Genomic DNA, 72,089 nt, shown 5'->3' on the forward strand with positions numbered 1-72,089 from the left:
TGCTCTCGTATCAGACGCTTGCTCGATGACCTGCTCGTTTGCTGTCACAATGTACCCTACACAAATCCGAAACATTTCTCCGCTATCGAGTTTGCTAGCGCATGTGCAGTGATACTGACCGGCAAATAACATCCGGTTGTTCCCAAAGATGATCTTTTTTCTGAAATAATTTTACGTTTACGGACTTAAGTAGGAGTCAAAATTTGGGTGCATATTATACATGGGTACAGGCTTTTTTCCAGCATCGACATGCCATTCTTAGGGTGCGTATTATACATGGGGGCGCATTATACATGGAAAAAAACGGTAACTATTACATAAATGACACGTTTATAAAACCATCTGTGTCACTCCAATTCATTAAATAGACCGATCGTCCTTTATGTCAACAATGGGTGCGCGCCGCTGACGGCGCTTGCACTTCAAAATATTCCACAGGCCCATATAACGATATATGAATTATATATCAAATAACTATTATATAAGCAATAATATTATCAAACCATCTGTGCCACTCCAAATCATTAAATCCATCGATCAAATTCCTCGTCCTTTGTCAACAAGGCCGCGCGTGCGCCCTGACGTCAGCCTCGTCGTTATTCCACAGATCTAGTATATAACTATATTGTAGCGTTAACTAAGTACAAGGAAAGACGTGGGTTTGGTAAACGGCTCTTTATTTAACAAAACAAGAGTTCAACGAGCCAACAACTACTGAACTGTAACGATAAAAACATATACAAGTTGCTACACGAAATAAAATATATCAAATAACTATAACTTAAATAGACTTCCAGGCGTGTGGCGGCGTGGACTTCCATCCCCGGAGGTGGCACTTCCAGCCACGGAGGTGGAAGAGAGCTCCATAGAATAGGACCGGGCGTGCGTAAAAGCCATGTCCGAGCCCCATCCACCGTCCCCGGACAGCCACCCGGCCGAGCACTGGCCCCCGACTTCCATCCACGGAGGTGAAAGAGAGCTCCGTAGAGTAGGACCGGGCGTGCATAAAAGCCATAATAGTTTTTCAAACCTTCTGTGTCACTCCAAATCATTAAATCCTTCAAACTCTTCGTCCTCCGTGTCACTTACAAACAAAGCCGCTAATGATGCCGGTAGTGCATGGGGCCCTTCGTCATCTTCGTCGTCCCGTGATCGAATCTTTGTCCTTTATGTAAACAACCGCCGCGCCGCGCGGCGCGGCGCGGTGCGGTGCGGCGCGGCGCCGCTGACATCACTTGAAATTCAAATTACAGTAATCCCTTGCTACATCGCTCTTCGTTTATCGCGGTTTCACTTTTTTATTTTTTTATTTTGAAAATTTATGAAAGAATTCACACATAAGTCGCTCCTCAGTATAAGTCGCCCCCCCACCCAAACTATGAAAAAAACGCGATTCATAGTCCGAAAAATACGGTATATATATATATATATATATATATATATATATATATAAATAATTTCTAAAATAAAAAATTTAATGAGGGTGCGCCTTATAATCCGGTGCGCCTTGTAGTGCAAAAAATACGGTAAATTGCACAAGCCATGAAATGCATAATAAAGAAGATAAATACTTATTTATATAAGTCGCACCGGGGTATAAGTCGCATTTTGGAGGGAAATTTATTTTGTAAAATCCAACACCAAGAACCGACTTGTCATCTTGAAAGGCAATTTAAATTGAAATCATGATAAACAACAACAGGCTAAACGGTACGGTTTGATAACGTTACATAAACACAAACAAGGAACTGAGAACGTGCCTGACGTAACATATTAAGAGTTATTCAAATGACTATAGCATAAATAACATGCTAAGAAGTTTATCGAACAATCCGTGTCACTCCAAATCATTCTGACGAAACCTTCATCCTCGGTGTCACTTATAAACAACTCTGCTAACTCCGGAAGTACAAGATGCAGCGCTTCCTCTTCTACGTCGCTTACGTCAGACTCATCGTCAGCTTTAGTTCCAAGTATTCCACAGGCCTAGAGCGCCCTCTTGCGGTTTAGTGTGACAATAACATGTGAAATGATATAATGATATGATTTCACACATAAGTCGCTCCTGAGTATAAGTCACACCCCCAGCCAAACTAAAAAAAAACTGCGACTTATAGTCTGTAAAATACCAACGAAAGGTATATATCGAATTAGAGATAAGTTTGAAGCAAGCCACAGACTTTCTTAGACTTCGCTGAAACGTTTCAAGGACTCTTTCTTCCTTTGTAGGACTTGTCGATGTACATGGTCTTCCGGAATGCTTTTTGGAGACGTTTTGAACAGTTCCATCAGCTTCAAATTTATCTCTAATTTGCGTGATGGTAACTCGTGTTGGTGGTTCTCTGTGAAACATCCTCCTAAATTGTCTTTGCACTTCTACTGCGTTTTCATGCTGCCAGTAACATTTTAGTATGAATTTCCTTTCTTCTAAAGTTTAGTCTGGCTGCCATCATTTGGATCGATGGGTTTAATCTGAAAAAAAAACTGCTAAAAGGTGTATACATCTTTTTGGGGCACCCTGTATATACAGTATGGGATCAATTATTTGCAGCCATAACTACCTTTTGTATACTGTGTATACATTACAAAAAATGTTTATTGAAATTTTCCAGAATAAAATGGACACAAATCTTTACCTGTGAAAAATAAATCCAAGTGGTGCTTTAAGACAGTTACAGTTGTCCTGAGTTATAATACATTGTAAGTGAAACATTTGAAACATTGAAAAGTTAAAAACACAAAATCATTTAATTTCTCAAAGCATTTCCTCACTGACAGCCGTGATGATCTCTCGCCAAAGAGATGTAAGTTTGCGGGAAAAGTTTTGGGGCTGCCGGTGACTAAGCAGTTGACAAGTTTGATCTGATGGAGTCCTCCCGTAATTGGCGGTGCTTCCCAATGGCAGACTCTTCACTGTGTGCTCGACGCTCTATGGTAATCCTGTAATTTTTCCTGCGAAAGAGTAAATCTTATTACAAGACATGTTGCTACAATCAAATTGTCAAAAAATTTACTTACTTGCTTTTAGGGATGCCCAGTCTTGTACCTGAACGCGTTTAATGAACACAAGTTTATGAACTCATTCATAGTTTGAACGACTGTGAACGGAAGCAGCGCTTGTTTGTTTTGTGAACGGTCATTCTGGAGCCAATCAATGGTTTTGAAGGGCAGTTCATTCATCATCTGTACCGCTTGTCCCCACGAGGGTCGCAGGCGTGCTGGAGCCTATCCCAGCCGTCATCAAGCAGTAGGCGGGGAACAGCCTGAACTGGTTGCCAGCCAATCGCAGGGCACACAAAGACAAACAACCTTCCGTACTCACACTCACGGTCAATTTGGAGTGCTCAATCGGGCTACCAAGCATGTTTTTGGAATGCGTGAGGAAACTGGAGTGATTTTCTTTTCTTATACTTTAAAATAAAACCCACTAAACACAGTGTAAATGAGGCTTAAATAGGTGTGTGGGGGGGTTAGATTTGGCAACCCTGTTCACAAGTGGTAAGAAAGCGTGAAAGGAGGAGCGAAGAAAGCGTAATGGCAGTTCAGTCGATCTAAACTCAGTTGCGCAACTCGCAGCCCGACTCGCTCTTTCTTGTCAAATGGTCACGATAAGGTATCATCCTATGAGAGCATTCAAGAAATTTAAAAGTTGTAGGGCTCTCAATGGCGTTGAACCACAAATTACTCTTAGATTGTTTTTTTGACGTTTTAGTAATTTATTTGGGGTTTGTGTGTGTATATACAGTATCTCACAAAAGTGAGTACCCCCCCTCTCATTTCTGCAATGTTTTAATTATATCTTGTCATGGGACAACACTGAAGAAATGACACTTTGAGACAATGTTAAGTAGTCACTGTAGAGCTTGGATAGCAAAGTGCTTGGTCAGCAAAGTAAATATATTGTTACTTCAAAATACAACAATGAATGTGTAAAATGCTGGCAACAAAAGTGAGTACACCCCAACTGAAAATGTCAAAATTGGACCCAAATGTCAATATTTTGTGTGGCCACCATTATTTTCCAGCACCGCCATAACCCTTTTAGGCATGGAGTTCACCAGAGCTTCACATTACGCCGCTGGAATCCTCTTCCACTCTTCCATGATGACATCACGGAGCTGGTGGATGTTGGAGACCTGGGGAGCTACAGTTCAGTGAGGAGCCGCGGAGCAGTATTCCAACACGATAACGACCCCAAACACACCTCCAAGACGACCACTGCCTTCCTAAAGAAGCTGAGGGTGAAGGTGATGGACTGGCCAAGCATGTCCCCAGACCTAAACCCTATTGACTGTCTGTGGGGCATCCTCAAACGGAAGGTGGAGGAGCGCAAGGTCTCCAACATCTACCAGCTTCGTGATGTCATCATGGAAGAGGATTCCAACGGCGACCTGTATAGCTCTGGTGAACTCCATGCCTAAAAGTGTTACGGCGGTGCTGGAAAATAATGGTGGCCACACAAAATATTGACATTTGGGTCCAATTTTGACATTTTCAGTTGGGGTGTACTCACTTTTGTTGCCAGCATTTTACATATTCATTGTTGTATTTTGAGTTACTTTGAAGTAACAATCCATTTACTTTGGTATCCAAGCTCTACAGTGACTACTTAACATTGTCTCAAAGTGTAATTTCTTCAGTGTTGTCCCATGACAAGATATAATTAAAACATTGCAGAAATGAGAGGGGTGTACTCACTTTACCAAAGACTATAAAAATGGGACCCATTGCCTCCCTGCTTGGCACTCAGCATTAAGGGTTGGAATTGAGGGGTTAGATCACCAAATGATTCCCGAGCGCGGCACCGCTGCTGCTCACTGCTCCCCTCTCCCCCAGGGGATGGATCCCTGGGGGCGGTGGAAAGATCTGGGGGGGCGGTGAGGAAGAAAGGGGCGGTAGGGGGGCGGTAGGGGGGCGGCAGTCGATTTGTACACAACACGCCGCTCTGGCCCAGTCAGATCCGACAGCATAGACTACAAAAGCAAAAGCTCAGGTTTGTAATTTCAAGCTTGTAATGTTCAGAATTTTATCTTATAATAAAAACCGCATTCTGGCGGTCAACATCATCTTGAGTTCAAGTCAACATGAAATTGGGGACTCGCCAGAACGCGGCGTGTTGTGTTGTGTTGAGCTGGTTAGGGCAGTGGTCCCCAACCACCGGGCCGCGGACCGGTACCGGTCCGTGGGTCACTTGGTACCGGGCCGCCAAGCCGCACAGAATTTTTTTTTTTATCGACGATCAATTAATTCAGGTCAAGACACTCGTCCCGGTCACGTGACATGTTTCCCCAGTCGAGCCCGCAAAGCTAATATGTGGCGACAGGCTAACTAACCAGGCAGTGAAGCATTCAAAACTGCTTCAACACATGGAGACCAAGCATCCTGCAATAAAAGACAAACCTTAAATCACTTCGGGTGTCATTGTCTCCGATTACGTCTAGATGGGACCGGCTCGTTTCTGAGAAACAAACTCAGTGCTCCCACAAATTCAACGTATTGGTAATGATATTATTAATGTATTATTTATTTATTTATATAAATGTATTATTTATTTATATAAATGCCTTGGGGGGGCGGGGGCGCTAGGAATTCACTGGGGAGCCAAAGGGGGCACCAGCCTGCAAAGGTTTGGGAACCACTGGTCTATGTGAAGCCCTTTGAGACTGCTTGTGATTTAGGGCTATACAAATAAACTTGACTTGACACCGCGGAGCTTCTTATTTTTATTCGTGGAGTTACCGCAAACTTTGAGAAGTGCGAGGTGCTGGCATCCCTACAAAGCCTGAAAGGCACTACGACTGGGGAGGATATTTTCGACAAAGTATGTAAAACCATGCAACGGTTGGATCTGGACTGGGCAAAGGTTGCCAGCATCACGACTGACAGGGCCCCAAGTATGGTGGGCGCGTCTCGGGGTTTAATAGGACGCATGAGCCGGGAGATGGAAGAATGGGGTCTCAAGCGAAGTTGAACTTTTACCTAGGATTGTGCATGGCACAGCATAACTTTCTTTCTGTTAAGAACCCACTGAGGGTTATTTGATTCTTTATCGAGTTCATAAATAGTGTTATTGGCCTATATATTTTCCGCGTTATTTTAGTCTGTGAAGAACCCAGAGAGGGCTATTTGATCTCAGAAAGGGTCATTAATATTTGGATATGTGTGGTGCGCTGGAGTGTCAGCATGTTTTCTGGAAAACACTAAATGATTACATTTAGGGACACCTGTGATTGTCACACTTTTTCTGTTAGAAACTGACCCCGGCCCCCCATCAGAGAAGGGAAAAGTTATGTGGCCCTCACTGGAAAAAGTTTGGGGACCCCTGCTCTAAACGCTTCCTATAGCTTCCAATGAGAGTCTGGATTCTGGTTGAAGGCGAAGGATGGTGAGAACAGTCAAAGTCAAACCACAGAGCAGCTCCAAAGACCTACAACATGATCTTCATCCAGATGGTGACACTGTGCATCGTTGAACTATTCAGTGCACTTTGTACAAGGGGATGCTGTATAGGAGAATAATGCAGAAGATTTTTCTGTTGGGGTGCCCAAATTTATGCACTCGCCTACTTTTGTTCAAGTAATGATTGCACACTTTCTGTAAATCTTATAAACTTCATTTCACTTCTAAAATATCCCTGTAGTTGTCTGCCATATGATATATTTAACTGGAATTGCTGATCCGAACAACCAATGATTTATAAAGGAAAATCTGGAAAATGATCAGGGGTGCCCAAACATTTGCATACGACTGTATATATGTCAAATAAATAAATAAATACATAAATAAATATAAATATATATATATACTATATACCGTATTGGGCTGAGTATAAGACGACCTTGATTATAAGACGACCCCCTCTTTTTCAAGACTCAAGTTTGAAAAAATACTTTTTGAACACCAAATTTAATTATTATACAGAAAATGATTACATCTGAAACAAGTGATTATAACAATATATTCGAGAGAAAATGCATGTTATTTTATACAAAACAGCAAATACACATTGAGCTCTGTATTTGTAGAAGGTGCAGCTGCGCTTCAGCAAAACAATTGGTGAAGCTTAATTACTGTATTGGCCCGAATATAAGACGACCCTGATTATAATATATTATATTTTGAACGCCAAATTTAATTTTTATACAGAAAATAATTACGGTAAATCTGAAACAAATGATTATAACAATCTATTCGAGAGAAAAAGCATGTTATTTTGCCTCATTCAAATCATGCAAAAACTGTCTTTCACATCTTAATATCTGAACATTTAAATATATAAACTAAAGTGCAATCACATTTGTAAATGAATGGCTTCTGGTTTTTGAAATGTAAATAAACCAATCTACTGTGATAAAACAACAAAATTCCAATCACTGCATTAACATTCAAAGTGAAGTCTAACTGTAACTGTAGTCTTGAAACAAATCTGAATAAGGAAAAACATTGCAATAAAATAATGCAAACTGCTACCGCTATTGTTGGGAAGCCTATAGGGCAGCGGTGGCCAACCCGCGGCTCGCGAGCCGCATACGGCTCTTTGCCGGGTTTCATGCGGCTCTTTTACGTTCGCTTCGCTCCGGGGGGGGGGGGGGGGGTGGGCTGTGTTAATGGGACGTCAATCGCTGCGCGTTCGCTTCGCTTCGGGGGGGTGGGGTGGGGGGGGTTAATGGGACGTCAAACGCTGCGCGTTCGCTTCGCTTCGGGGGGGGGGGTAATGGGACGTCAAACGCTGCGTGTTCGCTTCGGGGGGGGGGGGGTGTGGCTCTTTGCGGTACACAGTAAAAAAATGCGGGGTTGGCTCGGATGGTTATGCTCTTTTCGCCCCCCGGTGTCGGTCAGAACACAGGAGGGAAGACGTGGTTCAGTTTTGATTGCTTTACTGAATTATTGGCAAAAACGTAACAGGCACTGTGGCTCATAGGGGCAGCTAGGCAAACTGGCAAAAGGGTATAGGCACATAATTGGTCGTAAGGATGTGAGAGCAGGTGTTTGTAGTGTACATGGGTGAGTCTTTGGGTTTGTGAATGTGATTCTTGTGTGTGTGATTATTGCATGAAGCGTGTGAAGGGTGTGTGGGGTGTGCGTGTGTGCGTGTGTGCGTGTGTGTGGTGCGTGTGTGTGTGTGGTGTGTGTGTGGTTCTGCAACAGACAGAAATACAGCACGTAAGTCAACGCTCAACTTCTGACGTCACACAACACTAGTAGACGGCACACATTACATAACTAACTGCGCGTAACGGTTCCGCTATACTAAATAACCATAAATGAAATACTCTCGGCAACACACCAAACAGAAGTCATCGAGACAACAAAATACATTTGCTGGTGACCGTTAGTCGCCGTGCCGCTGCGTAACGGCAGTAGTCATGAGTGTACGCTGCTCGTACGATGCGAGGCAAACTTAAAGGAGCGCGCCGGAGCTGTCAATCAAACGGCACACACACGAAGCAAACCGCGATCGGACAAATGGCACAACAGTGGACAGTAGTAACAATGAAATGTATATACTCACTTTGTGTCAAAGACGCACATGATCACAGCAACATAGTCGACCCCAGCAACCTTTAATTTACCGCTGCGCACAAGTGGTATAATATCTAAACTCCGAATGTAAGACGACCCGCAATTTCTCAGTCTTATTTCAATGCAGAAAACATCATCTTATATTCGGCCAATACGCTATTGTACTGGCACAAGCTTCATTTTGACTATATGGGAATTGAGTACAGTAACCTGCACCATGGTGGGCGTTCTAGCATACTGAGGGTGTTCCTATGACAAGTGCCAGTGTGCACCTGACAAACTTTACACCTGCTAGAACCATGTCTAACTATTGTCAGAAGTACTGTAACTCAAGTTTGGTGACTTTGATTATACTAGCACTGGTTCACATTATATTCTTGATTATACTTTCAAAATCACCCCCTTGGCCAAGGCACAACTATGAAGGTTTGAAGGTGGTCATACACAGACACATATAATCGGGATGGAATGTGCAGAGGCAAGCATCATCAGTGTCATATTTCCATGCCAAATGAAAAGCTACCATAATTGATTTCAGTGCTTCTGTCATCGCTTCTGTCAGGCCGGCAATTGCCAGTCAAAGAATACAAAAAAGTAAAAGGTAAATGGAGTGCACTAAACATCAGTATATCTTCCTACATCATATGGTGGAGCCCTAAACACACATACACTCGCATACATTTTACGTAGCCTATACCTATTTGCCAATGTATTGAACAGCTAAGTACGGTCGGAGCACACTGGTCCCAAATATTTTACTTGAAAGTTTTGCTTATTTAAAGCTGCACTTAGGATTTGGCACGTTTTTGCCCCCAAATATCTTTACAATAACATCTTCATTTGACCATTTATGACTCACATATTTGATAAATAGCAGATTAACTCTGGCTGTTCACAATGGGTATTCTTGCAAGTGACTGACATTTTATATAAGGAGTCATATTATGTTTTGTTTGAGCTTTTCCTTCGACCAGCTGTATATTAATATGGCATAGCATAAAATATAGTGTCTGAGTGAGAATAGCTTGAAGTTAACTGCAAGTAAACTACCTGCAAGCAGAGTGCAGAATGTATCCTCGTGTTCCCTCTGATTGTCAGTACAAGGCCAGCAGAAAGGAAATCAAAACAATGGTAAATAAGAGACTCCTCCCCCACCGTCTGTTGTCTTCCGGGTTAGAGCACGCTGGCGTCAGATTTGTTGACTGCCGCTTCTGTCCCGGACCGTGTCCGTTACTTGTTTTTCGTTTTCCCGTTTTCAGTGCACCCGTCTCTTCTTTTATTTTTCTCGTGTTGTCTTCCGTCCACCTCGCATCCCCGCAGCTCCGCTCTCACCTATCTGTTTCCTCTCCCTCGGACTACCAACTACGTTAGCCAGCTAGCCAACAGCCAACTGGCCAAAACCACCACCGGACCCTCCTGCCTCCCGACTCGGAGCCTGTGGCCGCCTGCTGTGGACTCGACGGCAGCTTTGGCCCGGCTCTCTGGCCTTCCGTCCGGCGTCCTCGGGGGACGGGCTCCACTCCCTGCGGGCTCGCCAACTGTGGCTCTGCTGTGTGCCGCCGTGGTGCGTTGGGGCCTGCCGTTCGAGCGGGTGCAGTCGACTTCGACCGGCATCACCACCTGGTCCACTGCTGCTTCCACACGAGGCTGGGATCCTTCGCCGTCGCCGCTACATCTGACCAGCATTTCCCCGATGGCTCACCCATCTCCTCTTTTTGGACTACCAACCCCCCGTCACCCCCACCTCCCGTACTGGCAACCTCAACAACCTCCGCTCCCGCCCCTTCTGCTCCTCCATCCATCTCCTTCGCACTGCTGACCGATGTCTTGTTAACTATAACCTACTGTCTCCCCCCCCCCTCCCCTCCACTCTTTTTTATTCCATGTAAAGCGTCTTTGGGTTATTGAAAAGCGCTATATAAATTGAATGAATTATTATTATTATTATTAAGGTTGCACTGATTAGCTTATTTAACAAATTGAATCAAAAACAGATAGGAGACAGTGTCAGGACTAAAGGAATTTAAGAGAGGTAGGGACTAAGAATACGCAGATTACTACTACAGTGATCCCTCGTTCATCGTGGGAGATACGTTCCAGAAACACCCGCGAAAAACGAAAATCCACTAAGTAGAAACGGTATATATCAGGGCTGTGGACTCGGTCGGATTTTTGCACCGAGTCCGGCCTCTTGACCACCGAGTCCGAGTCCGGCTGTCCATTTTTTCAGTTAATTCATGTGACTGCTTAGTCTTTATTCAAGGCTAATTTAGATCAAAATCTAAATAATTACAACAGTTTTGTGATGGCTTTGTCTTTATTAAACATATAAACGAATACAATAAACAGATACTTTCAAGTTTCAATTCAACGACTTGAGTTTGTTCTTAGGAACAAAATCGCCTCAACCAAGTCAGCCTTCATCGCGCCGCGCCGCGCTGATCAGACATGATAAACTTGAGCCCGGAAAACAGGCGCTCTACGCTGACTTGGCTGATTGGCATTGCTGTTAGTGTCCGACGCGCATTCTCAGCAGCATGATGAAAATAAAATTGAACGTATTTTTTTTATTGTCGGACTCGGTGGACTCGGCCAAAATCAGCACCGAGTCCGAGTCCGAGTCCGGCAAAAATGACCGAGTCCGACCGAGTCCGAGTCCCCGAGTCCGAGTCCACAGCCCTGACTCAAGTTAGAAACTTTAACACATTGTATTGAAATTTCCAACTGTTGGCCGCTAGAGCATGGGTGTGTAGCAAGTCATTTAAATAAATTAAATAAATAAATTAGAAAAATATGGGATAAGGGGATTAGTATTAGACTGGATAAAGGATTATCTACGAGATCGGCAACAGTATGTAAAGTTGGGTAATCACTGTTCTGGATATTTGGAAATAGCTTGTGGTGTTCCTCAAGGGTCAGTTTTAGGCCCTAAATTATTTATTTTGTATATAAATGACATGTGCAAAGTCTCTAAAGAACTAAAACTCGTCAATTTTGCAGATGACACAAATATCTTTTGTTCAGGTGATAACATCCAACAAGTGGAATCAGTGCTGAATGAGGAAATGAAAAAAATAAAAATGTGGTTCGACTGGAACAAATTATCATTAAATGTAAGTAAGACCAAGTTTATGGTATTTGGCAAAGCGAATATAAAGATACGAATAGAAATAGATGGGAATGAAATTAAAAGGGTGCAGGAAAACAAATTTCTTGGGGTTATAATAGATGACAGGCTGAGTTGGAAGCCACACATCAAAAACGTAAAGTCTAAAATTTCAAGAAGCATGGCAGTCATATACAAAGCAAAAGAATTACTGGATTATCATTCACTTCGTACACTTTATTGTTCTCTTGTCTTGCCCTATTTGCAGTACTGTGCTGAGGTTTGGGGGAATACTTATAAAACTTCACTACAGCCACTTATCATTCTGCAGAAAAGAGCAATAAGGACTATTCATAAAGTCAACTACTTGGAACACACAAATCCACTTTTCATACAATCCAATCTATTGAAATTCACTGACATAGTATCTTATCAAACAGCAATCATCATGTATAGGGCAAAAGCAAAACAACTACCAGACAATATCCAAAACTTATTTAGGAATCGGGAGGGAGGTTATAAGTTGAGAGAATCACAACTTCAAAATCTTAAACATAAGAACAACCTTAAAAGGTTTCTGTATGACTATAACCGGGGTCAAACTATGGAACAATCTAAGTGAGGAACTCAAGCAAAGTCCAAATATCCACCAGTTTAAAAGAATGTACAAAAATATGTTGTTTAGCGGGTACAAAGGCTAAAAGTGCCAAAGGGCTACACACAAGTAAAAATGAAACAGAACAATAAGTGTGAAAGTGTGTCTACTTGTGTTCTATTGTAGAATTACAGGATATGTTGAATCGTTGGTTTAATGGATAAAGTGAGAAAGGGGTAGGAATCTAAAAAGCTATACTTCCTCCTACTCCTTTTCGAGCATTCTTTATTGATTTATTTACTTATGTATTATTATTATTATTAATTAATTAATGTATTTAATTGATTTATTTCTAATTGTTGGTTTATTTTTTGTTTGTTTGTTGTATGGACTTATGTGGCACTTTAGAGTGTTATTTGTTTTGTTTTTTGTTTTTTGTTTTTCTTTTTTGTTTTGGATGTTCGATATCAATCAATCAATCAATCAATCAATCAATCAATCAATCAATTTAGTAGAGGTTTTCCCTGCCAAAAAATGCAAAGTGTCCAACTTCACAAATACTACATTATGCTAACTCGGGAGACATCAAGCATAGCAGAACCAAAGTGAGTTACAGTTGCGCATGAATCTCCTGTTGCATTGAGGTCCAGTACACAATATTAAAGCTTTTTACACCCTCCCCACTACGTTTACGCTACATAAACCTTTCCCATTCCCTTAACAACCATTCCCACACTGTTCTGTGCATGGGTTTTATCTTTACAGTAAATAAAAGAACAAACATGTGATAGTGTCACATGTTCCGACTTCTGCACCGGTTGGTGCTTCTTCCCTCGCACGTGACCGGCTGCCGCCTCCTGCGCTTGAACTCAGTCACGTCCGCAGTGACGCACATTGCTCAGAGGAATGCCCCGCGCTATCAGAACTTACTGCCACTGTCCTGACCCCTGGACGGCAGTGCTTTTTTCCTACGTGCACGGCAGCCAGCCGCGCACCCTGCGCTTGTCCTCAGTGAAACACATTGCTCAGAGGCATGCCCCGCGCTATGAGGGCTCATTGCATATGGGCGGCTTGGTGGCGCATTGGTTAGCACGACCGCCTCACAGTTAGGAGGGTGCGGGTTCGATTCGATGGAGTTTGCATGTTTTCCCCGGGCCCGCGTGGGTTTTCTCTGGGCACTCCGGTTTCCTCCCACATCCCAAAAACATGCTTGGTAGGCCGATTGAGCACTCCAAATTGTCCCTAGGTGTGAGTACGAGTGCGAATGGTTGTTCGTCTCTGTGTGCCCTGTGATTGGCTGGCACCAGTTCAGGGTGTCCCCCGCCTACTGCCCGATGACTGCCGGGATAGGCTCCAGCACGCCTGCGAATTTAGGGTTTTTAACATCTACGGTCCATAATATCATCAAAAGGTTCAGAGAATCTGGTGAAATCACTGCACGTAAGCGCCACGGCCGGAAACCAAGACTGAATGACCGTGACCTTCGATCCCTCAGACGGTACTGCCTTAAAAACCAACATGAGTGTGTAAACGATATCACCAAATGGGCTCAGGAAAACTTCAGAAAACCACTGTCAGTAAATACAGTTCATCAGTAAGTGCGGGTTAAAACTCTACCATGCAAAGCAAAAGCCGTTTATGAACAACATCCAGAAACGTCGCCGGATTCTCTGGGCCCGAGCTCTTGTAAAATGGACTGATGCACAATGAAAAAGTGCCCTAATTCCTCAATTTAGAAGTTTTATTTAGACTTTTAATTTTTTTTAATTTGGTGAAAATAAATCCGCGATGTAGTGAAACCGCGATAAACGAACCGCGATGTAGCGAGGGATTACTGTCTATACATTTCATTGTTACTACTGTCCACTGTTGTGCCGTTCGTCCGATCGCGGTTTGCTTCGTGTGCGCTTCGTGTGCGCGCCGTTTGATTGACAGCACCGGCGCGTTTAAGTTTGCCTCGCATCGTACGAGCAGCGTACATGCATGACTACAGCTGTTACGCAACGGCACGGCGACTAATGGTCGCCAGCAAATGTTTTTTGTTGTCTCGATGACTTATGTTTGGTGTGTTGCCGAGAGTATTTCATTTATGGTTATTTATATAGCGGAACCGTTACGCGCAGTTAGTTATGTAATGTGTGCCGTCTACTAGTGTTGTGTGGCGTCAGAAATTGAGCGTTGACTTATGTGCTGTATTTGTCTGTTGCAAAACAACGCACACACACACACCACACACACACCCCACACACCCTTCACACGCTTCATACAATAATCACACACACAAGAATCACATTCACGCACCCAAAGACTCACCCATGTACACTACACACACCTGCTCTCACATCCTTACGACCAATTATGTGCCTATACCCTTTTGCGAGTTTGCCTGTATGCCACTATGAGCCACAGTGCCTGTTACTTTTTTGCCAATAATTCAGTAAAGCAATCAAAACTGAACCACGTCTTCCCTCCTGTGTTCTGACCGACACCCGGGGGCGAAAAGAGCATAACCATCCGAGCCAACCCCCATACAGTCCTCAGGCTCCCCAACAATAGCGGTAGCAGTTTGCATTATTTTATTGCAATGTTTTTCCTTATTCAGATTTGTTTCAAGACTAGAGTTAGACTTCACTTTGATGGTTAATGCAGTTATTGCAATTTTGTTGTTTTATCACAGTAGATTGGTTTATTTACATTTCAAAAACCAGAAGCCATTCATTTACAAATGTGATTGCACTTTAGTTTACATATTTAAATGTTCAGATATTAAGGTGTGATAGACAGTTTTTGCATGATTTGAATGAGGCAAAATAACATGCTTTTTCTCTCGAATATATTGTTATAATCATTTGTTTCAGATTTACTGTAATTATTTTTTGTATAAAAATTAAATTTGGCGTTCAAAAAGTCTTTTTTCAAACTTGAGTCTTGAAAAAGAGGGGGTCGTCTTATAATCAGGGTCATCTTATATTCGGGCCAATACAGTAATTGAGCTGCACCAATTGTTTTGCTGAAGCGCACCTGCACCTTCTACAAATACAGAGCTCAATGTGTTTTAGTTGTTCTTTTAAGGTGCACACATATATTTGCTGTTTTGTTTTAACCTGTTATCAACAAACACCGTTTTGCTCCACTTTGCTGATTATTTACATAGCTTCATTTGCTAAATGATGATTGCTACATGATGGTTGTCTTGTTTATTTTAATAAGAATTCAAGCTGTTATTTAACATTTTTGTAAGGACCCCAGCACATTTGATGAAGTAACACTACATTTTTACCAGTATTTACCTGAAAAAATAGAATGCTGTAAGCATCGCAGTTCCCAGAACAGCTCCCACTATGACTCCAGTCAAAGCTGACACTCCAAGTCCACCTGGTTATAAGAACAATAATTGAACACAGCACGTCATATACATATAAATTGACAAAAACATTGCACTGTGGTAGTGATTCTTTACATGATGTGTCTGATATCTCCGTATGTTTTATCTGTAATCCTTGCAGAGTAAAGTGGTCATAGTTGAAAGTGGGCAGCAGCTCAAAGCTTCCATTCACACCAAAGTAATTAGCAACAACCTGCAATGATAAAATGAAAATTTTACAGGGATACATAAAAGATTTCAAACATGAAAAATTTTTGATGTCATTTGATTCTGCATCTTACCTCATATGTTCCTGCATTAACATTGGTCATTGCCATTAACGAGAAATCTCCGTTTCTGTCACCATTGACATCTATGGACACCTGGCCAGCGATTCCTGTGCACCACAATCAAAAGCATTCTCCATCTGAGGTTGATGGCTATTCATATTTAGAGATATTGCAGCTTAAAGTCCCAATGATCGTCACACACACAGCTGGGTGTGGTGAAATTTGTCCTCTGCATTTAACCCATCCCCGTGTGATTTTAGTCCATCCCCTGGGGGAGAGGGGAGCAGTGAGCAGCAGCGGTGCCGCGCTCGGGAATCAGTTGCTGATCTAACCCCCCAATTCCAACCCTTAATGCTGAGTGCCAAGCAGGGAGGCAATGGGTCCCATTTTTATAGTCTTTGGTATGACCCGGCCGGGGTTTGAACCCACAACCTTCCAGTCTCAGGGCGGACACTCTACCACTAGGCCACTGAGCTGATCTCTAAATCATTTTCTGTAAAATTCTCAAGGAATTTGATAGCTTTTCTCGCAAGAATATGGTTTATAAAATCAGTACAAGCCCCAAATGCTAATGAAATGTCATTATGGTGTCACGTTCCAGCATCACCTGCCGCTCGGCCACGCCCCAATCGTCTGAATCACCCACACCTGTCAGGCTCTCTATTTGAACCCTGTCATCCAGTCACTCCCTTGTCAGTTCGTTCCTGTATGCTACCCGTTGCTCCCTGTGCGTTTAAGCCTATCAGCATGTGCCTTTTCTCTGTTGCCAATCGTTTCGGTAAACTGACCAACCACGCCTCGATCGCCGCCTGCCCCGACTACTGGCCCCGTCCCTGACCACGCTCCGATCGCTGCCTGCCCCGACTACAGGCCCGTCCCTGACCACGCTCCGATCGCCGCCTGCCCCGACTAATGGCTCGTCCCTGACCACGCTCCGATCGCCGCATACCCCGACTACTTGCTCGCCCTGACCACAACTATGCACTGCGCTCTTCAGCACAGCTATGCCAGCCAGATCGCGAGTCCAGCATCCCACTTCCCTTTTCCTCTTTTCAATAAAGGATCGTGCTGCATTTGGTCGCCCTGTCTCACTCCTTGACATATGGAATGGTAAGAAAAAAAAAAAATTCGTTGAGGCCACTAAATTCAGTTTTTCAAAAACAGACTCTTTCATGATAATGTTACCAACAGATAAAGCAGCATCTTCAACAAAATTACAAGATTCAACCCTTGCACATGAACAATTGTTTAAACTTGTGTGTCATGACTGCAAAGATCCATATTAGCTGGAGTTACTTCAAATCTCTTCATAGCAGCCTGAGGTTTCAAATCCAGATCCAGAAAGTCGAAACCCAGTTTGGCAGAACCTGTGGCTGAAGCCAAATTGAGGCAGGGTTATTACTGTCTAGGCCAAGATTTGACACCTCCGATTCCAGCACTAATTTTGACAAGAGATTTACCTTCCATTTTTAGCTTTTTTTTTCTATTGTTCTTTTTTTTGTTTTTTATGTGTGTCTAGCTCATTACAGACAATGAAATGAAAACTGAACGCAACTTTGTCATGTAAGTACATTTTACCTTCAAAGGTTCTATTCCACATTTGTGATGTGATTTGTGATCCATTTTTCTTATTGTATCCACTTTTCTTGGCTTCATTCAAAGCAAGAGCGTAAAGCAGCAAGGCATCATGGAATCCCTCAACAAACATGTTGACCTAAAATGGTAGAGTAGGAAGAACGCAAAATAACATATTTAAATGTTGTATTTCTCATTTATTGTTTGGTTTGTCAGTAGGGTCCACGAGGACACACATATACCATTGAGTTATAGGAGGTAGTGCAAATGTTATATCAGAGATTACATCAAGCGTCTTTTTTTCCAGCAGAGTAATTAGAAACCATGTCAAGTTCTCGGGGACCAACTCCATTTTTTTCCTGCGATTGCCACGGTCCCGAACATACAGTATTTCTAAGATAAAGACACAGCTTTTAATGTGGAATAGGGCCACACACCCCTTCCCTCCATGTCTTGGTTGATGACGTCACTGAAGGAAGTGATCACAATTTCTCCATTGGAAATCATTGTACAGATAACAGATAATAGATACAGGTTAAAATGTCCAAAAACAAAATTTACATGGACAGCTCCACTTATGACTACTTCAATATATAAGGATTAGCCTCTCCATGGTTGATTTAGGAGAAATGAGCAGCCTCTCTGTAGCCACAGTGCCCTGTCATGCCTATTTCCTTTCAGCAGTCACCAACACTTGCAAACACGTCACATACCTCGTGACATTTTACATTAAGAGCCATTATGCTTTGTTTTGGCTTTTCTATCGCCAGCTCGCTGTTAATTATTGTGGCACAACATAAATATACTCTCTGAGTGAGAAAAAGGGTGAGGGTTAGTTAACTGCAAGTTAACTACCCGCAAGCAGAGTGCTTTTTTCTTCTTGCGATATCTCCGATTGGCAGTACAAGGCCAGCAGAAAGGAAATCAAAACAATGGTATATAAGGTTGTACTGATTAGCTTATTTTAAGAATCACATTAAAATAAACTAGGACACGGTGTCTGGACCAAAGTAATTTAAAGTTAATCGTAATTTAAAGATTTGTTGTAATGAGTAATGACATACAGCAGACATGTTTGCGTTAGGATTTATGTCAGCCGTAAATCACGTCAATGCCGCAAAAACACATTAGACAGGATGGGGCCGATCCTGTAACTGAATCTGATTCGGCCCGATCCTCACAAAAGGGTAGTGACTGGGTGCTGATACCCAAACAGAATTTTAGATTGGGACGTCTCTAATTCTAAGTCAAAAGATTCAAAGTGGCTTCTAGTAATGAAAGAATTCTGTGGTGTACATGTGTCTACCGTGAAAAAACAGTGGGTACAAAGAAATCAAAACGATGCCAAATGCATAACACTTTATATTTGATCTTGAATTACTACATTACAGGTGCATGGAGTTGAGATCATGGGATGTTGTTAATATATGTCAACTGTGGGCTCCTGAAGCCCTTTTAGACTCTTTTGTGGTTAAGGGCTGTAAAACTACATTTGAATTAACTTGACATACTCCATTAAAACTGGAGTTTTAAACCAGTGAGTCAAAGTCCAGTCCAACGAAAACATGAAATATTTGTTACATGTATATAATAGTGTAATTGTTGACATGCATTTTAGAAGTGTGTGGGTTGTTTCAGATATGTATTTTGTTTTTTAAATGGATGCACTACATCAGAAATAGGAACACTAACCTGATTTTGACTGTGTACTTAAAAGTTCAAAAGCTTGAATACTAAATGCAGGCCAACAGGCGAGAAGGAGAAGGGGAAAAGGGTATCAAAGCATACAGTATCAGCAAACACTAATACAATTCAATTGATATACTGTACAGTCCATTACAACTTTGTTTTTTCACTTAAATGTAGATATACTTACATTTCCACAGTCTTGGCAGTTGTTCAGTCCCATACTTTCGCCGGCCTTTTTAATTTCCATTGAGAAGTTTTCAAACTCTGGTTTGACTGTTCGAAGCAGTGTCACAGTGTTCAAATATGCATAGGCTTGCTTTGCTTCATTGTCAAATTTGTCTCCACTCCTCCATGACCCATTGCCTGAAACGCACGTTCATAACATATACAAAATCATGGGGATGTATGCTAAATATCCCAGAAACATGGTCTCAAAAATGAATTATGTACACCAGTTAAACACTATGTTGTTATATAGGCTTTACCATAGGAGGATGCATTGAAGAGTTCAATATTGAAGAACATGTGAGTTCCACTGGTCAATCGATGCCTATGTGCAGCAAGCATAATTTCTCGAATTTTTCTGGCGTCCATACACAAGATTACCACTGCAAGACAATAGACAAAGACTACGTTCACATGCAGTCGATATTCGGGTTAAGGTCAAAATTCAGATTTCTGAAACATTCAGAATAACCTTACAGACATGAATCGACATTTACATGTGCATTCAAATACCCTGATTGAAACGGTGACACACACATACATCATGACGAAAGCTGACGTCATTTTTGTTTGTTACTTTCTACTGTCAATAAAACACCTGACTGTATATTGACGTCAGTCACCGCAGAAATAAAGCAGTAGTTTCCTCCTCACTCTAAAAGTGCGTCTCTGAGCTCCGCCATGACCATTTACCTCTGTGTGTGCATTTCCAGCAAGTTGCAAGTCTGACTTATGGACTTGTATACAGTACATTTATCCACTGTATCCATTAAAGTGCTTTTTTTTTTGCAACTTGTCTTTGTTATTAATCATTTGAGGTTCAGAAAAGCTCTATTAAAATGTGTTATTCTAATATAAATATTCATTCATTCATTTATTCTCTTCTGCTTATCCAAGGTCTGGTTGTGAGGGCAGCAATTTAAGCAAGGAAGGCCAGACTTCCCTCTCCTGTCCAGCTCATCCTGGGGGATCCCGAGGCGTTCCCAAGCCAGCTGAGAGACATAGTCTCTCCAGCATATCCAGGGTCGTTCCTGGGGCTTCCTTCCAGTAGGACATGCCTGGAACACCTCACCAAGGGAGGTGTCCAGGAGGCATCTTTATAAGATGCCCAAGCCACCTCATCTGGAGCCCCTCAACGCGGAGGAGCAGTGGCTCGACTCAGAGACCCTCCCGGATGGCCAAGCTTCTCACCTTATCTCTAAGGGAGAGCCGGGACACCCTGCGGAGGAAAGTCATTTCAGCCACTTGTATCCAGGATCTTGTTCTTTCGGTCACGACACACAGCTCGTGACCATAGGTGAGGGTAGGAACGTAGACGGATCAGTAAATCAAGGGCTTTGCCTTTCGGCTCAGCTCCTTCTTCACCATGACAGACCGGTACGGAGTCCACATCTCAGCAGAAGCTGCACTGATCCGCCTGTCGATCTCCTGCTCAGTCATCATTGTCATTTTATTTGTTTTCATTAACTACTACTACTACTACTACTACTACTACTACTACTAATAATAATAATAATAATAATAATAATAATACAGTCAAACCTCGGTTTTCGACCACAATCCATTCCAGAAGACGGTTCGAGAAGTGAATTGGTCGAATTCCGAATCTATTTTTCCCATTACAAATAAAGGAACATTTTTTAATCCGTTCCAAGACTAAATAAAATGCCTTTTTTAAGCAATTTTTCATTTGCACATTTTTGTCCAATCGCGCAACTGCAGCGCACCGCCGAACGCGCAACCGTAGCGCGCCGCCGACTGCGCAACAGCACCGCGCTGGACGCATTATTGTGACAGAGCCGTCGCTGAAATTTAGAAAATATTTTTAAAGTCCTGATGTACTTTCCAAAATTTAAGTGGACCTCAGTGCGCAGGGAGCTTAATTTGGTCCGATCGCGCAACCGCAGCGCGCCGGGCGCTCACTGTCGCATTGCTTTAAGAGCTTCTTTGTGTTTTAGGATGGCTTTACTGCTCCCACTTGCTTTATTTGGAGGCATGATTAGGGCTTAATACAATCCTCAAAGTAACGAAAATACAATAACGAACGGAGTCAGTCGGCATCCGGGCCGCGCGGTCGGGTTTTCTCGGGTCCTTTCGGCTCATCTCGCGAGGTTCGACGTCCGAATTTTGTTCGACAACCGAAGCAAAAAAATCTCGAATTTTTCGTTCGAATTCCGATTTGTTCGAGAACCGGGACGTTTGAAAACCGAAGTTTGACTGTAATAATAATCTTAATAAATTATATTTATAATGCACTTTATATTTTAAAAAAATCTCAAAGTGCTACAGAAAATGCCTTTTTAAAAAGAAATGTCTTAAGACCGTTTTTAAAAATGTCAACCGACTGCGGTGCTCTCAGGTGGACAGGTAGGGCATTTCACAATGTGGGTGAGTGTCACGTCTCGTCCACAGCCGTGTTACTATGTGTCTAGGTTGTCATGGTTTCTGTCTGTCTGTGTACTCGCCTCTCCGTTCCTGTGTCAACTCACAAACCATGTACTAATCACAGTCACCTGCCTCTCGTTACCTGTCTCGTATTTAAGTCCTGTCTACGTGTCACTCCCCGTCGGATCATTGTGTTGTTGTTGTCGTACTGTCTTGCTGTCGGCATGTCCGGCTATCTTTTTGTTTCACGTCCCGGTCAGTCACTCAAGTTATTGTTTGGTAAGTCATGTCAGTTTGCCTTTTGAGTTCCCTTCAATAAACCCTGGTCCAAGCTGCATTTGGTCGCCCTGCTCCATCCGTTCCCTGACAGTGAGACAGAGCAGAAAGCCCGGTCTCCCATGGAACGGAGGTTAGTTTTTTTTTTTTTTTAGGAGGTAGGTGTTAGATGAGCGGAGTTTCCGTGTGGAAGACTGGAGAGTGATTAGTTCCTTAAGGTAAGGGGGTGCGTTGCCATGGATGCATTGATGGGTCAAGCAGGGAGATTTTATATTCGGTCCGAGAGGAAATGGGAAGCCAGTGTAGTGATTGGAGGATAGGTGTGATGTAGGTGTGATGTGGTCGTATTTGCGCACTCTAATCAGGATCCTGGCGGCGCTGTTTTGGATATATTGGAGCTTTTGAAGGCTACTACTAGTATTACTACTACTACTACTAGTAGTATTACTACTACTACTACTACTACCACTACTACTACCATGACTACTACCACGACTGCGACTCCGACTACTAAGGGTGATAGAGCCTTTTCAGTTAAAGCTCCCAGACTCTGAAACATTCAGACTCCCAAATCATTTTAGAAATGCAGGGTCTTTAACGTCATTTAAATCTTTTTTAAAGTTTTTTAGGCTTGCTTTTGCTGATTTCATTGTTTAAATTATTTTATTGTATTAGTGTAAATGCATTAAATCTCTTTTAAAGTTTTTAAGCTTGCTTTTGCAGATTTTATTGTTTAAATTATTTTATTGTATTAGTTAGTGTAAATGCATATGCTTTTTGAAAGTATTTTTTTAATTTATTTATTTTATCATATTTGGTTTTCTTTTTGATTGATTGATTGATTGAACATTTATTGATCCCCGGGGGTGGGGAAATTCAGGCCCCAGCAGTATTCATACCACAGAGCGGGTATATAAAAGACACACAGATGGCATGAGCGCAACTCAATAGGCTCTTATAAGGCTGCCACACAACGCCGCCACAAAGAAAGCCAGTAAGTGCGAAAGTGCGACGGATCAACACCCTAAAACACACAAAATAGCCTCCACGGGGTCCATAAACAGGTGTAAGGGCAGTCAAGTTCAACCGTGCCCAATGGATCGTGGTCGGGAATCGGTAAAACATCACAAAACAGGCAAACGTGTGAGCAGCGTCCTGGGTACCCAGTCGGGGCACGTGCAGATGGTCATCATGGGGCTGGCGCGGCGAAGGTCGACGAGCACGAGGGAGCGGACTCCCCACAGGGGTTGGGGCTGCAAGGCCAAGGCGAGGGACCCGGTCAGCACCAGCCGGAGGAGCAGGAAGCCGTCGTAGAGTTACACCGGTCCCGACCGATGTGCGCAGCCATCCTGGTCCCAGGGAAAAAAATATCTGATCCGAAGCAATCTGCACACGCCGAGGTGCGGTAGAAAGCACCAGCATCGCCGAATGGACAAATAGAAAGAAAGACAAAGGAGAAAAGAAGGAAATAAAGAGGAAAGAGAGAACACTGCTGGGAGGCTGCCACTCACAGCGGCGCCATACCAAAAAAATAGGTTTAATTCCCTAATTTCCCCATGTCTGTTTGATAGCTTTTATGTATATTTATTATATAGCACATTATGCTGAATTGCTTAAAAGGTGCTATCCAAATAAATGTATTATTGTTTTATTTTTTACAGATAGTAGAGTTTGTCAAACCAAACTGCAAAGCAAGATCACAAACACGAACATCATTTTCCTATTTCGGTATTTCCTTCTTTTTTGAAAGTCGCACATTAAGGCTTCCGAAAAACACTATAGCTAGCAGTTACCGCTATCTTTGGCACCACCCTGAGGGCTAATTTAGAGCAAAAAACAAAAATTAAAGATAGATGCAATGGTATCAGCGTGAGCGCAATCGAATTATTACTGGTTATTATAGTGTTTTGGTTAGGAGACAGAGAAGTGGAAGGCAAATGTGTTGGATTGGGAGTTGAACATTAAATGTAAGTAGAACGCTGGCCGAAGTGATGTGTCGATGTTTTGTGTGTGCGGGTTGTTGGGTTCAAACTGTTTTATCGCCCTCTGGATAGAAGGAGGAATGCCGTAGGGGTGATTCTGACAGAAGAGTATGCAAAGAATGTTACTAAGGTGAAATGAAACTCAGAGAGGGTGTTGATTATAAAGCTGGAAATTGATCAAGTGATTGTGTAATCATGAATGTTGTCAGTGGTCATGCCCCACGGGTGGGACAAGGAGAGGTTTCTGGGTGAGTTGGATCAGGAGGTAGGGAGTAATCATCCAGGACAGATTGGAGACCTCATTGCACAGGTTGGTGAATGGTACAGAGGTTATGAGGACGCGGTGGGTAGGTTTTGGGTGAAGGAAAGAAAGTCGGAGAGAAAGATGGTGGTGGATTTTGCTAGAAGAAATAATTACCGTTTTTTTCCATGTATAATGCGCCCCCATGTATAATACGCACCCTAAAAATGGCATGTTGATGCTGGAAAAAAGCCTGTACCCATGTATAATACGCACCCAATTTTTTTTTTTTTTTTTTTTTTTAAGTCCCAATGATCGTCACACACGCATCTGGGTGTGGTGAAATTTGTCCTCTGCATTTGACCCATCCCCGTGTGATTTTGAACCATCCCCTGGGGGAGAGGGGAGCAGTGAGCAGCAGCGGCGCCGCGCTCAGGAATCATTTGGTGATCTAACCCCCCAATTCCAACCCTTAATGCTGAGTGCCAAGCAGGGAGGCAATGGGTCCCATTTTTATAGTCTTTGGTATGACTCGGCCGGGTTACTTAAGTCCGTAAACGTAAAATTATTTCAGAAAAAAGATCATCTTTGGGAACAACCGGATGTTATTCTGCCGGTCAGTATCACTGCGCATGCAGTAGCAAACTCGATAGCGAAGAAAAATGTGAGACTCTCAACGGGATCACCAACATTTGAGTGATGTTCCAGTTATTTATCACAATTATTTATTATTATAATAATAATAATATATATAATATATATAATAATTATTTATTTATTCTTCACAATTGTCATGGTGATCTTTCTGGTGATTTCTTAACTAGGCTGGATGTATTTGTTTTGTTGGCGTTGATTTCTCCGACTGCCCATAAAGGCACCACCGCGATCAGTTAGGTTAAAATGAAAAGAGAGGAAAGTGACGTGCGGACATGTTAAAAAGGCGGCTCTGTATGGGAGAGAAGTTGAAGAGGAATAAAAACACCCTTGGAAACCAAAACTTGCCCCTCGTCGTGACTCGGAGCCGCAACAAATGTTTCGGATTTGTGTAGGGTACATTGTGACAGCAAACGAGCAGGTGATCGAGCAAGCGTCTGATACGAGAGCATTGTGTTCGTATGGAGCGTGTTTGAAGTGAACAGCAGAGAAGAAAGGAACAAGGCAAAGTGTTGTGAAATAAAATATTACCTGTAATACGCATTTAGGTAGAGAACTGAACTCTCTCTCTTTATATAGCTGACGTGTCAAAAAAAAAAAAAAAAAAAAACATTTAAAAAAAAATAAAAATTGTACCCATGTATAATGCGCACCCCAGATTTTAGGACAATAAATTAGTTAAATTTTGCGCATTATACATGGAAAAAAACGGTAGTTGTGGTGAACACTGATTTTCAAAAGCAAAGCAAGACCTGTTAGTTACAAGAATGGAGGCAGGTGCACAGAGGTGAAAAAGATGTAGAAAACCTATCAAGAGAGACTGGAGATTGAAAGGTGGTGGCAGGAGAGCATATAATAAAGGAGAAATATGTGATGACAGTGGGCCGGTCGTACATATGCTCGGCTATGCATGTTTGCAACTCTCTCTGTAACTGAAAAGTCATTGTTTGTCATATCATACTCAGTCAGGGTTTAAATGCACATGTATGCAGAACCGTACTCAACATACTAATAATACAAGCAGGACCAAGTCTAAGAAAAAGCAGCCTTTTGCTGAAGGTTATTTTATATATAATGCCATTTGATTTGCCATCATATTGCTTATAGACAGGACGCAGGACGGACTGAGGACTGACAAAAGTCCCTCCCTGTTATCATCTCTATCCGGGTTATGAGCCATCCGATGAACCGTTTTGGTCAATATGAAAGTCTGCCAAAGATAGGGGTTTCCGTTTACATTATGTTTTGCGAGTGTAATCTGTACATTACAATCTGTACATTGAGAACAAATGTGAATGTTAAATGTCAAATTTCTTTCTAATGAAAACATTAGTTAGTCCATCAAGTGGTGTTCAGTAGCGTATTATAAGTAACTGGGCTGCAGCTATCGATTATTTTTGTATTCGAGTAATCTAGCGATTAATCGAGTAATCGGACAAAAGCTGCTTTTGTCATTTTTTGAATAAAATTAAGACATTACTCAAGATTCTAAACTCTTGTATGTATTCTTTACTGCACAGCCAACATTGTAACATTGTAAAAGCTCTTTACATGACTATTAATAGTGCAAACATAAAATACCTGAGTAAATTAAAACTTATGCTGTATGTAAACAAAAAGTGCTTTGTGTGGCAAATGTAAGGTGACAACTCAGGTTCAGCCTAAAATAAATAAATAAGTGCATTTGTGGTGTGCATATTAACATACTCTCACAACATAATGCTAGCACAGTATAAAAACTTCAGTCTCAACAATCTTTCCCATTCTAAAGCAGGTCACGATTGCTGTGCAGAAATGTAAGAATATCCACATGCTCTGAACTCAGACAGGCCCTGCACTTTGAGACTATGATACCTGGTGAAGAAAATAAGCGCTTAGATGGTGTGGATGTAGCAGGAATAGATAGGAACCTCTTCGCTAGCAAAGACAAAGTGGGATATTGAGTTTGATTTGTTTTCCATCAAGCTAGAGGACATTCCTTTTTTGAAAGTGGGTGCTCACAAAAATACATCAGTACTACACTGTGTCACTACCTCTTCTGAATCTTCTTCATCACTATTGCTAGACTCAGAAGAGGACCCCAGCACTTTTTCCAAGAAGGATGCTTGCTTGTTTGGAGGAGTGCTCGTACTTGCTGTTGCTTCTTCTGGATTAGCAATATCGTTCAATAGTAACTTCTTCGCCTTAATTGCCATCGTTTGCACTGTGCTTTGCACTTAGAGTCCTCATGAGACAAAAAATTCCGTCTCCTGAATCTCAGGTCAAGAGGGGCTGGTAGAAGGGCTGTGTTAGGGTGTTCTGTGTCAAACACAAACACCTCACTCCATCTTGATTGTATTTCTTGCATCATTTGTGTCTGCAAGCTTTAACTGAAGTAATTTCAAAGGCTAAACCCTTCATGCTTTTCTTTAGGTTGTACACAAGCTGTGGAAGTGCTGATAGTGTAACATTTTGTTGGCCACTAAGAAAGACTGTCGCACTCTCAAATGGAGCAAGAACCTGCTTTAGCTTCTCCATGAGATCCCACTGTTTAGGTTTAGGTACTGTTAACCACTCCTACTGTGAAGTCAGTTTCAGTCTCACTGTAGCAATAATTTCACCGTTGCAAAAGGGAAAGAGGGGAAAAAACTCAACATGTGAGTGGATGATAAAGTACAGGCTCTCCTCTGCATTACCCCTTCCCCTACTTGACCCATCAGTACAATTCGAATAAACTACCTCGCCCACTGTTGCTCAGTGTGAATGCAAACTAGTGGGCCACACAAGTTCCTGCTATCAGGAACTCTTGCTACAAGGAACTCAATGTTCCTGGACTGTTTAATCCGATCAATCAATATCAGCCTAAATATCGAACATTTTGGCATTGTCTGATTCATGATAAACGCCATAGTTTTCCCAGTATTGACTGATAAATTATCGGTCCGATAAATATCGGGCATCCCCTGTTCTCAAGCTCAATTTATTTGGAGACCCCTGGAAATAGAGTGTTGGTGTGTCTGGGATGCATCAAATATTTCATGAAAAAGAGGTAAAATTGTCTAAAAAAAATAAAACTAATCCAATTATAATCATTTCTTCATTAAAAAGTTCGGAGCATTCGTCTTCTTCAGAAATAAAGAGTGGTGAGCCAGTCCTCTCTTTCATGTCCCCAAAACTTTGCATCCTCCTCAACATGTCTACCTGAGAACATAATGCTGATTTCTTCAGCACTGCAACTTTATTTGTGCATTCAAGACACGGTGGGGTACCCCTGCTTGTGCTCTACAAAAATATATGTTGTCTTCTGTTTTCTCATGAAATTGGCTATTCTCATTTCTCTTGGGCAATCAAACTTTGTCTTTGCGCCTGATTTAAAAAAAAAAGACATGACTGGGACTAGGTGATGGGATATATTTTTCTTCCACTTGGTGTCACTTCCGAATTACATTTTACACTATGGTCACCCATAATTGAGATAGAAAACAAAACAAACAAAAAAACAAGCAAGCAAAAGAAACCATAATGCCCAGAGCAACGAACAACAGGAAATAATGTGGGGTCCAGACTAACATCAAACTTTGATGTCGAGTATGGAACCAGATGTCAATCTCATCCTGAGGGCTGCAAATTGCCCATGGGCTGGAAGTTTGTGAACGAACCCTGGTTCAAAGCAATGGGGATTTATGAAGAAGAGCGTACAGGTCGTATGGAGCAAATTTAGGAATGGTTCAAGAGTAATTGTGACAGAAGAGCAACAGGTATAGTGGAAGTAGCAATGACTAGAGGACAGAAGGGAAGGCTGCGCGTGGCAGAATTGGAGGTTTTAAGGTTCTCTTTTGAAGTGACCAGGATGGACAGGATCAGATGTGAGCTTATCATAATGACAGAAAAAAGCTGGAATCTTTGGAAACAAAGCTAGAGGGGCCAGAGTGAGATAGTTTGGCAGAGGACGGACAATGTATGCTGGAATTAGAGTTACAATGTAGAAAGAAGAGGGCGACTAAAGAGTAGACTTTTCATGTAGTGCGGGAGGCTGATAACATGAGTTAGAGCAAAAGATGCAGAGGACAGAGGGAGATCCAAGAGGATGATTCACTCAGGTGGCCCTTGTTAAACAGAAAAGAAAAGAAAAAGATTGTCTATTTTTTTCAGAACAAAATAATTGATTATCGTATTTTTCGAACTATAAGTCGCGTTTTTTTTCATAGTTTGGGTGGGGGGCGACTTATATGTGAAATTATTCACAAATCTTTACTTGATCATTAACATATTACTTACTTACTAGTATAGTTGATCACTTCACATGTCATTTTCACTCTAAACCGCATGAGGACGCACTATGGCTGTGGAATAATTGGAGCCTCAGTGACAATGAGTTCCATTCACTGACTTCTGGAGTCAGGAGATTTAATGATTTGGAGTGACACAGATGGTTCGATAAACTTGTTATGTTATAGTTATTTGACATATACCGTATTTTCCGCACTATTAGGCGCACTTAAAAACTTAAATTTTACTAAACAAAAAAAACTGTGTGCCTTATAATGCAGAGCGCCTTATATATGGATCAATTGATGAATTTGTTGATCCATACTGGTTTTACACAGCGCTCTGCCAAAATGTTTCAGTACGTTTTAGTACGACTAGTAAATTACAAGGTCACATCGCTTCCCAGCATTACGGCAACCGTGGTCAGGGGGCGTCACTGAATAGCTGTTGTACCCGCGAGGTTATTTCATTTCAGAATAGGCTGTTCCGTTAATGTTTTCGAGTACGTTTACGGATCAATACCCAACGGAATCATAAATAAGCAGCACCAATGTGTTAAATCAGTCTTTAGTCGGTTCCGATCACTTTTATGGGAGAGAGTTTGAGAAACGTGATTGTTTACAGGGGGCTGCCATGACACTTTGCTGAGGCTCATGGGAGTCTGCGAGCTGAGGCTCATGGGAGTTTGCGGGTGGCTAATGCTATAATGACAGCTGCTATACGCACAAGGCTATTTCATTTCAAAATAGGCTGCTCCGTTAATGTTTTGAGTAAATTTACGGATCAATATGGAAGGGAACCATAGGTAAGCAGTACCAATGTGTTAGATCGAACTTTAGTCAGTTCCGATCATTTTATAGGAGATAGTCTGAGAAACGCGATTGTTTACAGAGGCCTCATTGGTTATTGGCTAGTGGATGCACACCGCAACCCTAGTCAACCTCGGTTCGTTGAAGTATAGCTTCTATTTTATGCGCCTTTTAATCCGGTGCGCCCTATATATGAAATAATTTCTAAAATATAAAAATTCAATGAGGGTGCGCCTTATAATCCAGTGCGCCTTTTGGTGTGAAAAATACGGTAGTTTGTTTAGAGTAGCAACGTGTATGTTGTTAGACTTCAGTAGTTTCCAATTGTCTAGTGAGGCCATGAAGGCAGATCCAGGGCGCTTGCTTGGAGCACACACACATACGTGGAGCTCTTGTTTTGTGAAATAAAGAGCCGGTAACCAAACCCACGTCTTGCCTGGTACTTTGGTAACGCTACAATATAGTTATATACGTAGATCTGCGGAATAATTGGAGTCGCAACTGACGACAAGGCTGATGTCAGCGGTGCACGTAGGTCCGGAGTCAACAAAAGTGTTTTTTTTTTTTTTTGTTTTTTTTTTATTGAATTTAATGATTTGGAGTGACACGGATGGTTCGATAAAATTGTTGCTTATATTACATTTATTTGATATACAGTCAAACCTCGGTTTTCGAACGTCCCGGTTTTCTAACAAATCGGAATTCGAACAAAAAATTCGAAATATTTTTGCTTCGGTTGTTGAACAAAATTCGGAGGTCGAACCTCGCGAGATGAGCCGGGAGGACCCGAGAAAACCCGACCGCGTGGCCCGGATGCCGACTGACTCCGTACTTATTGTATTTTCGTTACTTTGAGGATTGTATTAACCCCTAATCATGCCTCCAAAGAAAGCAAGTGGGAGCAGTAAAGCCATCCTAAAACACAAAGACGCTCTTAAAGCAATGCGACAGTGAGCGCCCGGCATGCTGCAGTTGTGCGATCGGACCAAATTAAGCTCCCTGCGCACTGAGGTCCACTAAAATTTTGGAAAGTACATTAGGACTTTAAAAATATTTTCTAAATTTCAGCGATGGCTCTGTCACAATAATGCAACCAGCGGGGTGCAGTTGCGCGGTCGGCAGCGCGCTATGGTTGCGCGTTCGGCGGTGCGCTGCAGTTGCGCGAAATGCACAAATGAAAAAATACTTAAAAAAGGCGTTTATTGAGTCTTGGAACGGATTAAATTTTTTTCCATTATTTGTAATGGGAAAAATAGATTCAGAATTCGAAAAATTCACTTCTCGAACCGCCTTCTGGAACGGATTGTGGTCGAAAACCGAGGTTTGACTGTATCTAGTCTGACGTCAGCGGCGCACGTAGTTCCGGCGTCAACAGCTGTGTTTTTTTTTTTTTTTTTTAAGTGATACAAGACAAAGATTAAGATGGATTTAATGATTTGGAGTGACACGGATGGTTCGATAAAATTGTTGTTTACATTTATTTGATATATCTAGTCTGACGTCAGCGGCGCACCTCATTCCGGAGTTAACAGCTGTGTGTTGTTTTTTTTTAAGTGACACAAGACGAAGATTCCGATGGATTTAATGATTTGGAGTGACACGGATGGTTCAATAAAATTGTTGTTTATATTATTGTTATTTAATATATATTTTATATATTGTTATATGGGCCTGTGGAATAATTTGAACTGCAACTGACGACGAGTCCGACGTCAGCGCCGCGCCGCGTTGTTTACAGAAAGGACGACGAATTCGATCGATGGATTTAATGAATGTGTGTGACACAGATGGTTTGATAAACGTGATATTTATGTTATAGTTATTTGGATAACTGTTAATGTTACGTTAGGCCCGTTCTCAGCTCCTTGTTTGTGTTTATGTCACGTTAGCATACCGTATCGTTTAGCCTGTTGTTGCTGGTTCATGTCTGTTCTTGGTGTTGGATTTTGTCAAATAAATTTCCCCCAAAATGCGACTTAAACTCCGGTGCGACTTATACATGTTTTTTTTTCCTCTTTATTGTGCATTTTATGGCTGATGCGACTTGTACTCCGGAGCGACTTTTAGTCCGAAAAATACGATACATTTTGGAATAAGGCTGTAAGGTATCCATCCATCCATTTTTTTCAGAACAAAAGAATTGATGACATTTTGGAATAAGGCTGTAAGGCAGTGGTCCCCAAACTACGGCCCGCGGGCCGTATACGGCCCCCCTCCGCATTAGACCCGGCCCCCTGAATAATACCAGAGACGGAAAAAAATGCTAAACAATACCAGACCCCCTGAACAATACCAGAGACGGGAAAGAAAATGCTAAACAAACCAGAGACGGAGAAAAAAATGCTACTACGACCTCACTTTGCCCCAGCAGTCATAGAACGTGAAAGAACGGAATAATGGCAAAAAGGTTGGGTAAGAGAAAAATTGATTCTGAATGCAGGGTATTTAACCCGCAGTGGACACACTTTTTTTTTTTTTTGTTCAATTCAAAGAAAAGACTGCTTGTCTCGTCTGTCAAGAGATGGTGGCGGTATTCAAGGAATACAACCTGCGCCGACATTATGAATCCCGTCACAAAGACAAGTACGCCAGCTTGCAAGGCCAAATGCGAGCAGAAAAGTTCTGAAAGGGGGATCCGGAAAGGGGGATCCTTCCATCTGTGGTCCCTTCTCAAGGTTTCTCATTTTTCCCCCTGGTAGGGTTTTTTTGAGTTTTTCCTTGCCCTTTTGGGAGCTTAAGATCAGGGGATGCTTTGAGAATAATTGTCAATTGTTTGTCTATGTGAAGCCCTTTGAGACTGCTTGTGATTTAGGGCTATACAAATAAACTTGACTTGACACTTATTCGTGGAGTTACCGCAAACTTTGAGAAGTGCGAGGTGCTCGCATCCCTACAAAGCCTGAAAGGCACTACGACTGGGGAGGATATTTTCGACAAAGTATGTAAAACCATGCAACGGTTGGATCTGGACTGGGCAAAGGTTGCCAGCATCACGACTGACAGGGCCCCAAGTATGGTGGGCGCGTCTCGGGGTTTAATAGGACGCATGAGCCGGGAGATGGAAGAATGGGGTCTCAAGCGAAGTTGAACTTTTACCTAGGATTGTGCACGGCACAGCATAACTTTCTTTCTGTTAAGAACCCACTGAGGGTTATTTGATTCTTTATCGAGTTCATAAATAGTGTTATTGGCCTATATATTTTCCGCGTTATTTTATTCTGTGAAGAACCCAGAGAGGGCTATTTGATCTCAAAAAGGGTTATTAATATTTGGATATGTGTGGTGCGCTGGAGTGTCAGCATGTTTTCTGGAAAACAATAAATGATTACATTTAGGGACACCTGTGATTGTCACACTTTTTCTGTTAGAAACTGACCCGGCCCCCCATCAGAGAAGGGAAAAGTTATGTGGCCCTCATTGGAAAAAGTTTGGGGACCCCTGCTGTAAGGTATCAAAATGTAGAAAAAAGAAAACCCTGTGGATGAATTTCAATTCAATGTATTTCTTCTAATTCTCTAGTTCACTTGGATTCAAATAACACTATCTTCTCTAGCTTCCTATCTTGATAAGTAAATATCTTGAAATAAAATTGGCCTGTTGATACCTTGTCTCGTGTCTTTCAATATCAAACGAATGTAAGTCCAAATGGTAGTCTATTCCAAAATTCAAGACCCCTCTGAATGATTTATTGGATTGCTATTAGGGTTAGGCGATATGGCCTGAAATTCATATGGTGTTATCATCACTATTGTGGTTTATGCGGTGGTGTATAGATTTCATGATATTTTTTTATATGTACGGTAATAGAAAAAAACATCCTAATTTAAAGACAAATAACTCATCAATGCTACTTTTTAGGATTTATTTGGGAAAATTGTAATTATAGAGAAAGAAATACAGAAAATCTTGCAACTTACAAGCAGTGTGAAACATGAGAATGCAATGTCATCCATCTATCTATCTGTCTGTACAATCCATCCATCCATTTATCCATTTATCCATCCATCCATCCATACATACATCCATACATACATACATACATCTCTCCCAGCCAGAATCGAATCCACCACCTCTGCACTGCGAGGCCACCGAGAATGCAATGTCAAATTTTAAAATATTATTGTACTGTTGTACACTACTTTGCCCACTCTTTTCTTAAAAAAAGATGAAATGAAATATTAATAAACATACTAGATATAAGTAATACAAAATTGAAATGAAATATAAATAAACATAGATCGAAGTAATACAAAACAGGTGTCTTTTTTGGAAAAAAAATACCAATGATGAATGAATGAATCATTTAAAGTAAATCAACACTGAATTACAGTGATCCCTAGCTACTTCGCGTTTCGTTTATCGCGGTTCACTACATCGCGGATTTCTTTTCCAAATTAAAAAAACATTTAAAAGTCAAAATAAAACTTCTAAATTGAGGAAAGATGTGTCTAACCTTTAGGACAATGTAGTATTGCTCCAAATGTTCGTTTACATTCCTTTAGAAGTCCGTTTTTGCGTGTTAGCACGATCGCGAATTAGCGTCTTTCCGCGAACTCGTTAGCCTGCCCAGTACTTCTTGTTGGTGATCGTACTTCACGGATTTCATTTATCGCGGGTAGTTTTTGGAACCAATTATCCGCGATAAACGAGGGATTACTGTACTCCGAAACACAAAACACAATCAACATTAATTATGCATAAAAAAATATAAAATAAGCGGCGAACGTCATCATCTGTATAGTTAAGACTAGAAATGAGTAAAGTGCCTTTGCTTTAAAAACCTGATCTGGTTTCTTCAGTTGGAAATAATCTGCGGTGTTTTGGATAAGGACATTTGTTTCGGACATTGGATTCTATTTTCGTTCTGAGCACAAGTCTGGTGCAAAGCGCAGTCTGTGTGCATGGGTGGAGTTTTCTTTCTTTTGATATTTTGGTAGACTGCGCTGGTGCAATTGGGCATAATGGGGGCATTTGTGCCTTGGTGCGCCATTGCGGGATGGAAGACTTTTTGCCATATGTGCGCCAGTCTGAAATGTTGTCGCCACATTGCGACTGTTTTGAGATAAGGCTGATCGATCACTCATAACATTACAGTCAATAGAGCAAGAACTCAACATAACTGATTTTCAAACGACAGGTTTTGTTGGTAAATGTCAGAGATGTACATAGTAACTGACACTAACAATTATTCAACATTTTTTAATGCAATTAAGCATTCGATATGAATCATACCCACGTTACTAAGGTTTGTAATAAACAAATTTGTTTGTAAATCCTTCAATAATTCAGTAGCTCACGAGTATTTAATTGAGGAAATCATCCAACTTACCAATGACTACTGCACAGCGCAACAGAGCAGTCCCCTGTTCTAAGATGGCCAACCAATGGCGACACTGCCAACGCCGCCTTAAAAAAATGAAAATATATATTTTTAGCGCGCGTGAAAGCTCACGTTGATGAAGCCATCCTCCACAAAATGTCCCTGAGACAGGACAATTAATGTTCAGAAATGCTTAGAAGTTTCTCCCAAAATACATTGTAGCACCCTATTCCTCAACTCTTCTCAAGTTGGTAGCTCATGCAAAGTTTTATCATCGCACAAAACCCTAGGTGTATTGTCAACACTCAAACATTTCTCCTGAGTTGAGCGGGAGTGCACAACTTCAAAGTAGGCAGGATCTAAAACAGCCATGTCCAGCTCCGGTCTTCGAGGTCCTTCCTGTTTTACATGCCTCCCTCGTCCAACACACCTGAATGAAATCAGCAAGCTCTGAAGGGGACCTGATCATTTGAATCACGTGTGTTGGACGAGGGAGAGATGTAAAACAGGAAGGACCGGGTTTGGCCATCTTTGATCTAAAATAGGCGGCATGGTTTCCTCCGGGTTCTTGGGTTTCCTCCCACATTCCAAAAACATGCATGGTAAGCCGATTGAACACTCCAAATTGAGTGTGTATGGTTGTACGTCTATGTGTGCCTTGTGATTGACTGCCAATCAATTCAGGGTTAGGGTCCCCTGCTTCCTGCCCAAAGTCACCTGGAATAAGCTCCAGCATACCCTCGACCCTAGTTAGGAGAAATGGTTCAGAAAATCGATGGATGATCTGAAATATTAACGGCTATATCGAAATCAAATCAACTTGTTTTTGCAGACCTTTGTATTTCAAAGGCTATTGCACGGCAAACTGCATAAATGTCAAAGTAAACCCAAGTCACAGACTCAATTAGACCTTTGCTATGCATAAAACAGTGCAAAACATTTAATTTTGACTTTTAAGTGACAAACACATTTTCATAAAATATGAAATGTAAATATATTTTGGGGTATAAACCTTTTCTTTGTTGTGCCAAATAAAAAAATAAATAAATAAGCGGCTCAGAGGTGCACTGGTTAGCACGACCGCCTCACAGTTAGGAGGGTGCGGGTTCGATTCCACCTCCGGCCCTCCCTGTGTGGAGTTTCCATGTTCTCCCCGGGCCCGCGTGGGTTTTTTCCAGGCACTTCGGTTTCCTCCCACATCCCAAAAACATGCTTGGTCGGCCGATTAAGCACTCCAAATTGTCCCTAAGTGTAAGTGCGAGTGCGAATGGTTGTTCGTCTCTGTGTGCCCTGCGTTTGGCTGGCAATCAGTTCAGGGTGTCCCCCACCTACTGCCCGATGACTGCTGGGATAGGCTCCAGCACGTCCGCGACCCCGTGGGGACATGCGTCCCCCCGTGGGGACAATCGGTACAGATGGATGGATGGATGGATGGATGGATGGATGGATGGATGGATGGATGGATGGATGGATGGATGGATGGATGGATGGATGGATGGATGGATGGATGGATGGATGGATGGATAGATAGATAGATAGATAGATAGATAGATAGATAGATAGATAGATAGATAGATAGATAGATAGATAGATAGATAGATAGATAGATAGATAGATAGATAGAGAGAGAGAGAGAGAGAGAGAGAGAGAGAGAGAGAGAGAGAGAGAGAGAGAGAGAGAGAGAGAGAGAGAGAGAGAGAGAGAGAGAGAGAAGAGACAGACAGACTGATAGATATACAATACTCACACCCTCCGCATTAATAAGGAAGATTCAGATTCTGTCTGGAACATTCCTCACAACTCTGTCACTAAAACACACCTCCTGAAATATGCCTTGAGTCAGTGGGACAAACTTCACCTCAGTCCTGCCAGCACTACAGCACCTTTAATTACTCTGAGCTCTCCACACACTGCTCGCCCTGTGTATGCCTGTGTAAGCTATTTTGTGGGCCAATTCTAGCAACTAGCAATAATTCAGAACTTTTAGATTATTTTCTACTGGAGCACCAATACTAGTTTTTCACTGGAGCACTAGTACTAGTTAGAAACTATCAGAGGGTTGCACATGGTGCAATTGACCGTGAATGAGAATTTTCAAGTTTCCTGTTGGCTAAGAACTTGTAACACAAGAGTTTCTTGATATAAAGGACTGTTGTACCAATTTGTAATATCGTTCGTCCCAAAACAAGGATGTACAGTGTGTTGCTGGATTCCTTATGAGCAGGGTACAGAAAAGACATTTAAGCGGTGCAAACCTATTTAAATTATTCCGTCTTAGTTAGTGTTGACCGAATGACTGCTGGGTAAGTTGACTGATGCATTTCCTGTTTATCGTTACTGTATGTGCAGAATAATATTGCTGTCTTTGCCCTTCTAGGCAGTACCATGCAATGTTTGGAATTTACCATAAAGTAAACTACTGGATTTACCTTTGCACAAGCCCAAGAGAGTTCTCTAAAAAGACAAAGGTTTCAAATACAAAGTATGTTGCAGTGCAGGTTTTGGACTTTTGACATCAGAAGGGAGTTTGACACTGCGTTTGCAACATACCTTACTTTTACCCATCCACCCATAATTCGAACCACTTATGCTCACGGGTGGTGCGGGTGTGCTGGAGCCCATTTAAGTAATTGTTAATACAACTGTAATTGGGAAGCTTTACTTAGAAGACAATAACAAAAATTGACAATTATATAATTAAATTCCAGTGTTCAACGGGAATTTTCGCATGAATTATTCTGTTTTACTTCTAAAATGTGAGGAAGCAGCCAGTTAATAAATTGACCGAGGAATGTCATGTGTCTACCAGAATCAATCGTTAAGAAGTCCTACTATTTTCAACGCTGTAAACCCTACTTAAAAAAACTCAGGTAAGTCGTTGCCTCAAAATTTCCAAGTAATGGCTATCATTCGCCAATTACTGATTTAACCAAAACTGGATAAGTAGACTAGTTCTACTACTCATTTAACTCAGTTTGCCAAGTACATGTAAACCCTAGAATATAAATAAACCACTTTGAAGTTTCGTTTTCCTTGTTGCAGTTGAAGTACACATTGCATTACCAGTGCTGCACTAAAGTAAGCTCAGTTTTGAAAAGTGACCATTTATTGCATGTTTTTAATCCAGCACTCAAGTAACCAAACTGCTTTAAATCTCACTAAAAGGTACTGTGTGAAACGCGTGTGCTTCTACATACACGTAACGGCCATATTGCAGAGAGAAGTGTACTTTATGACACTATAAGCAATTGCAATCAACCACCTATACTGGCAATGGTAATAAAGCCAATTGTAATTCTGAGTCTGAAAAACAATGAGCCAACTAAAACTGTGTATGAAGTGGTTATTAATGAAACAACAGCTTACCTCCGTCATTAAACCTCCGTGCTCAAGGGTGTCCGAAAAAGGCGTGCACTGAGTGGACTACCCAGCCAGAGCCACCGGCCCTCATGGAGCTCCACTCTTTGCAATTTTTTCTCCTTTTTCAACTTTTGCATCTTCACTTCCGTGCACTCTCTCTTGTGAGCTTGTCCGATGTCACCGCTTTAAACTGGCTACAGTTACATAAAAATTACAGACAAGGTGGTATTGATTTGTGAAAAAAAATTAATTTGACCATATTTAGACGTAAGACGTTTTCCACTGAACAGCGGCGATATGCTTACTACAGAGTAACAAGAGAGATTTTAAATATAACTTTAGTATTGGTAAATGAGGGGGAAAGAACTGTTGGATTAGTCGCTACCACAAAATGAGCTTTTTTTTCAGAATAACTGTAATGCATACCGTAAATTCCAGACTATAAGCCGCGACTTTTTTCCAAAATTATGAACCCTGCGGCTTATAGTCAGTCAGGTGCGGCTTATATAAGGATTTTTTTCGTGATTTTTGTGATGACTTGATCACTTTTATACACTGCGGTATCTTGAAGAAAAAAACAACAACAAAAATACTATTTTGAAACACTACTATGGCTGCTGCTTATTCTGGCTGTGTTGCTTGTGACTATTATGAGCTTTAGTAGGAATGCACGCTAGGTGACCTGCGTCAAAGGGCTCTAAACCCTTTCTCTTACTCTGCCATGTGACTCAGAGATTACACAAAGCAGTGGTACGCAACACAAACTCCACACGGGGAGGGGCCAGAGGTGGCATCGAACCCGCCTCCTCTGAACTGTGAGGCAGTCGTGCTAACCAGTGCACCACCATGACACCTTGCTCTAGTAATATCATATGAAATATTGAAATTATATTTTTGTTTTAATTGACAGCAAAACAACTCAAAAGCACTACCCAATTTTGGACAAATTTTGCATTTAGGGACTTTTTATCCAAAACAGCAATTTTGTACAAACAAAAACTATATTAAAAAAATTCTATTCATTCTAATGCATAAAGTGGCAAATGAATGCTCTAATCGTGTCATATGAAATATTCAATTAGATTTTTGTTAAATATACATATACAGCTTTGATGTTCGCATACAATTTGGCTAATAATGTCCACAGAGGGCATAACAAATAATTGAAATTCAAAAAAAATTCTGTTGCTATGACTTATTGACTTATTCAATGTTCTAATTATGTCATGAAATATTCATATTGTATTTATATATATATATATATATATCATATTGTATTTATATATATATATATATATACATATATATACCGTAATTTTCGGACTATAAGTCGCGGTTTTTTCATAGTTTGTGTGGGGGGGCGACTTATACTCAGGAGCGACTTATATACATATATATGTTTTTTTTCACTTTTTTGGGCATTTTATGGCTGGTGCGACTTATACTCCGGTGCGACTTATAGTCCGAAAATTACGGTATATATAAATTCGTGATGACACATATTTGAACTGGTCTCGCAAAGGCAACAGCGGAAGCCATACTGATTGACAGGTATATAATTTGTTCATGCATTGTGTTGGTTTTGTTCATTGAACAAGGTGATGTCCATGCATGGCTCATTTTGTGCACCAGTAAAAAACATCTATGTCTTGAATTTGAAAAAACTGACATTGTCACAAAAACAGGCATTCAAAAACATTCTATTGCTACGACTTGTAGACTTATTCAATACTGTAATTACCGTAATTTTCGGACTAAAAGTCGCTCCGGAATATAGGTCGCATTAGACATAAAATGCACAATAACGTGAAAAAAAACATATATAAGTCGCTCCGGAGCATAAGTCGCATTTTGGGGGGAAATTTATTCGACAAAATCCAACACCAGGAACAGGCATGAATGAGCAACAACAGGCTAAACGATAGGTATGCTAACGTGACATAAACACAAACGAAGAGCTCAGAACGGGCCTGACGTAACATTCAGAGTTATTAAAAAAATACTATTACATAATTAACACGTTTATAAAACCATTTGTGTCACTCCAATTCATTAAATCCAACGATCGTCCTTTGTCAACAATGGGTGCGCGCCGCTGGCGGCGCTTGCACTTCAAAATATTCCACAGGCCCATATAACGGTATATAAATTAGATATAACTATTATATAAGCAATAATATTATCAAACCGTCTGTGCACTCTAAATCATTAAATCCATCGATCAAATTCCTCGTCCTTTGTCAACAACGCCACGCGTGCGCCCTGACGTCAGCCTCCTCGTTATTCCACAGATCTAGTATATAACTATATTGTAGCGTTAACAAAGTACAAGGAAAGACGTGGGTTTGGTAAACGGCTCTTTATTTAACAAAACAAACTTCCAGGCGTGTGGCGGCGTGGACGTCCAGCCACGGAGGGGGAAGAGAGCTCCATAGAATAGGACTGGGCGTGCGTAAAAGCCATGACCGAGCCCCATCCACCGTCCCCGGACAGCCACCGGGCCGAGCGCCGGCCCCCGACTTCTACCCACGGAGGTGAAAGAGAGCTCCGTAGAGTAGGACCGGGCGTGCGTAAAAGCCATAATAGTTTTTCAAACCTTCTGTGTCACTCCAAATCCTTAAATCCTTCAAACTCTTCGTCCTCCGTGTCACTTAGAAACAAAGCCGCTAATGATGCCGGTAGTACGTGGGGCCCTTCGTCATCTTTGTCATCCCGTGATCAATCTTTGTCCTTTTTGTAAACAACCGCCGCGCCACGCTGCGTCGCGCTGCTGACGTCACTTGAAATTCAAATTACAGTAATCCCTTGCTACATTGCGGTTCGTTTATCGCGGTTTCACTTTTGAAAATAAAAACACATATAAGTCGCTCCTTATTATAAATCGCCCCCCCACCCAAATTATGAAAAAAAACGTGATTTATAGTCCGAAAATTACGGTATATCATATAAAATATTTTGTTTTAATATATATATACATCATAGTTATCTTTTATGCTAGCATAATATACAGGACTGTCTCAGAAAATTAGAATATTGTGATAAAGTTTATTTTCTGTAATGCAATTAAAAAAAAAAAAACACATTCTGGATTCATTACAAATCAACTGAAATATTGCAAGCCTTTTATTATTTTAATATTGCTGAGTATGGCTTACAGCTTAAGAAAACCCAAAAATCCTATCTCAAAATATTAGAATATTTCCTCAGACCAAGTACAAACAAAGATTTAAAACAGCTAAACAAAATCAAACATTTGAAAATGTCCATTAATGCACTCAGTACTTGGTTGGGAATCCTTTTGCACGGATTACCGCATCAATGCGGCGTGGCATGGAGGCAATCAGCCTGTGGCATTGCTGAGGTGTTATGGATGCCCAGGATGCTTCAATAGCAGCCTTTAGCTCATTTGCATCGTTGGGTCTGGTGGCTTTCAGCTTCTTGTTCACAATACCCCACAAATTCTCTATGGGGTTCAGGTCAGGGGAATTGGCAGGCCAATCGAGGACAGTAATGCCATGGTCAGTACACCATTTACTGGTGGTTTTGGCACTGTGGGCAGGTGCCAGATCATGCTGGAAAATGAAATCATCATCTCCATAGACCTTTTCAGCTTCAGACAGAAGCATGTAGTGCTCTAAAATCTCTTGATACACAGCTGCATTTACTCTAGACCTGATGAAACACAGTGGACCAACACCAGCAGCTGACATTGCTGCCCAAACCATCGCTGACTGTGGGAACTTCGCACTGGATTTCAAGCAACCTGGATTTTGCTTCTCTCCAGCCTTTCTCCAGACTCTGGCGCTTTGACTTCCAAATGAAATACAAAACTTGCTTTCGTCTGAAAAGAGGATTTTGGACCACTCTGGAACTGTCCAGTGCTTCTTTTCCATAGCCCAAGTCAGACGCTTCTTCCGTTGTCTTGAGTTCAGAAGTGGCTTGACCATGGGAATACAGCTATTGTAGCCCATTTCCGGGACGCGTCTTTGAACAATGGCTTTTGATACCTGGACTCCAGCTTCAGTCCACTGTCTTTGAAGCTCCCCCAAATTCTGGAAGCGACTCTTCTTCACAATGCTGTTCAGGCTGCGCTCATCTCTCTTGGTTGTGCAGCGTTTCCTGCCACATTTCCCCCTTCCAACAGACTTTTTGTGGATGTGCTTTGAAACTGCACTCTGTGAACAGCTTGCTCTTTGAGACATTTCTTTTTGTGTCTTACCCTCCTGATGGAGAGTGTCAATGATGGTCCTCTGGACAGCAGTTAGATCAGCAGTCTTCCCCATACTTGTGATTTAGTGTACTGAACCAAGCTGAGTGTTTTTCAAGGCTCAGGAAACCCTTGCAGGTGTTTCGAGTTAATTAGACCATTCAAGTGATTAGTTGAATACCCTACTAGTAAACTTTAGGATATTTGAGTTTTCTTAAGCTGTATGCCATAATCAGCAATATTAAAATAATAAAAGGCTTGCAATATTTCAGTTGGGTTGTAATGAATCCAGAATGTATGACATTTTTGTTATTTTAATTGCATTACAGAATATAAAGAACTTTATCACAATATTCTAATTTTCTGAGACAGGCCTGTATATCCATCCATCCATCCATCCATCCATCCATCCATCCATCCATCCATCCATCCATCCATCCATCCATCCATCCATCCATCCATCCATCTATGATTTAAACTTTTTATGCTAGCATAATGTATATCCGGCCGCCCGCCCGCCCGAGCCAGCCCGCCCGCCCGCCCGCCCGTCCGCCCGCCCGCCCGTCCGTCCGTCCGTCCGTCCGTCCGTCCGTCCGTCCGTCTGTCTATCTATCTATCTATCTATCTATCTATCTATCTATCTATCTATCTATCTATCTATCTATCTATCTATCTATCTATCTGTGATTCAAACTTATTTTTAATCTGATGTACGTTAAAATATCCAATTCCAATGTGCCATTTTCCCAACATGCCAGTACTCGAACATGGCAAGTGCTGCAACGGCCCTTTCTAGCAATTTACAGCTCAAGTTATGAGTATAGTTTGAACATGAACCTCCTGAAGACTTTTCCTTTCCAAGAGCTACCTAAACAGGCTTCGATAATACGACGTACGTCGTTTCGCAAAAATAGGTAAGACTGGCAGGTTTTTTGTAAATATAAATATCGAAACTGACCAGTGAAAAATAATCCCCGACTGTAAATAAACAAATGATCTGATGATTGATCATAATTTAGGTTTGAACAAATGGTAAATGGACTGCACTTATATAGCGCTTTTATCTACACCACATGCCATGGTGCCCAAAGTGCTTTACAATGCCTCACATTCACCCATTCACACACACATTCATACATTCGTGCTGCTGCCATGCAAATGGTAAATAGACTGCACTTATATAGCGCTTTATCTACACCATATGGTGCCCAAAGCTCTTTACAATGCCTTACATTTACTTATTCATATACCAATGGGAGGCTGCTGCCATGCAAGGCGGTGCCAGGTCCACACTGGGAGCAAATTGGGGTTCAGTGTCTTGCTCAAGAGACACTTCGACATGGTTACCAGGGTTAAGCATCGATCCCACAACAAACACTGCCCAACAATAATGGCTATTGAAGAAAAGGCACCAATAAAGGAAAAAATATTAGCATCATTCACTGTCATCCATAAATTATGTCCTTCCACTAAAAGCATGTTTACTGCGTGTTGTGGTCCAAAATAGGTGATTTGGATGAAACCATTACTAAACATTGGTTGCAAATAGAATAAGGTTGAAGCAAACTTCATTGTGTGATGAAAAAAAGTTCAGTCTTTTATTTAATAATAGTTATTTTATTTATAATCTCTGCGTTTACTCATACGCATAAAAGCCAAAATTCTGTGAGCCTTGAAAGATCAGTGAGAATGCTCTTTTTTTTTAATAGCTGGCAATGAAGGAGTTAGGTGTGCTAAAAAAAAAAATCCTACTTAACCCTGTCATTGTATAACACAGCACAAGTAGTGTGTCCAGCTGGCAACAACCGTTGGACTACTTCTCCAAGTCATTTCAATAGGTGAAAATGAATCTGCACACTTACCTCTGTTGCTAAAAGCTTTACACAGTTGCAGTTCCTATGGATTCAAACCAGTGACTCAAATGTGCTGTTTTACCAGGCAAAAGTGCTGTGACATCCCATAGCCCCAGATCTCACCTACTAATGTTTCTAAATAATAAACGGAAGTTCGTTGCTATGCACAATTAAAATTTAAGAAAAACTCTTATCTAAAGAAAACGAAAAACAATCAGTTGTTCATTATCAAGTGTAATGTCTTATCTTCGCCTTTAATAACTCCATTCTGCAGACACTCACCCTTTATGAGAGTCACATAAAGCTCCAAGTGGAGGACACACAGTGCTATTATCCTAGTCACAACGAATCAGGCAAAAGTAAAAGTTTTTTACGTTTCTTCTTTCTCAATGATGTGGACTTAGGCTACTTTAAAATTCACTCTCTTTTTTTACATCTCAACTCTTATACATATTGCACTTTAAAGCTGTGTTCGTGTGTTAAACGCAAACAGTCATTTGCTGTTTGACATTTTGAGTTGAATGTTTTTTTTTGTTGTTTTTTAATGTTGTGTTTTGTCAAATAAATTGACTATTTGTCATTTTCTTTTCATTTTGCTGATCCAAAAAGAACGACCTGACGTGTGACATGTTATGTGATTGAAAATGTGAAGTTTATAGGAGCATGCATCTCCCCAACAAAAGACAATTCAATTCTCGATACATGGGGAGCGTTATGATTAAAGACAGCTTTGATTAAAAGATTAAGATTAAAGATTAAAGTCCCAATGATCGTCACACACACACCTGGGTGTGGTGAAATTTGTCCTCTGCATTTAACCCATCCCCGTGTGATTTTAATCCATCCCCTGGGGGAGAGGGGAGCAGTGAGCAGCAGCGGTGCCGCGCTCGGGAATCAGTTGGTGATCTAACCCCCCAATTCCAACCCTTAATGCTGAGTGCCAAGCAGGGAGGCAATGGGTCCCATTTTTATAGTCTTTGGTATGACCCGGCCGGGGTTTGAACCCACAACCTTCCAGTCTCAGGGCGGACACTCTACCACTAGGCCACTGAGCTGGTTTTAAAGTGGAAGTCAACTAGATTAGAGTCTATGGAATTACAATTCCATTCAGTATGGCATTGCTCAATTTGAGAGAGTAGTATGAATTTCTTGATGTCATTTTAAATGTACATGAATGAACGTCTCAGTGCTGTAAATATGGCATTTCCTTTAAAGATGGATCTTTTCAACACAAGATGATTATATAAGTAAATCTCAATATATTTTAAAGTGGAACAAATTGGTTCGGTTCCATTTGATGCACTTGCATTGATTTCAGGAGACCTATATTCTTGAATACAACACCAGAGCTTTATCAAAACCTTTGAGTTTTAGGAGTTTCTCATGTCCATCATAATGAGACTAATACCAAAGATATTATTTTGAATTATATTTTGGTGGCCTGCACCGCTTTGTAAGCGTGTTATTGTAATGTACATAGTATGAATGAAAGTTGTAGAGGCTGGCTTGACTTCTCAAGTGCAAACTGGCTTGACTGCAGTCAGAAAAACAGTCGTATTCAGATTGGAATCAATTTGTATTTTGGTGTTTCTTTGTTTGTTTTTTGCTTCACTCTGTCTACCGCCAACTTGGGTTTGTTTACATGTTTCTTTTTAAATATAATTCTGGTTCTACATAGTGGAAAAAAAGTGTAGTTACACTTCAATTGGCTAAGGATAGAGTAATATTTTAGACAGACAGACAGATTGATTGATTGATTGATTGATTGATTGATTGATTGATTGATTGATTGATTGATTGATTGATTGATTGATTGATTGATTGATTTTTCCATAACAAATTGAAGTATTACCTTGAGTGTCATAGATGCTTTGGATGATGTCGTCAGTGTCCAGCGGGTCATCATGGGAGAAAGTAAATGTTTTAATGGTTAGGTCAGTCATTAGATGATATATTCCCTCTACAGTGAAGTAACAGTTTCGCTCCTCCTTGTCGTCTTCATAGATCAAGGCGGCGGTCTTCCACGTGAAGTGCTTGAACATTGCACTGAATGTATCTGCCATTTTTACATAGGATGGTGCGATGCGCGTAAGGTGGGAGAATTCGGTATCCTTATTGCTAAAACCTGCGGCCAGGGCACCTGCTGAGATCACCGGAATATTCCAGTGGGACGCCAGTCTCACCACCGCTGCCGCCTCGTACTCGCATACTGGACCCAAAATCAGATCAGGCTTCTTCACGCAAGACCTGTCCACCAAGTGGAAGAGGGCATCATTCACACAATTGGAGTTCTCAAAGTGGATGTTGAAATGGAGGTCGGAGTAGGGGGCTCCTGTAGTCTTCAGCTTCAGCTGCGCATAACGAATCGCCGGTGCGACCCTCGCATATGAAAAAAGATAAGTGTCATTTTGGGGCAAAAATACCACAACATCTATCTCATCGGTCAAGGTGTGTACGGTCACAGCTTGGTTACAGAAAATAAAAAAGTACACCCACGGCGAACTGAAAAGTAACATGCTGCAACTTGCGTGTTGAAGTCGTAAGTCTGTAAAACAAAAAATGTTGGACGAGAGGCTAAACCGCTTCCCCCCACCCCCTGGCTGTTTTGTAGTCGCAAAGTGAAAGATCCACCGAGACTAAATACAGTTAGTCGGTGATAAACTATATGACTAAAAAAATTCTTCAAAAGTCCGTGTTTTATTTGGAACTGAGATGTCCCTCGTTGAGTCCTCAATTTGTCGCCAGTTATCTGCTCAACTGTTTGCCTGCTCGATAAATCTCTGCCAGTTGGTCACCGTGCACACACGCTGACTGACTGTCGCCTGGAGTTTTGAAGCATCTTTTTGGGCTCTGTAGTGCGTCATTGGAACGCTCCCCACCTCCTTCTTAAAGCTACAAGACTGTACCTGAATCACACTGAGAGCCAGGGTTTATTAAACGCCCAATTACCCGGTTTTCACTATTGTCACTACAGTTAGGACCAGACATTTGGGGATTTTGCCGTTCATAATGCATTTGAAGGCAAACATTCAAGATTTGGTGGAAGTTTCCAAAAGTATGGCGTTTACAATTCAAATAAAAAAATAAAATAAAAAAATAAAATAAGTTGACATAGTAAGTTGCTAATGGTGCAGGCTGACACTGACTCGTGTGTAGGATCAATTCTCGCTCAGTGACATGTGGATAGAGAAACCCTATACAGTCAAACCTCGGTTTTCGAACGTCTTGGTTCTCGAACAAATCGGAATTCGAACGAAAAATTCGATATTTTTTGCTTCGGTTGTCGAACAAATTTCGGAGGTCGAACCTGGCGAGATCAGCCGAGAGGACCCGAGAAAACCCGACCGCGCGGCCCGGATGCCGACTGACTCCGTTGTTACTGTATTTTCGTTACTTTGAGGATTGTATTAACCCCTAATCATGCCTCCAAAGAAAGCAAGTGGGAGCAGTAAAGCCATCCCAAAACACAAAGAAGCTCTTAAAGCAATGCGACATTGGAAATACAGTCGCATCCACAAGCTGTGTCTGCATTCGAGAATAAGCTGGAGCTCTTCGTAGTGGATATTGAGACGGGCCGTTTACTACACTTTGAAAAACTGAGGGAATTTAAAGATGCCTGCACAACAAGAGACTCCTCTCAACATGTTGATATTCAGCAGCTAGCTAGCTTTACATCTAATCTCCTGCAGTCTGTTCAAAGCACGTTTTGGAGATTTCCATGCGCACACTCGTCTGTTTCAATTCATCACTCATCCACACGTGTGCGTACTGGATGCAGCGGAGCTGAGTTACATCCCTGGTGTGTCTGTCGGAGAGTTTGAGCTTGAAGTTGCTGATCTGAAGGCCGCTGACATGTGGGTGAATAAGTTCAAGTCGCTGAATGAAGAGTTGGAGAAACTTGCACGACAGCAAGCAGAACTGGCCAGCCAACACAAGTGGACAGAAATGAAAAAACTTCCACATGCAGACGAGCTGATTGTGAAAACATGGAATGCGCTTCCAGTCACATATCACACACTGCAGCGAGTGAGCGTTGCTGTATTGACCATGTTCGGATCTACCTATACATGTGAGCAGTCCTTCTCTCATCTCAAACACATCAAGACCAACCTAAGGTCACGTCTAACTTATGAGAGCCTCAACGCCTGCATGAAGTTCAACCTCACCGCATATCAACCGGACTACAAAGCCATCAGCAAAATGATGCAACCCCAGAAGTCTCATTAATGATTATTTTTTTCTTGGCTATAAAAACATTATTAAAAAGAATACATTCGTTCACTCAAATAATCGTTGGTCTTAATTAAAATACATGCATTTAATTGTATTTAGCCTATTGGGCTTTTTTTTTTTAATGGTATGGCGCTCACGGGTAATTATTTTAAAAAATTGGGCATTTATGTCTCTCTCCGCCAAAAAGGTTCCTGACTCCTGGCGTAGACGTTCGAATGACGGCTAATAGCTATTACCGCGATTAGCGCTAATCGTACTGATAGCTAGTGATCATTTGAATATCTAGACGTCTATTCAACATTGAGGTTCTCTTCAATACATTTGACCTGTGATCCTTACCTTGTGTAGTTTCAGGATGTTGTGAAAATGCATTTGATTAGTGGTGGTCCAGGGTGTGAAAATTTACATCGTTTTTTTTTTTTAATATAAAAATAGGTTTCAGTAACAGATTAACCAAAACGATAATTGAACCTAAATGAAAACATTTTTTCAAACATCTAACCATCACAAATATAATTGTGCATTGTTATTAAATCATATGTTTAAAAATGTAAAAATATACATACAATATTAAAAAATGTGGGCTATTTTAATAGAACAAAACTACTAAGTTACAATATAAATATATACCGTTTGGGCCCAAATATAAGACGATGTTTTTTGCATTGAAATAAGACTGAGAAAGTGGGGGTCGTCTTATATTCGGGCCCTAGACATTCACAACGCTAGAGGGCGCCAGATATCTTCAAAGTGAATGCTGAACTTGACTCCCCAGGCCAATGCGAACCCGTTGCGAAGAAGAAAAATAAAATAAATACTAAAAATAGCGGAAGCACGAAGAAAAATAGAATAAATAAATATAGCGGTAGCACAAAGACGAAAAATAAAAAATAGCGGTAAGAAAGAAAACACAAGAAAATAAAAGAAGAGATAACAGAAAATGGAGAAACGTAGCGACAATCTGGAGAAAAGTGCGTCGAAGATCGGCCAGGTTGACCGGCAGCTGAGGAGAAGTTATGACGCAAACTTCAAGATGACAGTGATAAATGAGGCAGAGTCTTCAAACAATTGCCAAGCGGCTGTGAAATATGGTGTCACAGAGTGCAATGTACGGAGATGGAGAGCTAAAAACGATCGCCTAAAAAATGCTCACAGTCAGAGAAAAGCTTTCCGTGGTCCTCAGAGCGGCCGCTTTCAAGAGTTCGACAGGAGGGTGTGCGAGAAACGAAAGGACGGGATGACCATCAGCAGAGCTGTCATTCAGCCATGGAAATAGCCAAAGAGCTAAACATACAATACAAAAAATGTTGCATATCAAATGCCCTGGACGGCAGTGAGGATGACGTGCTATGGGAGGAGCCAGCGGAGCCATAGGATGCGAGTGAGGACAGTGACACTGAGCACAGCGAGGCAGAGGATGTTTGTGAGGAGTAATGTTCTGACATGACAGATCTCAGCTACTCTCAAGTTTAAACCAGTTTGCATTATTCTATTGCAATGTTTTTTTCTTATTCAGATTGTCATTCGTTTCAGATATACTGTAAATATTTTCTGTATAAAAATTAAATTTGGTGTTCAAAATTATATATTTTTTTTATCAAACTTCAGTCTTGAAAAAGGGGGGTCGTCTTATATTCGGGCCAATACGGTACATACTTTTTATGTAGGACATATCAAATAAACAAAACAGCCAGCTCGGCAAAACACAAGGGGAGAACAAAATAAACATCACTCTCTTGTGGGGTTTTGATAGCCCCGTTGCTACTCAGCGCTGGAGCCTGTTTTAATTTTAAAGCCATTGCGGTCCTTGTTCCATGGCCTCTGTGCGTGTCGCAAACAGCATCTACAAAGATGAACTCGATGGACATCGGGCACCACCCATTGTAGACATTGGGATTACTCTGTAAAAGAAATACGAATATGGGAAAAAAAAAAAACCCTACCTGTAAAATAGTTTTTCCTCGATGTGTCATGTCAGTCGCACATTTCGAACATAAAGCAATCGCACAGGAATGAGCAGACAATTTTTTTTTATTTACCAACGCTATCAGAGCAGTCTTCTTGTGCGTCCTCTTTGCACGTGTTTCACCACCACGCATATTGTCATTTTTGTCAAATCTACAACAGAAAAGAAATTTCAACATTGAGAGCAGCCACCACATTGTAAGCCTTCACTGTTGTCTTTTCTAATCTACAGTACAGATGTCAAACTAATCATACTTGTCCATGGTCTTGGAAACATGCAGGTCTTCAAATCAGCCCCTCCCAACACAAGACTGATTTGCAATCTATATACAAGGAATTATGAACAGTGTCTCAGAAGAGTGGAATTAAGAGTAGATAAAATTGAATTGAGGACATTTCTTCTTGTAAATCAAGCAAAAAATAACTGAAAAGTCAGTAACTTTGACAGTACAGCAATTAAACCAAACGGAACCCTACAGGTTCCATTTGTAAGCTATCAAGAGTGAAGGGGGGGACCACAACATCCAAAATTTTGACTAACCAATTCCATGCTTAATCATTTTGTCATTCATTATTGCATCCTGTTTGTCATTTACTGTATTTCCTTGAACTTCATGTCAAAGGTCTCCGGATCAGTCATGGGCAACCGTCCACTCTCCGCGTCACATTATGAATGAGAGTTGAGGCTCCACAGCCCAGGGATTGCCAGAAGGGCCTCCATGATCACCTTCAGAAACTCTGAGAATAAAGAGAAACAGAAATAAAATACCGTATTGGCCCGAATATAAGACGCCCCTGATTATATGACAACCCCCTCTTTTTCAAGACTCAAGTTTGAAAAAAGACTTTTTGAACGCCAAATTTAATTTTTATACAGAAAATTATTACAGTAAATCTGAAACAAATGACAATATATTCGATTATTTTGCCTCATTCAAATCATGCAAAAACTGTCTATCACGTCTAAATATCTGAAAACTAAAGTGCAATCACACTTGTAAATTAATGGCTTCTGGTTTTTGAAATGTAAATAAACCAATCTACTGTGATAAAACAACAAAATTGCAATAACTGCATTAACCATCAAAGTGAAGTCTAACTGTAACTGTAGTCTTGAAACAAATCTGAATAAGGAAAAACATTGCAATAAAATATTGCAAACTGCTACTGCTATTGTTGGGGAGCCTGAGGACTGTATAGGGGTTTGCTCGGATGGTTACGTTCTTTTCGCCCCCCGGGTGTCGTCAGAACACAGGAGGGAAGATGTGGTTCAGTTTTGATTGCTTTACTGAATTATTGGCAAAAAAGTAACAGGCACTGTGGCTCATAAGGGCATACAGGCAAACTGGCAAAAGGGTATAGGCACACGTTTGGTCGTAAGGATGTGTGACCAGGTGTGTGTAGTGTACATGGGTGAGTCTTTGGGTGTGTGAATGTGATTCTTGTGTGTGTGATTATTGTATGAAGCGTGTGTGTGCGTGTGTGTGTGTGTGTGTGTGTGTGGTGTGCTTCTGCAACAGACAGAAATACAGCACGTAAGTCAACGCTCAACTTCTGTTGTCACACAACACTAGTCGACGGCACACATTACATAACTAACTGCGCGTAACGGTTCTGCTATACTAAATAACCATAAATGAAATACTCTTGGCAACACACCAAACATAAGTCATCGAGACAACAAAATACAATTGCTGGCGACCGTTAGTTGCTGTGGCGCTGCGTAACGGCTACTCGTACGATGCGAGGCAAACAGAAAGGAGCGCGCCGAAGCTGTCAATCAAACGGCGCACACACGAAACAAATCGCGATCAGACAAACGGCACAACAGTAGACAGTAGTAACAATGAAATGTATATACTCATTTTGTGTCAAAGACGCACACAATCACAGCAACATACTCAGTCGATACCAGCAACCTTTAACTTACCGCTGCGCACAAGCTCCAACAATTGCGGGGGCTCCTCCGGCCGTCATGACTACTTTTTACCGCGGCACCATTGAGAGCGTCCTCTCCAGCTGTATTGCTGTCTGGGGTGGCAGCTGCACTGACCATGACTTGAAGGCCCTGCAGCGCATAGTGAAAACGGCTAGTAAGACTATTGGTGCTTCTCTCCCCTCCTTGGAGGACATTTACACCTCCCATCTCACCCGCAAGGCGACCAAGATTGTGAGTGATGTGAGTCACCCCGCTCACTCTTTGTTTGAACTTCTGCCCTCTGGGAGGCGGTACAGGAGCCTGCGCTCCCGCACCACCAGACTTTCCAACAGCTTCGTGCTCCAGGCTGTCAGGATCCTGAACTCGCTCCCCCTTTCAGCGTAGCGTCCTGTTCTTGCTGTCTGCTGTATGCACACTGGCTCGGTTTTGCCCCTCTTATTTAATGGGTTGTTGGTCTATTATTTATTCATCGCTCATTTTATTTTATTTATTATTTATTATTTATTATTTATGGTTTGTGCCTTCTTGTTTTTGTTTTGTGTCGCCTACTTGTATGTCTCGTCACCGTGGGATGGAGGAAACGGAATTTCGGTTTCTTTGTGTGTCTTGACATATGAAGGGATTGACAATAAAGCTGACTTTGACTTTGACTTGACTTGCGATAAGCTGAGGTAACTCACTGTAGGGGATCAGACAGTACAGCCAAGTGCGTAGCGACAGAGACTTTATTGTGGGGGAAACATGGGAATAGCTGGCGCTGGAGCGGCAGTCTGGCTGGGGTGGACAGGCAATTCTGCGGGATTTCCAAATTGTTAAGCGAGTCAGGTTCACAGGGACTGATGAGCGAAGCAGCATCACGGCGCTGGCGGCGCTGATATAGCGCTGTCAATGAGCCCGTGGCAGGTGGCGGCGATTCCGCTGATAGGGGGGCGTGGTCGTGTCGCAGGTGGCGCCAGCACGTGACAGAACCCCCGCCCCACAAGGGACGGCTCCCGACGTCCCCAGGAACCAAAACAAAAAAAAAGGCAACCCCCCGGACGACCAGGCGGGGGGGTCAGTACTCCACCGAAGCGTCCGACTCCTCGCCGGACGCAGGATCGACGGACGCGGGAGCAGAAGACCCCGGTGCCGGCGGACAAGGCCGCCCCGGACCCTCACCCCTGGTCCCCTCGTCCCCTCTCGGGCGCCCGCGCCGAAGATCCGGTTGGTCCGGATGACAGCGATGGAACTCCGTGATGAGCGAATGAGTATCCAGCGGCTCGGCACCCAGGAGCGGTGCGCGTCGTCATAACCCTCCCAATCCACGAGGTATTGGAGGCCACGACCGCGCTGCCGCGATCGGAGCAAGGAGCGGACGGCGTAAGCCGTAACCCCATTGACGAACTGGGGCGGCGGCGGGACGGGCGCTGGCGCCAACGCGCTCTCAAAGATGGGCCGCACACGGGACACGTGGAACGTGGGGTGAACCTTCATTCACTCTGGAAGGAGAAGACGGACGGCGGACGGGCCAATCACCTTCTGAATAGGGAACGGTCCAACAAAGGCGCCAGCTTGCGGGATCCCGCTCGCAGCGGCAAATCCCGCATCGAGAGCCACACATGCTGCCCCACTCTGTACTCCGGAGCCGGCGTCCGGCGCTTGTTCGCCTGGCGGGCGTAGCCTGAAACAGAGCAGAGAAGAGCGATCCGGGCCCTCGCCCAGGCTCGATGACAACGGCGGACACAAGCCTGGGCCGACGGGCACGCCGCACCACGCTCCTGGTGGGCGAACAAGGGTGGCTGGTACCCGGAAACGCAGTGGAAAGGCGAAAGTCCCGTGGCCGAGCTGGGGAGGGAATTGTGAGCATACTCTACCCAGGGAAGCTGTTGGACCCACCCGCGCTGGTCCCCGGCGGCCATGCATCGGAGGGACATGCCCAGTTCCTGGTTCAGGCTCTGCGCTTGACCATTGGACTGAGGGTGAAACCCCGAGGAGAGGCTGGCCGTAGCGCCGAGGAGTCGGCAGAACTCCGCCCAGAAGGTGGAAGCGAATTGTGGACCTCGGTCTGACACGATGTCTTGTGGGAGACCGTGGTGACAAAACACCTCCCGCACCATGATGGACGCAGTCTGCTTCGCAGATGGGAGCTTAGGCAGAGGAATGAAATGTGTCATCTTGCTGAAACGGTCCACCACCGTGAGGACCACCATCCGCCTTACAGCGGTTACAAATTGAGCAGGCTCTGATGTAATCGCTGGTGTCCACTTGCCAGGTGGGCCACCAGAAACGCTGTGCCACCACGTACCTCGTGCGTGCAGCTCCGAGATGACAGGCCAGGCGTGAGTCGTGCGCCTATTGCAGGACGGACGACCGCAGGCCTTCAGGGACGAACAGGCGACCCTCCGGGCAGTTGCTGGGGCCGGATTGATCGTGTGAGGCGGCTTCCACTTGGCGCTCAATCTCCCATGAAAGAGCCGCCACCCGAACCGAGCTCGGGAGGATAGTGGGAGGCGGGCCCTGTCCCTCCTCCCCACCAGGAAACAAACGTGACAGGGCGTCCGCCTTCGCGTTACGGGAACCCGGTCTGTAGGAAAGAGAAAACTCAAACCGGTCAAAGAACAGAGCCCACCGTGCTTGTCCCGCGTTCAGTCTTTTGGCCAATCTCAGATACTCCAAACTGCGGTGGTCGGTCCAGCCAATGCCGCCACTCCTCCAAGGACAACTTGACGGCGAGGACCTCCCGATTTCCGATGTCATAGTTCCATTCTGAGGCTGACAACCGGCGAGAAAAGAAGGCGCACGGGTGGAGACGATCATCTTGGCGGCTACGTTGGGACAGCACCGCTCCGACACCCACATTCGAGGCGTCCACCTCGACCACGAACTGTCTGTCGGGCTCGGGGACTCGGAGGATGGGAGCGGATGTGAATCTCCTCTTAAGCTCCTGAAATGCCTGTTCTGCCTGTTCCGTCCATTTGTACGGGGAGGCGGGGCCGGTAAGGGCGGTGAGGGGCGCGGCCACCGTGCTGTATCCACGGTTAAAGCGGCGATAAAAGTTCGCGAATCCTAAGAACTGTTGCAGCCGCTTGCGTGTTTCGGGAACAGGCCATGACGTGACCGCTTGCACCTTCACAGGGTCCATTTTGATGGATCTCTCACGCACCACGTAGCCGAGTAATTTGACAGAGGGGGCGTGGAACTCGCACTTCTCTGCCTTCACGTAGAGCGAATTCTCCAGGAGGCGGCGCAGCACCACCCGAACATACCTGATGTGCTCAGGGAGCGAGCGGGAGAAGATGAGGATGTCGTCCAAATAAACGAACACGAATTTGTCCAGCATGTCTCGTAAAACGTCATTTATCAAGGACTGGAAAACCGCTGGGGCGTTGGTGAGCCCAAATGGAACCACCAAGTACTCGTAGTGTCCGCTCGGGGTGTTGAAAGCCGTCTTCCACTTGTCTCCCTCCCGGATGCGGATCAGGTGGTAGGCGTTGCGAAGATCCAGCTTTGTGAAGATGGTGGCACCCTGAAGGCTCTCGAAGGCGGAAGAAAGAAGAGGCAGAGGGTATCGGTTCTTTATAGTGATCTTGTTTATTCCCTGGTAGTCGACGCACGGGCGGAGCGTGCACTCCTTCTTCACGAAGAAGAAACCCGCTCCAGCAGGCGAAGAGGACGGCCGTATGATACCGGCCGCCAGGGACTCCCGGATGTATTCCTCCATAGCCCGACGCTCAGGAGTGGACAGGGAGTAGACGCGTCCCTTGGGAGGGAAGGTGCCGGGCAACAGATCGATGGCGCAATTGTAGGACCGGTGTGGGGGAAGAGAAGTGGCCCTGGCTTTACTAAAAACCTCTTTGAGTTCGTGATACAACGCTGGGACATTGGAGATGTCGGGACTGTACCTGGGCGGGGCTCTCCCGAGTGGGCTGGTGGCCGCCTTCAGGCACACCCGATGGCAGCGTTCACTCCACTGCCGAACAACCCCCACTTCCCAGTCCAGCACCGGGTTGTGCTGCCGCAACCAAGGGTGCCCCAGTATGAGCCGCTGTCCTGGGAGGGAAAGAAGAAAAAACTGGATGGTTTCATGATGATTGCCGGAGAGCAGTAACTTAACTGGTTCCGTCACGAAAGCCACCTCGCCGATCAGATGGCCATCAATGGCATGTGCGGGAATGGAGGGGCTCAGAGGCAGGAAGTCGATACCCCACTGACGAGCCAGGCCAATGTCCATGATGTTTCCCTCCGCCCCGGAATCCACCAAGGCTTCCACGTTCTGGTCGCCCGCTGCAAGCTGGACACGTGCCTGTAGCGTGAGCGTGCTGGGACTGGGAGAGCCGGTGCTGGTCGAGCTCACGCGGATCCCCCGACGCCGCATGAGCTCTGGCCTTTTAACGGGCACCCCGCCACCCGACGACCCCCCGCCCCCCCCACAGTAAAAACACAAGCCCAGTGAGAGGCGTCGACGGTGCTCCTCTGAGGGGACCCGAGCCCTTCCCAGGTCCATGGGCTCGGCTGGTGGTGTGGTTGGCGGGTCCCGAGCAGACGGAGGAAGGTGACCACGCGGGTTCCGCAGGGACCTCCGCTCCCGATCGCGCCGCTGAGTCCGGATCCGCCGGTCTACTCGGGCCGCTAAGTCCATCGCGCCCTTCAGGGTTCGCGGGCGATCGTAGGACACTAGTTCGTCCTTCATATACTCAGCGAGACCATTGAGGAAGGTGCTAACGAGCGCCGGCGTGTTCCATTCACTGCTGCCGGCCAATGTCTGGAACTTAAGCGCGTACTCCACGACCGATCGGCTACCTTGACGCAGCGTCGCCAGTTCCTCGACGGCGTCTTCGGTGGCAGAGCCCAGGTCGTATAGGCAGAGCAATTCCTCCGCGAAGGCGTCGAACGAATCGCAAGCCGGGGCCATTCTCTCGTATTCGGCCAGACCCCACAGCCGCGCCTCGCCCGTGAGGTGGGTTAGGATGAACCCGACCTTGGCAGGTTCTGTCGCAAACGTGACAGGCTGCAGGCTGAACATTATACGGCAGTTAGTCACGAATGCCCTCACGTGCTTGGGATCTCCGTTAAACTTCTCAATGTTGCTGAGGCGGGGCTCCGGGACGTCCACGAGCCTCCTGGCCTCGGCAGACGGGCGGTGCAGGGGTGCCGTGACGGCCGGGGACGTAGCTACTGACAGTCTCTGGAGGGCTTGGGCCATCTTCTGCTGCTGTAGCTGTTGTTGTTGACCAACCTCGATCAGATTCCGGATGTCGGCGGACAGGCTGCTGATGGCGGTCTCGGCTCGCTCCAGTCGGCTCAATGCCGTCTCGTCGTTCGCTGGCTGCATAGCAATGGTCAGTCTGTACTGTGGGGGATCAGACAGTACAGCCAAGTGCGTAGCGACAGAGACTTTATTGTCGGCGAAAGATGGGAATAGCTGGCGCTGGAGCGGCGGTCTGGCTGGGGTGGACAGGCAATTCTGCGGGATTTCCAAATTGTTAAGCGAGTCAGGTTCACAGGGACTGATGAGCGAAGCAGCATCACAGGACAGACTGACACTCGGGTCTGCGCTGGCGGCGCTGATATAGCGCTGTCAATGAGCCCGTGGCAGGTGGCGGCGATTCCGCTGACAGGGGGGCGTGGTCGTGTCTCAGGTGGCGCCAGCACGTGACACTCACGCGAGACTTAAGGCACGGTGATGTAACTTTCCAACATTTTAAGATCAACATAGGAGCCTTTCTAGCATCTATTTTTATTTTTCCTCTTTGTGACAGGGGTTTGCTTTGGCCTGGGGAGTTAAGTTCAGCATTCGCTTTAAAGATATCTGGCGCGTCTAGCGTTGTGAATGGGTATAATGTCTAGACCCCGAATGTAAGACGACCCCCACTTTTTCAGTCTTATTTCAATGCAAAAAACATCGTCTTATATTCGGGCCAATACGGTACTCACTTAAATTACTGCAGCTATTACCTCTTTTTAAATGACTAATGCCTACAAAAAAAAACCTCTTACATTTCCCTGTCATGGGCGTTTCACACTCACTTCCTAGCTGTTGAAGAATAAAGCAAGTTAGCTGCAAGATTCAAATGAACCATTCCAAGAATAAACTTTGCCCTGTTTGAAAAAAAAGGATGGCATTCTGTCTGTGCCTTTGAATGTTCTGCAATTTAATTTGGCTGTTCTACATATCCAATCACATTATTTTAAAATAGTACTGTTTAGAAATAAAATTGCTTGTTCTACAAGTTGTTGTTATCCAAATGATGAAAATGTACAGGGTAAACCTGGGTTTTATTTTGCACTTTGACATCCGCCCCGGTTTCCGGAGTGTGAAAGTCAAAGCAATGACATGTCATAAATGCAAGTTAGATATTGAAGATTGCAAGTACAACATACACTTTTTACATATGCTCGACAGTAGCTAAGCATACATATACTAAGTGTATTCAAACCACCAATAACATATCAATTTCCAAAGATAACGCAAGACAGTTGTGATTACCGTATTGGCCCGAATATAAGACGATGTTTTTTGCATTGAAATAAGACTGAAAAAGTGGGGGTCGTCTTACATTCGGGGTCTAGACATTATACCCATTCACTTGTGCGCAGCGGTAAGTTAAAGGTTGCTGGTATCGACTGAGTATGTTGCTGTGATTGTGTGCGTCTTTGACACAAAGTGAATATATACATTTCATTGTTACTACTGTCCACTGCTGTGCCGTTTGTCCGATCGCGGTTTGCTTCGTGTGCGCGCCGTTTGATTGACAGCTCCGGTGCACTCCTTTAAGTTTGCCTTGCATCGTACGAGCAGCGTACACGCATGACTACAGCCATTACGCAGCGGCACGGCAACTAACGGTCGCCAGCAAATGTATTTTGTTCTCTCGATGACTTAGTTTGGTGTGTTGGTGAGAGTATTGCCTGCAATTTTAGAGTGTTTTTAGTGTTTTTATGAGAAATTTCTAACCTTTTATCAAATGCAAGTGTACCACCATTGTAAAGGTTAGTTAGAAAACCAATTTTGTTTTATCTGTGGACTATTCTCTTTTGTGTCTGACTTCATAAGACCAAGTCGGGTTGTTATGATGCGTCTAGTGTGTTGGTGGAGTCACTGTCAACCCTCACCGCTGGCTAGCAGTATGCGAAGGGGAGAGCCGAGTGCGTAAGTCTCTCCCTGCCAGTACATAGCCTCTCTAACAGCAAGCCCTATGTAGTGCCTCCACGCGGCGACACATGGTAACTGGGTACAACACGGACCCAGGCTAAACTACAAGGGACTCGGAGGAGGTTTGGCCCCTAGACGTGCGGCACGCAGGCCCACCGGTGTGTGGACACGCCCTGGTGCCCACGAACCAGCCCCCAACTATGGGTTAAATAGTACCACTGCCCAGTGGGCTCCTCGGGAGAGGAATGGGCTAAGGGAGTCAACCCCTGCAGAAAATCAATTTCCCCTTGGGTTGGTGTCAGGAAGGGCATCCGGCTGTAAAAAGTTTTTGCTCCAAATATTTTCTCAGTATAGGACTCTCAACCACGAGATGGCCTTGGACCATCCCCGGTGGAAGAAAGCCATATTGAGAATCCAGTACAACCCAGCGGCGCCTGGAAACCGGACTTTAAACCGATGATGATGATGATGATGTGGACTATTCTCTTTTATGGAGCATATGCTCTGGTATGCTAGCAGCCTTGCTAGCACTAGCTAGCTTTGCTAGCCTTGCTACCTGTTAGCCGTGCTAGCCACCATCAGCCTACACAGCAGCCCATCTACCATCTGGCTACTGCAGCCTACAGTAGCTACCACCAGACTACAGAGGCCCAGCTACCACCAGGCTACTGCAGCCTGCAGCCTATAGCTACCACCAGGCTACTGCAGCCTGCAGTAGCTACCACCAGACTATAGAAGCCCAGCTACCACCAGGGTACTGTAGACTACAGTAGTTACCTTCGGACTACAGAAGCTCTGCTACCACCAGTAGCCTACAGTAGCTACCCCCAGACTGCAGAGGTCACCAGGCTACTGCAGCCTACAGTTGCTACCACTGGATTACAGAAGCCCAGCTACCACCAGGCTACTTACACGAGACATTTTGTGCCAGACATGTCCGGCCCGTCACCAGCGGAAAACTCACCGGACACTCGCAGCACCAGCAGCAGCCTCGCCAGAATGGGCTGAAAGACCTACGCAGCCTGCAGGAGTGCGTGCAATTCATCCAATACTGGAAGGAGCAAGTGGACCAGCTTTGGGATGTCTGCTCTAAAGAGGGCTCCGGACATGTCTCCAACCCCATCAAAACCGGTAAGCTGCATGGAGTGTAAGCGACTGAATCAGAGGATAACCCAGCTTGAAACGCAGCTTGGAATACAGATTGAAACACTACATCCGTTGGCACTTTGAAAATAGTCGCCTGAAAATGACAAATTCACTGACTCGGTAGCAGCTGTGGAACAGCTCATTGACGCTTATCATGTAGCCAATGTAGCACCAAACGCTAACGGACAGACACAGATTGTTATACACGGGGCTATCAATGTGGAGGCTCCCGTTACAGATCTGACCGACACACTTCCCTGGATATGTCCTAACACTACTGAACTAGTGGTGGAAACTCCCAGGATGTTCTCTGATGTCGTCCGCAACCCTGGATTAGCTGCAGAAGCTCCGACGACAACCGCTTACTGGCATCGCAATGGAGCCAGGCCAAAAACATCAACACCAGCTGTCAGCCGGAGAGGCAAACCGGGCAAGAGATTAGATATGAAAGCATCAACACTCACTCCTACACCTGAACTCCCACTACATAACAGGTATGAACTATTGGAAAGGGATGAAATGTTGGATAATAACTGTAATGAAGCCGCAGATACTAATCACACTGCTCGCGCTAAGGCTAATCACAACCCCAGGAACAGCCCCCAAGCCACTGACAGGCCGAGGGCCAGAAGAAACTTTGCTAACTCCAGAACTGAACCACACACTCTCTTGATTGGAGACTCAGTAACTAAATTTGTTAAAATGCCAAACACTGAAAACATTAGCATGGATAACACGTCTGTATCTGAAATTGCAGAGCTGATTCCAGTTATCTTAAATACATGCCCAAGAAATATGAGAATCATTATCCACACCGGGTCTTTTGACATTCTACAAATCTATTGTTCATTGTTTGTGCCTTCTTGTTTTTATTTTGCGTTGTTTACTTGTATGTTTATCGTGTACTGTGTCTCGTCACCGTGGGATAGGGGAAACGTAATTTCGATTTCTTTGTGTGTCTTGGCACGAAGAGATTGACAATAAAGCTGACTTTGACTTTGACTTTGACAAGAGAAAACTGGGTCTGAGATTCTGAAAAAAGACTTGACCCTCTTGCTAAACATACTGGATGACCATCAGTCACAGTGTGTGTACATCTCTGGCCCCATTCCAACCTTAAACAAAGGAACGGAATCTTTCAGTAGACTTCTTGGCCTAAATACATGGCGGACATCGGAGTGCTTCAAACATGGAATACAGTTTATTGACAATTTCAATATCTTTTGGAATTGTAAAGACCACTTCCAGCCGGATGGGATACATCCAAACATCTACGGATCCAGGCTACTCAGTTGTCACGCCGTTGGGACACCATATCAAAGACATGGTGTCCTATCAAAGATAAGAGAAGACAGCTGGCGACGCACAAAGGATAGCGCACCGAAGACGTCAGCACGCAATCACCCCCCCTCCCTCCTCCCAGGATCCCTCTCCCCCCCTCCCCCCTCACAGGATTCCTTTCCCCCCCTCCCACGTGGACCATCAAGGACAGCACACACTCCCCCTCCTGCACACACCCCTCCATCACATCCCACCTCACCAGACCCACTGCTCCAGATCGCCCAAGGCACTCGAAGGATGTCTCTGTGCCTATCGAGGACCCAACGATCCCCCTGCCCACCTCCCCTTCAATCACAACCCCCCCCCACCACAATCACAAATTAAGGAACTGGTTAAAGCTGCCAGTCAAACTGATGGACTACTGAACAGCAGCAACAACAGACGCTCAGGTATAAGACAAAGATGAGACAGACCCCATGCCACCTCTTTAAACATACCGGTAATATTAAACAGCCGGTGGTATGGTCAAACACATCGTAGTAACCATAGACCATCTGGTACTCGTCTCAGTAACCTTACATGTCTTAATGTCCAGACAAAACCAGTCCCTGTTATTGAAACCAGGGCTGCGGACTCGGTTCGGACTCGGACTCAGTCGGACTCTGTCATTTTTGTCGGACTCGGACTCAGACTCGGACTCGGTGCTGATTTTGATCGAGTCCACCGAGTCCGACAATAAAAAAAAGAGGCAAGACGCAGCCAGAGAGTGTCAGGTTACAGTCAGCGCGGTAGGAGTTGGAAGAAGCAGTAAAAACTCCACCAAACTCGTCGTAATGACCCGTGATATATGTTATATCCTTACTATTTTCCAGGTTCTTAGATAGCAAGAATAGGTCGGACAACGACGTGAATGATAACTGCTTTATTCCTTACTCACAGTGCGTTCACAGGGCGTACCAGAACAACACAGAATGCCCATCCCACTTCCGGGGTTTTTCTACTACGGAATTTGAGTTAGCCCAAAATACACAACATCTCTTCCCCTCTTACAATGAACGTGCTATATGCATGAACAACATAGTCTTATGCACCTATAACTTGACATCTTCAAGATCTATCAATAACTACCATTAAACAATTATCATATATGGTCCAGACAATTATGACAATAATATTCCCATGAAACCTTAACTTTGGGTGAGGGTGGACTACCTCGAATTGTTAAAGATTAAAGATTAAAGTCCCAATGATCGTCACACACACACCTGGGTGTGGTAAAATTTGTCCTCTGCATTTAACCCATCCCCGTGTGATTTTAATCCATCCCCTGGGGGAGAGGGGAGCAGTGAGCAGCAGCGGTGCCGCGCTCGGGAATCAGTTGGTGATCTAACCCCCCAATTCCAACCCTTAATGCTGAGTGCCAAGCAGGGAGGCAATGGGTCCCATTTTTATAGTCTTTGGTATGACCCGGCCGGGGTTTGTAAAATCAATTCACTCAAATCATTCTCGTTATGAAAGATTTGATCACAAAACGTGTGTGGCTTTTTCTTAAATGAACACGTTTGACATTGCTATCGTGTCAGCTTTTAATTATATTGCGCTGTCATGTTAAAGCAAATTAATAAATGCAACAATATTAATTTGCTTTGAAAATACCTGAGTAATAAAATAAAATGGATGGATGGATGAATGATGATCACAATTAAGTATAAAGTCTCCTTTGTAATATATACTCCTTGTAGCCTGTACCCAAAAAGAGGAGTTTCTTTGCATCGAGGTTTATGCAAAGAGCTCACGTAATTATATTGTTGCGTTTTGGTGAAGTGAATGAGTGTTCCGTCTGTACGACTGGTCTTTGAATGTACCCCGCTTCAATGGCAGAACGCGGATGAATTTAAAGACATCAAATGAGAATAATCCTTTATAAAAATTAAAATTGACTGACGCAAACGTGAGTTCTTCATGTTTTTATTGAAAACAACATAGTGCTGACGCCGTACGACATGGGTTTTTCGCTTTCCAAATTAGGGGTCGTCACTAATTATTTGTGTTTAGATAAATGTCTGAGCTATAATGGTGTAATTAATGATTAAAACTTGAAAGTATCTGTTTATTGTATTCGTTTATATGTTTAATAAAGACAAAGCCATCACAAAACTGTTGTAATGATTTAGATTTTGATCTAAATTAGCCTTGAATAAAGACTAACCAGTCACATGAATTAACAGAAAAAATGGACAGCCGGACTCGGACTCGGACTCATGGGCAAGAGGCCGGACTCGGACTCGGACTCGGTGCAAAAATCCGCCCGAGTCCACAGCCCTAATTGAAACACAACAACTGAAATTAGCTCTTTTGAATGTTAGATCTTTGGCTAACAAATCTTTCTTGGTAAATGATCTGATCATTGAAAGGAATCTGCACTGTATATGTTTGGTTGAGACCTGGCTCAACAATAACAATGGTGTATCAACACTGATGGAAGCTTGTCCTCCAAACTACAAGTTCCATCAGTCTGTCAGACATGAAAAAAGGGGCGGGGGAATAGCAGCTATTTTCTCGACACAGTTTGTGGGTAATAACATTGACCTTGGTGAATTCTCATCATTTGAATATCTCGCTCTTGAACTTAAAACAAAGTTACCAGTACTCATTATCACATTATATTGGCCACCAAAATACTCATCACTATTTCTACAGGAATTCTCAGAGCTGATTTCACTTGGAATCACTAACTATGACAGATTAATCCTGAATGGAGACATAAATATTCATATTAATAAAAAGAACGACTCCAAAGCTATAGAACTAGTAAACCTACTAAACAGTTTTAATCTTACCCAACACATTAATGAAGCCACTCACCAGCATGGTAACACTTTGGACTTAGTAATAACAACAGGACTAGACATTGATAATGTCTCTGTATATGAATTGCCTATCTCTGACCATCACTGTGTATATTATAATGTAAAGCTAACCTTAACACAGACTAAAGGGAAATTCTAGTTCAAAAGAGATTCCTAGATGAGCAGGCTGAAGCAGAGTTTTCTGATATTATGAGGTCATTTGAGCCATACAACTATGACTGCTCTTTAAATGACATAGTTGAACATTTCAATGGTATCTTGTTGTCTGCTCTGAATACTGTTGCACCGCTAAAGGTTAAAAGGAAAAGTACTGACAGAATCTCCCCATGGTTGAACAATAGCAATGTTAGGCAAACCAAGAGAGTCTGTCGGGCAGCTGAAAGAAAATGGAGGAAAACTAGACTCACAGTTCATCGTGATATATACAGACACGCCATGACTGCTTATAATAAAATAATATGTCTGGCAAGAAAGGATTACTTTTCTAAGATTATTACAGAGAACACTGGAAACTCTAGAATATTATTCTCCACATTGCCCCCACACCCCCACAGTTCTCTGCATCAAAATGTGAAGAACTCGCATTATTCTTCACTAGTAAAATAACTTCAATCAGAGTATTGTTGCTGATATAAACATAGATGATCTCAGTAAATCCTATAAAAGTTGTGTAACCATGGGAAAATTCACCTGTATTACATTGAATGAGCTTTGCAAGACTGTCACTGAGTGTAACTCCTCCACTTCATGTATTGACCCTGTACCGACAGCATTCTTTAAGCGGGTATTCAACAGTGTCTCAAGTCATGTCCTGAACATTATAAACACATCTCTTCAAACAGGCATCTTCCCAGATGCCTTTAAAACAGGCTGTGGTAAAACCCTTATTAAAGAAGCCCAACGTAGATGGAAATGTACTGACCAGCTATAGGCCGATATCCAACCTTCCTTTGATTGATTGATTGATTGATTGATTGATTGATTGATTGATTGATTGATTGATTGATTGAATATTTATTGATCCCCACGGGTGGGGAAATTCAGGCCCCAGCAGTATCCATACCACAGAGTGGGTATACAAAAGACACACAGATGGCATGAGCGCAACTCAATGAGCTCTCATAAGGCTGCCACACAACGGCGCCACAAAGAAAGTCAGAAAGTGCTCAAGATAAAAGCCATCAAAGTATTAGTTTCATACTTTCATTAGTAAGATACTTGAAAAGATAGTTTCAGTGCAAATAAACTCTTTTCTGAAAGAAAACAATATCCTGGAGGAATTTCAGTCAGGCTTTAGAACATACCACAGCTCTGAAACTGCTCTTACTAAAATAATCAGCGACCTCAGACTAAACAATACAAGATGGCGGCGCGTGCATACGCAGCGACCTCTCTCTGTCCCGCCCGAACGGTGTTTTGTTCGTCTAATGAGTGTTTGTCCGGCAGTTTTGTGTGTTCGTCTCGTCGTGCTGAGTCGTGCTACAAGTACGGCAGGCAGGTTCTGCTCGACATCGGCGAAAGCGAGTTTTGTCGTGTTCTGGACTTTGATGCAGGGACATTAAAGGAGCTCGGACTGCTACGTCCTGAAGCGTCGCCGGACTCGTCTGCTATTCCTCCCCCGGTTGGGAAGCGTCGAAACCGGTGTGCGAGGAGGCGGAAGAGGGGCAAGCGTGGGGGCGTCCGGACCAGGCTGACGGCCAGCCCGGCTCGCCCGGCCGTGCCTTCCATTCTTCTGGCGAATGTTCGATCGCTGGACAACAAAATGGACTACATTCGCTTGCTGAGATCTACAAACCGGACGGTGCGTGACTGCTGTGTGCTCGTGTTCACTGAGACCTGGTTGACCGTCAACATTCCGGACTCAGCTGTACGTCTGGAGCGGCTAGCGTGCTATCGGGCGGACCGGGCCATTGTACAAGGGGGAAAATCTCGTGGAGGTGGAATATGCGTCTACATCCGTGACGAGTGGTGCCGGGACTCTGTGGTGGTGTGCAAGCACTGCTCGCCACTGGCGGAGTTTGTGATCATTAAGTGCCGTCCTTTTTACCTGCCAAGGGAATTTACCGCGATTCTGCTGGTCGCGGTTTACATCCCGCCTTCCAACATCGAAGGCGACAGGATCGCGGCTCTTAGTGAACTGTACCAGGCTGTCAGTGAACAACAGACAGCGCACCCTGACGGTTTCACCATCTTCGCTGGGGATTTTAATCATGCTAACCTGAAGTCTGTTTTTCCGAGGCTTCACCAGCATGTTAATTTTCCTACGCGTGGCGACAGCTTCCTGGACCTGGTCTACTCTTCGCATAAAGGAGCTTTCAAAGCCGCCCCCCTCCCCCATCTTGGACTTTCTGACCATATCACTGTTATGCTTTTGCCCGCATACAGACAAATGGTGAGAACATCCAGACCGGTTCGCAAGCGGGTACGGGTGTGGCCTGAGGGTGCCTCTGATGCGCTTCGTGACTGCTTTGGCTCTACTGACTGGGACGTGTTTCGGAGGGCTGCCACTTGCGACGGTCGGGCAGACATTGAGGAGTATACTGACTCTGTTTCCTCCTACATCAGGAAGTGCATTGATGATGTGACTCACTCAAAATCGATCGTCACTCGGGCTGACCGGAAGCCATGGCTGACAGGGGCTGTCTTCAGGCTGCTGAGGGCCAGGGACAAAGCCTTTAGAGCGGGGGATGAGGCTGGCTTGAGGACTGCGAGGGCCGACCTGTCCCGGGGCATCAAAGAAGCGAAGAGGGCGTTCTCGTGCAAAATTACCGCCCACTTCAAGGACTGCAGGGACGCACGGGGCCTTTGGCAGGGCATTCAGACCATCACGGACTACAAGCCCGCGCCGCAGAGCTGTGAAGGCGACGTCCGTCTGCTCAATGACCTCAACCGCTTCTTTGCTCGCTTCGACGCTCAGAACAGCACTTGCCCGCTGAAGGCCACCCCCCCTTCCCACGAGCTGCCCCTGTGCCTCTCCGCCGACAGCGTGAGGAGGGCGCTTGCCGCTATCAACATCCGTAAGGCGGCGGGCCCTGACAACATCCCGGGTCGAGTGCTGAAGGACTGCGCTGGTGAGCTGACGGGTGTCTTCACGGACATCTTTAACACTTCCCTGCTGCAGGCCATCGTCCCGTCGTGTTTCAAAGCTGCCACCATCGTACCTGTGCCGAAGAAACCTGCTCCGTCCTGCTTCAATGACTACCGCCCCGTGGCACTTACGCCCATCATCATGAAGTGCTTTGAGCGGCTTGTCATGGAGCACATCCGATCCGTTCTCCCCCCCACCATTGACCCCTTCCAGTTTGCGTACCGAGCCAAACGGTCCTCTGAGGATGCCATCTGCTCTGCCCTCCACTCGGCCCTCACCCACCTGGAGGGGAGGGACTCGTATGTGAGATTGCTGTTTGTGGACTTCAGTTCTGCCTTCAACACCATTGTGCCACAACGGCTCATCAGCAAACTTGACAAGCTGGGCCTCAGTACCTGCCTCTGCAGCTGGCTACTGGACTTCCTCTGTCAGAGGCCGCAGGTGGTACGTGTTGGCGACAAAATCTCCGCCAGCATCACGCTGAGCACAGGGGCCCCCCAAGGCTGCGTGCTCAGTCCGCTGCTCTTCACCCTCCTGACGCATGACTGCACTGCCACCTACAGCGACAACCGCATTGTGAAGTTTGCTGACGACACGACTCTGGTGGGTCTCATCACCAAGGGAGACGAGACTCAATACAGGCTGGAGGTTGACCTTCTGACCACGTGGTGCAGGGACAACAACCTCCTGCTGAACGTCGACAAGACCAAGGAGATTGTTGTTGACTTCCGGAAGGGTCACACCCAACACCTGCCGCTGACCATCGACGGTGCTGTGGTGGAGAGAGTGAGCAGCGCCAGGTTCCTGGGGGTGCACATCAGTGAGGATCTCTCCTGGTCCACCAACACCGCATCACTGGCGAAGAAGGCCCAGCGCCGCCTGTACTTCCTTCGGAAACTCAGGCGAGCGGGCGCTCCTCCGGCCGTCATGACTCCATTTTACCGCGGCACCATTGAGAGCGTCCTCTCCAGCTGTATTGCTGTTTGGGGTGGCAGCTGCACTGACTACAACTTGAAGGCCCTGCAGCGCATAGTGAACACGGCTGGTAAGACTATTGGTGCTTCTCTCCCCTCCTTGAAGGACATTTACACCTCCCATCTCACCCGCAAGGCGACCGCGATTGTGAGTGATGTGAGTCACCCCGCTCACTCTCTGTTTGATCTTCTGCCCTCTGGGAGGAGGTACAGGAGCCTGCGCTCCCGCACCACCAGACTCTCCAACAGCTTCATACTCCAGGCTGTTAGCATCCTGAACTCGCTCCCCCTTTCTGCGTAGCGTCCTGTTCTTTGCGCTATGCTTACTGTCTGCTGTATGCACACTGGCTCGGTTTTGCTCCTCTTATTTATTGGGTTATTTGTTTATTATTTATTCATCGCTCATATTATTTATTTATTATTTTTTATTTATTATTTATCGTTTGTGCCTTCTTGTTTTTATTTTGTGTCGTCTACTTGTATGTCTATCGTGTACTATGTCTCGTCACCGTGGGATGGAGGTAACGGAATTTCGGTTTCTTTGTGTGTCTTGACACATGAAGGGATTGACAATAAAGCTGACTTTGACTTTGACTTTGAAACTCTGATGAAAACAAGGTGTCAATTCTTATCCTCTTAGACCTAAGTGCAGCGTTTGATACCATTGAGCATGATATCCTAATCAATCGTCTTGAAAGGTTAGTCGGTCTTTCGGACTGTGTGTTAAACTGGTTCAGAACATATATCAAAGGGAGAAAGTTCTATGTCAGCTTAGGAGAGCATGTGTCCAACACACATGACAGCCGCTATGGGGTTGCACAAGGCAGCTGCCTTGGTCCACTATTATTCTCACTTTACATGCTGCCACTTGGTGACATCATCAGAAAGCACAATGTATATTTCCATAGTTATGCGGATGACACACAATTGTACATATCTGCAGAACCCAATGATGCTACACCTATAAGCTCCATCACCAACTGTCTTAAGGCTATAAATAAATGGATGAGCAACAATTTCTTAAAGTTAAACGAGGATAAAACTGAAATCTTGCTAATCGGCCCTAAAACAAAAAGAGAAATACTGTTTAATAATTTGGGGAAATTAACTCCCTGGATTAAATCCGAGGTTACAAGTCTTGGTGTTATCTTAGATTCAGATCTAAGCTTCAGGTCCCACATTAACAAGATGACAAAAACATCATTTTTCCACCTTAGAAATATAGCAAAAGTAAGAGCGTTCATAAATCAAAATGATGCTGAGAAACTGATTCATGCCTTTATTTCAAGCCGGCTTGACTACTGTAATGCACTCTTTACTGGTCTCCCGAAAAAACCCACTGATAGACTTCAGCTCATCCAAGAAGAGAGAGCACATTAGACCAGTTCTAGCTGCTCTGCACTGGCTTCCTGTAACATTTAGAATTGATTTTAAAGTCCTTCTCCTTATATACAAAGCCCTCAACGGGCAGGGACCAAGCTACATTGCTAACTCTCTTGTTAGCTACATACCTCCAAGAACCCTGCGATCATCTGCTGCTGGTTTATTGGTGGCTCCCAGCAACAGCAGAAAGAAGATCGGTGAAGCAGCCTTTGTTAATTACGCCTCCAAACTATGGAACACACTGCCCATAGATATCAGGGAAGCCAGCTCGCTAGATATTTTCAAAACAAAACTTAAAACTCATTTCTTTACCCGAGCATTTAACTAATTACATTTTGTAAATTTCATTTTAAGCCTAATTTTATCTTTATTTTTTATTTTTTACCTTTTCTTAAAGCTTTTTTTTTATTTTATTAAAGCTTGCTCCTATTTTAAGCTCACTTTATTAATTGTGTATGCATACATTAATGTTTTGTTTTTATGTGTTCATGTTTTTCTTTCTTTGTTGTAAAGCGCTTTGAGCTGCATTTCTTGTATGAAAGGTGCTATACAAATAAAGTTTATTATTATTATTATTATTTCATTTATGGTTATTTAGTATAGCAGAACCATTACACGCAGTTATGTAATGTGTGCCGTCTACTAGTGTTGGGTGACATCAGAAGTTGAGCGTTGACTTACGTGCTGTATTTCTGTCTGTTGCAGAACCACACACCCCACACACACACACCCTACACCAGTGGTCACCCTACACCAGTGGTCACCAACACGGTGCCCGCGGGCACCAGGTCGCCCGTGAGGACCACATGAGTCGCCCGCAGGACTGTTCTAAAATTAGCTCAAATAGCGGCACATAGCGGCACTTGTCAGTGAGCTGCATCTATTTATTTTACAGTCAAACCTCGGTTTTCTAACAAATCGGAATTCGAACAAAAAATTTGAGATATTTTTGCTTCGGTTGTTGAACAAAATTCGGAGGTCGAACCTCGGAAGGACCCGAGAAAACCCGACCGCGCGGCCCGGATGCCGACTGACTCCTTTCTTATTGTATTTTCGTTACTTTGAGGATTGTATTAACCCCTAATCATGCCTCCAAAGAAAGCAAGTGGGAGCAGTAAAGTCATCCTAAACACAAAGACGCTCTTAAAGCAATGCGACAATGAGCGTCCGGCGCGCTGCGGTTGCGCGATCGGACCAAATTAAGCTCCCTGCGCACTGAGGTCCACTTAAATTTTGGAAAGTACATCAGGACTTTAAGAATCCATCCATCCATCCATCCATCCATCCATCCATCCATCCATCCATCCATCCATCCATCCATCCATCCATCCATCCATCCATCTTCTTCCGCTTATCCGGGGTCGGGTTGCGGGGGC

General features: G+C 43.7%; 1 protein-coding gene across 1 annotated transcript; it reads right to left on the reverse strand.

Annotated features, from left to right (window-relative positions):
- Nucleotides 1-2,371: 2,371 nt before the first annotated feature.
- On the reverse strand, nucleotides 2,372-47,545 carry npr3 (natriuretic peptide receptor 3). Its single transcript, XM_037259494.1, has 8 exons — nucleotides 46,555-47,545; nucleotides 19,628-19,750; nucleotides 19,330-19,505; nucleotides 17,457-17,592; nucleotides 15,891-15,985; nucleotides 15,685-15,802; nucleotides 15,515-15,599; nucleotides 2,372-2,952 (listed from the first exon to the last, which is right to left on the reverse strand). The coding sequence occupies exons 1-8, from the start codon at nucleotides 47,216-47,218 to the stop codon at nucleotides 2,841-2,843; spliced, it is 1,509 nt and encodes a 502-aa protein (XP_037115389.1). The 5' UTR covers nucleotides 47,219-47,545; the 3' UTR covers nucleotides 2,372-2,840.
- Between the last annotated feature and the right edge of the window lie 24,544 nt (nucleotides 47,546-72,089).

Source organism: Syngnathus acus, chromosome 9 (genome assembly GCF_901709675.1).
Source record: "Syngnathus acus chromosome 9, fSynAcu1.2, whole genome shotgun sequence".
Taxonomy (NCBI): domain Eukaryota; kingdom Metazoa; phylum Chordata; class Actinopteri; order Syngnathiformes; family Syngnathidae; genus Syngnathus; species Syngnathus acus.

Bases quoted from the DNA above. Each gene is read 5' to 3' on its own strand.
- npr3 (XM_037259494.1), bottom strand. From the start codon at position 47,218: ATGTTACTTTTCAGTTCGCCGTGGGTGTACTTTTTTATTTTCTGTAAC. The intron at 15,600-15,684 runs GTAAAGAATCAC...TCTTATAACCAG, and splicing joins GGAGATATCAGACACATCAT to GTGGACTTGGAGTGTCAGCT. The intron at 2,953-15,514 runs GTAAATACTGGT...ACTCTTTCGCAG, and splicing joins ACAGCATTCTATTTTTTCAG to GAAAAATTACAGGATTACCA.